This window comes from Rutidosis leptorrhynchoides, chromosome 7, assembly GCF_046630445.1.
Source record: "Rutidosis leptorrhynchoides isolate AG116_Rl617_1_P2 chromosome 7, CSIRO_AGI_Rlap_v1, whole genome shotgun sequence".
Classification (NCBI taxonomy): Eukaryota; Viridiplantae; Streptophyta; class Magnoliopsida; order Asterales; family Asteraceae; genus Rutidosis; species Rutidosis leptorrhynchoides.
In genome coordinates this window covers 3,632,975-3,705,063 of record NC_092339.1, presented here as the reverse complement: position 1 = coordinate 3,705,063, position 72,089 = coordinate 3,632,975, and the positions used below count along the sequence as shown (strand labels likewise).

Sequence of the window (72,089 nt, the reverse complement as noted above, 5' to 3'; positions counted from 1 at the left end):
GGAGGAGAAAAGGCAAAAAGCTACGAGATCGCGTAACCTATTCTGACACGTCTGGTTTGACTTAATTTCGCATTAATTACGGAGTATTTTTATTTATTATTATTTTTAAACCCTAATTAGGTTAATTATTATAATAATTTAGTTTAAGTTTTTAATTAATTTTGTATTTTTAGTTTTAATTAGTTTTAATAATTTATAAAATTAATACTTTTATAAACAAATAAATATAAAAATAATATTTTTATAAAAATAAGTAATTTTATCACTTTTTATATCTTTTTATATTTCGTAACTTTTTAATAGTTTATTCGTAATATTTGTATTTTTATCGTTCGTAACTAGTTTTAAGTTCTAGTATTTTGCCGTAGCTTATTTTTATTTCTAGATTTTTAGGCTTTGCCGTAAAATCCCTTAAGTGCTTTTTCTTTAGACTAAGATTTAGGTGCTTTAGAATTTTGCGACGCCGTTTTAAAATTTTAGTACCTTTTAAGTTTCGAAGCGCTACTTTCTTATTTTTATTTTTCGACCTTTTATTTTTCGACGTTTTCCGACGCACTCTTTTTCTTTCTTATTTTTCGCCGCTCTAGTTTTTAGGACATAGAATTTTCTATTTCTTCTCTAAAATTTCTTTAAATTTCAACGAAAAATTATTTTAAGTGGTTAAATTGATAGACATCCAAAATTTTCTGGTTCGTAGTAATAGTTGGATTTGTTAGTGGCGAGTTGTGAGCTTCCGATTTAAAAGGTTCTGGCTCCCTGCTACATCTTTTGGCTATTCGAAACGTGGGCAAAATCAGAAAAGTCTATTAATTTGATAACTTATATAATTTTTATCTTTTATAACTAATAGGATATTCAGTGAATGCACCGAGCAAAACGTTCACCACCTTTTATACGTTCACCACCTGTAACTCGATCAAGACATCTAGCCAATATTGTCGCCGTTGATTTTTCTTTAGAATCATCATCACGTCGACCAAGTACTCCAATTCAAATTTCCGATAATCCATTTTTTGAACCCGACCTCACAATTGAGAATCCGGAGAATATTCAGGGACAATTCCGAGATCCTTATCCATTAATCTTTCCTCCGGAACCACCAATCATTCAAACAGAGATTGTCAAGGAATAACCCATTAAATCAGAATCCTCTAGTGATTCAGATTCAACAAATTCAATCATGGAAAATCTGGAACCTCTAAGTATGGAAGACCGAATGCAAGCTAAACGCACTGGCCAAGGTCACGCAATTACTCAACCAGACATTAATGCGCCAGATTATGAAATCAAAGGACAAATCCTACACATGGTAACTAATCAATGCCAATTTAGTGGTGCGTCGAAGGAAGATCCAAACGAACATCTTCGTACCTTTAATAGGATTTGTACTTTATTCAAAATAAGAGAAGTGGAGGATGAACAGATATATCTCATGTTATTTCCCTGGACTTTAAAGGGAGAAGCCAAAGATTGGTTAGAATCGTTACCTGAAGGGGCGATTGATACATGGGATGTCTTAGTTGAAAATTTTCTTAAATAATTCTTTCCGGCATCTAAAGCCGTAAGACTTCAAGGAGAAATTGTTACGTTCACACAAAAGCCAAATGAAACTCTTTATGAAGCGTGGACAAGATTTGGAAAGTTGTTAAGAGGATGTCCGCAACATGGTATAGACACTTATCAAATAGTACAAATATTCTACCAAGGATGCGACATCACTACAAGAAAAGACATCGATATAGCAGCTGGTGGTTCCATTATGAAGAAAACCGCAACTGACGCTTACAAAATTATTGATAACACTGCTTCCCACTCACATGAGTAGCATCAAGAAAAAGATATCGTTAGAACATCTAAAGCGACTAGAGCCGATTCTAGCCATGACTTTGATTCCATTTCTGCAAAGATAGATGCTGTCGAGAGAAGAATGGAAAAGATGACTAAGGATATTCACTCAATAAGAATTAGTTGTGAGCAGTGTGGAGGACCACATTTGACAAAAGATAGTCTCAGTATTGAACAAATAATGGAACAAAGAGAAAATGTTTCATACATGAACCAAAGGCCTGGAAATAATTATCAGAATAATTATCAACCGCCAAGACTAATTTACAATCAAAACCATAATTATAACCGAAATGTTCCATACAACAACCAACAAGGTCCTAGCAATCAACAAGTATCCAACAATACTTACAATCAGCAAAGACCTATTTTTCAAAATAAACCACCACAAACCGATGATAAAAAGCCAAATTTAGAAGATATGATGTCGAAGCTAGTTGAATCTCAAACTCAATTTTTTACATCTCAGAAACAAACCAATGAACAAAATGCTCAAGCATTTAAAAATCAACAAGCTTCTATTCACACAAAACTTAAATTTAAAAAGCGTATTAATTTCATACAAAACCTACAAAACAAAAAAAAAATCAGAATGGGGAGAGAAAACTAGTTCTTTAGTGTCTGTTAGTGGAAAAGACCAATCGGATTCCATTCTCGGAACTACATGAGAACAGAACATCTAACTCTAGACAGCATTTTCTTTTTATAACATTTGAATCTCCCTACACTTAGGTAGTTGTGATGTCGAAATTGTGGTTAGCTTCATTGTCAATTTCTCTTGGACCATAATCAACTTGCATATCTGTGACTTTTGCTTTAAGCCATTGGTCGGATTCCTCTGTATTATCCTCAAATTCAACTAGTTTCGCCTTTTCTTTAGGCGACAGATTGGATACTAACCGGTTACATAACTTAAAGTTCCCCTTAATTCTAGCATCGTAAACCCGTTTATAAAGTTTCTTCATTGAACTGTTAATAACGGGGTCATTTAATTTCGTATCAACAACGGGGTTCTTTGTTATCAAGTCATCATTAGGTGTTACTTCATCTTCCTCACACTTAGGCATTTTATTATAGTTAAGCACTACCGTTGGAGTTGGTAAAATAACATGGTTCTTACCAATCGTTTTTATTGGTTCAACGGTTTTGGTTGGTGGAGATTTAGACTTTCGAATCACAAAGGTGACCGATTTGTCACCATCACTAAGTGTCATTCTACCCTCTCTTACATTAATAAACGCCACGGTGGATGCTAAGAATGGTTGACCTAAAATTAGAGGAATGTTCGAGTCCTCTTCTATGTCAATGACAATAAATTCGACTAGAAAGGTTAAATTACCTACTTGAACGGGTAGGTTATCAGCAATTCTAATTGGGTGCTTAATAGTTTTATCAAGGAGTCGAACACTCATTTCTGTTGGACTTAACTCACCTACTCCTAATCTCTTATATAATAAAATAGGCATAACACTCACACTCACACCTAAATCTGCTAGTGCATCATACATGACACAATCACTAAGTAGACAAGGAACAATAAATTCACCCGGATCACCCAACCTGGGTGGAAGTTTCGGTGGAATTGTCTTCACCGGGTTTACTTTTACGGTTTTTGTTTCTTGCACTTTCTTATTCTTCTTTACAAAGGTATCACAAACTTTATTACCTATCACTTGCTCATACTCAACTCCTTTTCTTGGAAATGGGATGGGTGGTATGTATGGTGCCACCACTGGCTTTACATACTCGGGTGGTGGTGGTGGTGTAACTTCTTCATTGTTACTCACATCTAAAACCTTCCCATCTTCTGGAGCTGGTTTTTCAGAATTTGTTGACACCATATTAACATTCTCATTCCGAGGATTTACTTCAGTATTACTCGGTAGCTTTCTGTAACGACCCGGAAATTTCCGACCAAATTTAAACCTTAAACTCTATATGTTTCCGACACGATAAGCAAAAATCTGTAATGTTGAGTCTAGAAAGTTTAAAATCTATATTCGGATAATCAATTACCCTTTGACCATTCCCGAGGATTCACGAACAACCGTTTGTAATTAGATATGTATAGATATTATAACTTGAAATGCATTACTAAATTGCTATATGATATAGTTGTTATATTAATATTACTACCTTCATTATTGTTATTAAAACAAATACTAATGATAATAACAATATTAATATTATTAATAGTAGATACAATTGATTTATTATATTATTATTATCATCATTAATATCATTATTATAATTAGCAGTTAAAAAAAAAATATAATTTTTATTATTATGAATCATATTAATATTATTATTAGGTATTATTATCATCAGATCAGATACATATATATATATATATATATATATATATATATATATATATATATATATATATATATATATATATATATATATATATATATATATACAGCCGTTTTTGGATAGATTAATTTATATAAACTAAGAAATATATTAGGTAATAGATGTATCAGTTAAATAATTAAACACATAAGAGAACAAATATATATTGCATAGGATTCTTATATCTATCAACGTCAGTTTAATTTTTTTTCTTATGCCTCTCTATACCCGTGAACACATATATCATATCTTATATGTTATATCCATAGATCTATATGCTTATATATAGATGAACTTTTGAGATTGTTAAAACCCCAAAACTCGTCACCATGCAAACACCTTTGATAACCTTCGAACCATCCACCATATATCCGCTTAACTCCACCCCTCCTTCTGCTCAAGACCATCATCACCAAACCACCATTTAATGGCCACCGGTTCCTGTTCCTATTTCCTGTTTTTCTTGTCGTGAACAACTAACCACAATCACCGATGTTATACCTTTCTTCTTTTCTTTCTTTCGCGTCTCTATCTTTTGTTCGGTCCTCCTGTTGCAACTTCTGATTGAACTCGATTGTTTTCTGTCTCCTGTCAACTTGAATACCACAAGATCAACTCGAGTGCTACTGCTTGAAAACTGTTTCGTTTCCTAAACCCACCACCAATCACTACCGTAGGACATCACCATAACCATCTAAACCCATTCCATCTTCACCCATCACCGGTTCTTGTTTTAATTCGAACCACAACAAACTGAAACCCACTTGGTTCCTTTCTTCTCCATCGGTGACACCACCATGAGATACCAACATAAATTATCACCACACCCATAAACATTTAAATTCTTGCAGCATGTTTTCTAATCACCATTCGAACTATCTTGTTTGCTACTACCATTTCTTTTCTGCTTCAGACTAAACAACCAACAAAACGTCACCGTTGATTACCAACAAAGAGTCGACAACCACCCTCAACTCCCTTTTCTCTCTTCTTTCTTTCTCTATCCTTTCTTTTCCTCTCACACTTGCAACTGCAGACCACGAAGAACTCCACCCACTCATTTAAAACGTCACCAACGAAACCTTCTTGAAACTTATCAATTCGATTATCATAAACTGCTACCACTTTCCTTTTTCTGTTTCGCTTAAATTGGTATGTTGCTACTGCATCTGTTTTAATGTTTTAGTCGACCACCGAATTGCTGCCGCTACTGCAGCTTCTGTTTCCAATTTTTTTTTTTATATGAACGAATGATGGTGAAAGGAGATGATGAGTCATAGATGAAGATGCAATAATAATGTTAATGATTAAGAAAGTGTCGGCTAAATTATTTATGTGTCGATTGAGAATAAAACCGATTACTAGGTTTATATTGTTATTGGACTACAAGTGTATTAATCTTGGGCCAAATTCGGTTATTGGGCCGAGACCCAACTAGTTTATAGCTGGGCTGAAACAAAACAAAAGAAGAACTGGATATATATTTAATCGGGAGACGGATAGATACAGAAAAACAGTTTAGATTGAATGGTTAGAGTGTTGTTCCGGTATGCGAGAGGTCTCGGGTTCGAGACCTGCTGGTGGCCTTTCTTTTTAAACCCCATTTATGTGAGGTAGATTCTTAATTAATATTTTTATTTATTATTATTATTAGTACAAAAATGACACTAATTATTATTATTATTATTATCATTAAATTTTAATATATTATGATTATTATTATTATTAGTACTACAAACGAAATGACTAGTTTAATCACTATTAAATTATTAATACTAGTAAGACTTTAATATAGTTATTATTATTATTTTAAACAAAAGATATTTACATAAAAATATATTTACTACATATATCATGGCTATATTAATATTACATACTATTGTTTAAAACAAAATGTTACTATTATTTAAGTTAGATATAATATATAAATATATTTTAATATATGAATCTTAACACATTATATATATTTTAAATCTAACATCTGAATATAAATTAATTATTCAAAATACATAAAATAATTATAATTAAATTTCTTAATAAAATAACATATAAATTATAAAGAAAACAAGTATATTAATATAAACAGATAAACTTGTTTGAATATTAATACATGTTTTAATATATATAACTGATATAGGTTCGTGAATCCGAGGCCAACCTTATATTTGATCAATGATGTTATATGTATTTTTACTACAAAATACATTAGGTGAGTATATAGATCCCTTTTAAACTCTAAATATTTTTGGGCTGAGAATACATGCGTTGTTTTTATAAATGTTTTACGTTATGGACACAAGTAACTGAAAAATATATTCTACATTGAGTTGTACCACTGGCATACTTCCCTGTAGCTTGGTAACTACTATTTACAGCGGTATTGTAAACGCGAATCCTGTTGATAGATCTATCGGGCCTGACAACCCCAACCGGACTGGACGACCAGTATTCAACGGTTGCACAGTACTTCGTTTCGTGACTACACTTGGTACAGTGTAGTAAGATTTCATAATAAAGGGAATATGCGACGTGATTAAATGTTAAGTATGGTTACCAAGTGCTCAACCACTTAGAATATTTTTTTTTATTAAAATGTTTACATATGAAATCTTGTAGTCCATAGTTATAATATTGCTAGCATCAAACCTATATATCTCACCAACTTTATGTTGACGTTTTAAAGCATGTTATTCTCAGGTACGAATTAAGTCTTCCGCTGTGCATAAGCTCATGTTAAAGAGATTATCTGGAGTCGATCATCGCAATGGGACCAACTGTTGAAGACTTCGTCCGGGAGGATTAGGACCGGTCCTTTCACTTTCCTTATTCCCTCTCACTAATCATGCTAGCAAGAGTACCTACGTGTTTTTCTAGATTCAAAATGGAAGCTTGTTGAGTTCTTAATGACTGATCAAACCTCTCATTTGTTTGGGTTTGATATGTAATAAATTGTGTTTGAGATTCCATTAGCTTTTGTACCATTTCTTCTAGATTACACTTTTTCTCTTCAATTTATTGTGGTAGTTTATACAAGCTAGGTCTTTGTTGATTGAAATTGTTGTTTTGAGTTGGTTGGTTATTCAGACCTTATTGATTATACGAGTTATTGTTGGGTCCACTTGGATTGTAAAGAATGTTTTGATTTCGATTGAAGTTTGGCCTTGGCGGTTGATAATTATTTCCCGGCCTTTGGTTCATGTAGGAAACATTCTCACGTTATTCCATCGTTTGTTCAATATGACAATCTTTCGTTAAGTGTGGTCCACCGCATTGCTCACAACTGATTTGTATTGCGTGAATATCTTTATTCATCTTTTCCATTCGTCTCTCGAAAGCATCTATTTTTGCGGAAACGGGATCAAAGTCATGGCTAGAATCGGCTCTAGCCACTTTAGATGAACGAAAGATATCTTTTTCTTGATGCCACTCATGCGAGTGGGAGGCTGTGTTATCAATAATTTTGTGAGCTTCAGTTGCGGTTTTCTTCATGATGGAACCACCAGCTGCTGTGTCGATGTCTTTTCGTGTAGCGACGTCAACACCTTGGTAGAATATTTGTAATATTTGATAAGTGTCTAAACCATGCTGAGGACATCCTCTCAACAACTTTCTGAATCTTGCCCACGCCTCATATAATGTTTCATTTGATTTTTGCGCGAACGTAACAATTTCTCCTTGAAGTTTCACGGCTTTAGATGCCGGAAAGAATCTTTTAAGAAATTTCTCAACTAAAACATCCCATGTATCAATCGCTCCTTCAGGTAACGATTTTAACCAATCTTTGGCTTCTCCCTTTAAAGTCCAGGGAAACAACATGAGATAGATCTGTTCATCCTCAACTTCTCTGATTTTAAATAGAGTACAGATCCTATGAAAGGTTCGAAGATGTTCGTTTGGATCTTCTTTTGGCGTACCACTATATTGGCATTGATTAGTTACCATGTGTAGGATTTGTCCTTTGATTTCATAATCTGGCGCATTAATGTCTGGCCGAATAATGGCGTGACCTTGGCCCGTGCGTGTGGCTCTCATTCGATCTTTCATACTTAAAGGTTCCGTTATTTTCATATTTGAATTTGTTGAATCCGAATCACTAGAAGATTCTGATTTAACAGTTTGTGGTTCAGGAGGAAAGATTAGTGGTTCAGGATCTTGGAATTGTCCTTGAATATCTTCCGGGTTCTCAATTGTGAAGTCGGGTTCAAAAAATAGATTATCAGAAATTTGAATTAGAGTACTTGTTTGACTTAATGATGATTCTAAAGAAAAATCAACGGCGACAATATTGGCTAGATGTCTTGATCGAGTTACAGGTGGTGAACGTATGAAAGGTGGTGAACGTTTTGCTCGGTGCATTCACTGAATATCCTATTAGTTATAAATATAAAAATTATATAAGTTATCAAATTAATAGACTTTTTTGATTTTGCCCACGTTTCGAATATCCAATAGATGCAGCAGGTAGCCAGGACCCTTTAAATCGGAAGCCCACAACTCGCCACTAACAAATCCAACTATTACTACGAACTAGAAAATTTGGATGTCTATTGATTTAATCGCTTAAAATAATTTTTTGTTGAAATTTAAAGATTAAAAATTCTATGTCCTAAAAACTAGAGCGTAGAAATGAAAAAGAAAAAGCGCGTCGAAAAACGAAAGTCGAAAAGAAAAAAAAATAAGAAAGAAAAACGTCGAAACTTAAAAGTCTAAAAATTAAATCTAAAAAGTTGCGCCTAAAGGTATTAAAACTTAAAAGGAATTCTAAACGGAAAACGGCAATTACTTAAAAAGTACTAAAATCTATAAACTTAAAATGGCATCGCAAAATTCTAAAGCGCCTAAATCTTAATATAAAGAAAAAGCACTTAAAGGATTTTACGGCAAAGCCTAAAACTCTAGAAATATGAATAACTATGGCAAAAACTAACTTAAAACTAATTACGAACAATAATTATAAAAATTTCGAATTAAACGATTAAAAAGATACAAAATATAAAAATAAAACTAAAGTTATAAAAATATAATTTTTATAAAAAATATTATTTTTATTATATAAAAGGATTAAGTTTATATATTTAATAATAATATTTAAACTTAATATTACAAAATATATATTAAAACTAAAAACTAATTAATATTATAACTAAACCCTAATAATAATAATTATTATAAAATTAAAACCCAACGCGTAATTAATGCAGTCCAAGGTTTCCGGCCTGTCAGTATACCTTATGTGACCGCGTGAGTATTACTCTTCAGGGTCATGCGATCGTATGGCCCAATAATACAGAAATGGTTCAAGCTTCTGGCAGGCTTCGGCCCAACTTCAATTTAATTATTATTATGATTTTAATTTTCTAAATATTACAAAATATTTATATAAACTTATATTTTTAAAATTTAAAACTAAAAATACTTATTAATTATATATATATAGTCTGAAAAAAAATTTAATTTTTTTTAATTTTTATTTTTTACACACTTATAACAAATACAAAATATTTTTACGTAATAAGAAATAATATATTTTTACAAAAATATAGTTTTATTAAAATATAGCGTTTTTCACAGAGTCCCCGGTAGCGGCGCCAAAAACTTGATGTGCTTGCGGAGGTATACGAAATACTATTATTGTTTACTACGAAATACGACGAAATTACACAAGTTTTATTTAATTTACGGATGGGATATACCTAAACCTTGCTACAACACTTATAGGCAGTGTACCTAATCGTAGAGTAGTGTAGTTTTTAGTAAGTCCGGTTCGTTCCACAGGGAGCTGGTGATTACGTACTATATTTTTATACAACTATATATATATATATATATATATATATATATATATATATATATATATATATATATATATATATATATATATATATATATACATATATAAGTAGTAATATTATTATAAAAGGGGGATTTTACCGTTTAATGACCGATTTATCGATTTTTAATAAAGTGTAAAGATAAATGACGATAATTAAAATGCGTAAAATAAATAACAATATTTAAATGACAATATATAAAATTGCGAATAATAAAATGACAGTAAATAAAAGTACCATGAGAAATACAATAAAAGAATTATTCTTATTTAAACTTCCATAATCATGATGTTTGACGTTTTGATTTTAATTTATTACTCTGGGTTAATTGTCCTTTGTCCTGGAATTATTTGAAACCTATCTGGTTTTTGCCCATAATAGTCCATCGATCATAATTATAAAATGCTCGTCAAATTAACCTTATTCCCGAAGTCAAATATTCTAACTAATTAGAGATTCAAACTGTAACAAGGTTTTAATACTTTGTTAATAATTACATCAGATTATCGATTGTGTGTAATCCAAGGTTTTAATACTTTGTTAATAATTACACCAATTATCCTTGTATATAATCCACCCCTGTTTTAATGAGATATGAATATTAATTTACCCACTTGATCAGAATAAATAATCAATTACCCAACCCGAATAATTAATTTAATGATTGTAAAAGATGTTGTATAAACATCACTAAATAGGATATACATAATCATTTAATAATTATTAGATTAACTAATTTGAAGATAGGTTCGACAAATTCCAATGAGTTGGCATTCGATTAGACAATACCCCCCCCCCCAATCTATTAATAGTCCATAGTCCAATGTCCACCAGTGTCGGTCTTTTATCCAAACCCCAATTATGGTACAAAATCCAATAACCCCATCTTAATATTTAGTCCAACATCACGATTACTTCAGCTCAAATAAGCATAATAATAACTTAGTTACGATACATTAATTTAAAGAGGAAGAACATAGCTTACAGTGATTATTTATCGCTTAGCGTCGCACGGACAGAGTTTCAACTTTAAAACCCATTAAACATTTCTTACAATAACCCAATTATTATTAATCTTAAATTAAACTTAATATAATAAATATAAATTACAGAGAAAGAAAGAAAGAGTTTGTAGAGGTGGTAAGAACTCATCAGAAAACTGGCCAATTTATACAACTTTTTTAGATCCTGAAGCTCATGCACTCGCATGAGATTTCAGTGTATTTTCCATGCACTCGCATGGGAAAGCTGGCCAGCTCACATTGATTTGTTTTTTAGTTTGTCGACATAATATTTAATTATATAATATAATATATATAATTTTATATAATTATATATATATATTATATTATATTCATGTGCATAGTTGAATTGTAACTTTAGGTCCGTTGACTCGCGCGTTGATGCTCGGTTCATGTCTCGGTTCCGAATTTTCGAACGCCTTTTCGTATACTTAGATATCTTGTACTTTGCGTTCCGTGACTTGTACTCTTGTAATTTTTAGACGTTTCTCATCAATAAATTGAACCACTTGGATTGTAACTTGTACGTTTTAGCTTTTTGGTCATTTGCGTCTTCAAATCATCGTTTTCTTCTTTTGTCTTCGCACTATTTATTTAAACGAATATTACTTGAAAATAGAACAATTGCAACTAAAAGCATTACATATTGGAAGGATATTGATACTAAATGTGACGACCCGGGAATTTCCAACCAAATTTAAACTTAATCTTTATATAGTTTCAACACGATAAGCAAAGTCTGTTAGGTTGAGTCTCAAAAATTTTGAACTGTTTCACAAATTCATTTGACCTTTGACTATTCCCGACGACTCACGATACAATTGCTGGTAAATAGACATGCATTTATATATATATATATAAATGTATATAATAATATGAAATATTATATACTGTAATTGTTAGAATTTATTATTTTAAAATAATAATATATAATAATTACTATTTAAAAAGTATTTACATAAATAAATAAAGTATATAAAATATATATTTTGTGGTTTCGAATTTATTTATGAAACGATAGTAACACCCAGTTATCATTCGGACGATATTATACAAGTTAAAAATGAACTTATATAATTTTAAAATAAATGGTGATCCACAAATGAGTTCTATAAATTTTAGGCTTACTAAAAATATATTTAGGAGCTAATTAATAAATTTCAACATTTTTATATTTTACCCAGAATTGAGAGGGACAGTTGATGTAATTTTTATTTAATAAATTAATGATCGAATTTTATACCATAGTGACTGAAATAAATAAATATAATTAATTTAAAAATATGGGATTTTTCTGAAGACTTTTATCCACCACTGATTTAACAACCGGGTACGATATAATATCCTAATAAGTGTCGGCAGAATTTAATAATATACATCACATGTTTTAATTAAGTTGAGAATTATATTTGAGTTACTGTGGCATCTTTTGACTCTTTCAAATCTCTCATCTATCTACTTTTATTTATGCATATGCATAATATACATATATACAGATAATGAACCTCTCATCTATCTATCATTCTTTATGCATAGGTATAATAACATATGCAAAACTAGATCAACCATAATCATAATTCTCTCTATATCGTCTTCTATATCCTATCAACCATAGCTAAACCATGAGCCATCACCACCATGGCCACCATTGCCGTAGAACACACCACCACCACATCGACATATATCAACACTTTTCATCATCACCCTACACCACCACTACAACCGGGCACCTTTGCTCACTCGTCAAAACTATCGAAACAATCAAAACCCACTTCACCTTCATAAACCCGTCACCACTTTAACACCTTCGTTGATATTCTCCTCAGACCACCCAACACCACGACCACCATCTTACACCATCACTTCACCACCCTTGGTCACTCCATCACCGCCACCCATCACATAAACCACCACCTTCACCTTCCTTTTTCTCTCTCTCTCTCTCTCTCTCTCTCTCTCTCTTATTTTTACAACCGAGAACCCCCACAAATTATCCCTTGAACACTTTTGTTTTTCTACTGCTATCCTGTTCGACAACCACCAAGCATGGGCACCATCGATCCAATATTGCTACACCTGCTAGCTGTTTTCTTCTGTTTAATGTTTCTTCAATCGAGACTTACCACCAAAATCACCACCACAAAACCCAAATGTTGTTGTTTCTACGTCTGTCTTCTGTTGTAGTTGAATCACCATCACCAACCATCACCGCCACCTACTGCCTGCCTGAATAGCCGCTAAACGCAACAACGACCATTATTGAGCACCCCTATTTTTTTCTTCTTTCTTCTTTTCTTTTCTCTTTTTCTCTACTGCCATGTTACTACTACTATCCATTTAATTCTGTTTGAACAGCAGCCAAAAGCAGCAGCTTGTGCTGCTGTATCCGTCTGTTTCTACTATTTTTTTTACGCAAAATAAATGATGAAGACAATGAATAATACTACAAGGAAGATTGTGTTAATCGCTGTTAATGATGATGAAGATGATGAATATGATGTTGTCGAATAGATAAAGATGGGGATAGTAATGGATTATGATGGAGACAGGCTACAGCGTGGTATATCTGCAATTTTATAATCGAACCCTTTTAATATTACGGTGGACTTTTAAATTCTATGTTGGGCTGCAAAATCTAATGGGCCGAAATAGTTAAGTTGGGTCGAGGATAGACATGGACCAGAAAAGTGGATATATCGGGTTTAATATAAATAGGCTTGAATTATAACAAATAAATAGAAACAGACTAGTGGTTAAGGATGTTTGCGGGTGAGCGAGAGGTCGTGGGTTCGAGCCTAGGCGCAGGTAGTTTATTTATATTTTTAAAGCTCTTACCATAAAGGTAGTTATTATTACTACTATTTCTATTTTTATTATTATTATTATTATTATTATTATTATTATTATTATTATTATTATTATTATTATTATTATTATTATTAATATACGTATTATGGTTAATATTATCATTATTATTATTAGTATCATTATTATTAGTAGTAAAATCATTATTTTTATAGTTATTATTATTAGTAATATCATTATTTTTACTATTATAAGTACTATCATTTTTATTATTATTATTTTTATAGTATCATAACAAATAAACATTTCTATGAATATAGATATTATAAGATATTAATATAATTATGCATGAAAACATTAATACTTTGTAGTATATAATATATAAAAAAAAAATATTCAAATTAATAATTAATATAACTTAAAATTTAGTTGCTCGATTACAAGTATATGTGTTAATATATATACTTGATATAGGTTCGTGAATCCGAGGCCAACCCTGCATTGTTCAGTTCCGTCGTATGCATATTTTTACTACAAAATATCGTATTGTGAGTTTCATTTGCTCCCTTTTTAATTGCTTTTGCAATATATATTTTTGGGCTGAGAATACATGCGCTGCTTTTATAAATGTTTACGAGATAGACACAAGTACTTCAAATATATTCTACGTTGAGTTGTACCACCCTGCATATCTTCCTTAATAGCTTGGTAACTACTATTTACATGTGGTATTGTAAACGCAAATCCTGTTGATAGATCTATCGGGTCTGACAACCCCAACCGGACTGGACGACCAGTATTCAATGGTTGCACAGTACTTCGTTTCGGTGACTACTCTTGGTACAGTGTAGTGAGATTTCATAATAAAGAGAATATGCGACGTTGATTAAATGTTAAGTATGGTTACCAAGTGCTCAACCACTTAGAATATTTTTATTAAAACGTTTGTGTATATGAAATCTTGTGGTCTATTAAGATATTGAAATGATAGTTATGATAAACCTATGAACTCACCAACCTTTTGGTTGACACTTTTAAGCATGTTTATTCTCAAATATGAAAGAAACCTTCCGCTGTACATTTGCTCATTTTAGAGATATTACTTGGAGTCGTTCATGGCATATTTAAGTCAACGCCTCGCAATGGGACCAAATGTTGATGACTTCGTCCGGATGGATTAGGACGGATCATCACAGTTGGTATCAGAGTGTTGGTCCTAGCGAACCAGGTCTTGCATTAGTGTGTCTAACTGATAGCTGTTAGGATGAATTAGCGAGTCTGGACTTCGACCTTAGCCACATATGATAAGTTTTGCTTATCATTTCTTTTCAGAAATAACTTGATTATCATCCTTAAGTTTAGACACGTCTTACTGCCACATCGATAGTGTATAGACAAAATTTGTATCTTAGCGTATCTGTTACTATAGACTTTGCCTGGCAGTTTTCGTAGATTCCTCCGTAACTTATGGGATTTTAGTATTATATATGCATATATAAATTTTGTAATGCAGGATACTAATCTACATTCTATAATCTATTTCTTATCGAAAATCCTTCATCTAATCGTACGAAATGGATTCCTCAACCAGTTCGAGTTTCTCAGATTCCGACAGCTATTCCGACCTGGATATCCACTTGAGCTCCGAAAGCAGTGTAACCGGAATGGATCAACCACTTAGCCATCACCTATTTTGGATGAAATGGGGATGGGTTCGTAGTCGACTTAACCAATGGAGACAAGAAGAAGGCGATCCTTTCCACCCACCAACCTGCACCCTCGGCGAAGAACCTGAAGCACTTACCGATGAATCAATCAAAAACACCATTTTTAGCCTCATCTCCAGGGTAGCTCGTCACGGTTATTTTCTATCTAAAATTCTAAACCTTATTCATTCGCTCGTTCTAACCAACAATCATCCCGGAATAATAGAAGAAGTCAACAAACTTCGCGCTCGAAAAATAAACTTGGAAAATATGGTGCAAAATGCACCAGCTTCAACAACATCAACGGCATCAACTGTACCACCAGCAACAACACAAACCACAACAACACACGCCTCAACATCCCATTCAGTACCTTGAGTACAATCATCGTTCTACGTATCATTCTACATCAATTATCTTCGTTGTTCATGGCGATTATGTAATCTCTAATGTTTTAGAGATTATGTATTCTAGTTATAACGGTAAATCAAATGAGATTAATATTATATTAACTCATTGAATCTATGATTACATCTGAACAAACTATATATGTAAGTATATTTTCATAAATATTGTAATTAAAAATTCTCTCGTACAAACTGTTAATGGTGAAAATATTTTAACGGGTAGGTAATACCCGAGGAATATTTAGATTTTACAATAATAAGTTACACTGTACATTCTTCGAATTTGATTCAACAGTCATTTACTATCCTACTTACAACCACCGATATACGTATCCGTTTACCGCAGAATAACCATTTTCATCCAATTTCATATTTGGATTTTGATTTACCAGAATTCAACAAGTGGCATAATGAAGAAAACATTGGACAAAATAAAATTTGTAGAAACAAACAAATTAACTATGAGAAATTCTATTAAGAATCCACGCTAACAAAATCCTAGCTAACTGTTCCTAGCTAAATGTTAATGCAGTATTACCTTTTATTTATCACAACTTATTTATCGCATTTTATTTATCGCAATTTTAATTCTCGTAATTTTATTTATCGTCATTTAATTTCTGTTATTTATTTTATGCACTTTAAATATCGGGACACGTATACAAGGTTTTGACATATCATATCGACGCATCTATATATATTATTTGGAATAACCATAGACACTCTATATGCAGTAATGCGGGAGTTATTTATACAGGGTTGAGGTTGATTCTACAATAATATATATAGTTTGAGTTGTGATCGAGTCTGAGACGTATACGGGTCACGATACGTATTAATTAATTCAAATATTATATATTAAACTATATATGAATCATTGGATTGTTAGCTGTGGACTATCGACTGTGGACTAATAACATTGGACAATTAAAATGAATTAAAATATTGATTATAACATATGAAACTAAACATTTCTTCAAGTTTGCCACTTGATTTCATCTTAAACCTCGTTTGTATCTTGACGATTACAATCAACGCTCAAACCTTTCACGAATCTTGAAAACACCTCAATCGAGAGGATACGGAAGAAAAGATTGATGCATATAGTCATGTACCTGAAAAACTCTCGGAAACTGAGTAAACGTTTAACACATAGCTGTGTTAATTCCTTAGTGTTATTATTACCCAAAATAACTTGATAATTCCTTTCAAAATAGCCAATTTTGTCACAGCTCCAGCAATACAACTCCGACTTTTCATCCGAAACAACTTTATTATAACCTTGATATATATGCCTGTTCTTTATTGTTACCAAGAAACCTTTCATATTACCATCAGCGTTTAATCATTTAAAAACAAAATTCTCTTGAAACCACCTTGGATTGATAACCGATAATTCAGATATCGTAGCATTAAATGCCGAGGAAACAGAAAAATTGTAGATGGTTTAAACGGTCAAAAGTTTGATGATAAAGAAGGGAGTATTAGGAACGCTCGATAGAAAATTTGGTACTGAAAAACGGATTGAGTTAACCATGAAGGAAACAAAGAACAAATACAAGGACCAAACCCTATATTCAAAGAATCCAGGTAAATCTGGATCCGATGAAATCTTTAGAGAATATTTTGCTCCGTACCCACGTTAAAATTTTGCGGAAAATTTTCTCCATCAATCTTCGAACTTAGAAATTCCAAAATATCATCATAAATATCTTCGATATTTTTGAGGATATTTTCATAAATATTCCTGCCGAAATTATCTACCTCTTCGTGTTTTCAGTATTCCATTATATTGAAAACTTCTGTAAAATCTAAGTATAAATTATGAGTGAATTGTGGAGAAGTGTTTGAAATTGAAGCATGAGTTAGTATAATAAAATGGCGCTTGGCCAATGTGATTATATTACAGTAAGTCGTGCTGAGTTCTAATGGAACGTGATGATTCACAGATCCTAACGTCATCACGTGCCATGTTACATAACTCTTTCATTCTACTTAACTTCTGAACATATCAAGAAAATGTATTCTTGATGGTTCTATCTTCCGTGATGTTGATAAATTTGAAAATAAAATCGTGCTATCACGTTCCACCCTGCTTAGAACATTATAATTATTCAAAACTCTATATCTACGAATTCTGGACCATTATTCGCTTGGCTTGGAGTCGGGAAGAGAAAACTAGAGCATGGAGCTCCAAAGAATAAAGGAAAATATAAATCCGATCAAAAAACAGGAATTACAAACCGTGTATATCAATGTTTATCGAAACATAAAGACACGGGAGAATTAAAAACATTATAACCCCAAGGGCGAAGTAGAAGAAAACAGATTCCTCCGGTGGTAATTGAAAAAGGAGAATGATTGTTGCGATAGTGAGGATAAGAACAAGAATCAGAACTGGATTAAGCATTTTCACAATCTTTTGAATTTAGGATTGAGTATAGAAGTGGTGAAAACTAATGGAACGGAAAAGGTAAATTTATACTGGAAATATCAGACGTAGTAATCGGGACAGATCATCGCATTAAATTAAAGAGATCCTAATTTTCATAAATCCCGAAGAATCAGATCTTATAAATTTCCAAGATTTCTTTAAATCCCTTGAATTCCGAAATTCAACCATGACTACGTCAAAAAGTAAAGACGAATATCTATTACCTTATCTCAAACTTTTGTGATAGCTTCAGTCATACGCTTTGAATAATCGAATTGTTCTATCCATATTACTCAATGATGATAAAACTCCGATTATCAACTTATTTTCGTCATGAAAACATACTTATTGTCAGCCATGACCATTCCAATCAAATTTCGGAACGAAATTTCTTTAACGGGTAGGTACTGTGACGACCCGGGAATTTCCAACCAAATTTAAACTTAATCTTTATATAGTTTCAACACGATAAGCAAAGTCTGTTAGGTTGAGTCTCAAAAATTTTGAACTGTTTCATAAATTCATTTGACCTTTGACTATTCCCGACGACTCACGATACGATTGCTTGTAAATAGACATGCATTTATATATATATAAATGTATATAATAATATGAAATATTATATACTGTAATTGTTAGAATTTATTATTTTAAAATAATAATATATAATAATTACTATTTAAAAAGTATTTACATAAATAAATAAAGTATATAAAATATATATTTTGTGGTTTCGAATTTATTTAGGAAACGATAGTAACACCCAGTTATCATTCGGACGATATTATACAAGTTAAAAATGAACTTACATAATTTTAAAATAAATGGTGATCCACAAATGAGTTCTATAAATTTTAGGCTTACTAAAAATATATTTAGGAGCTAATTAATAAATTTTAACATTTTTATATTTTACCCGGAATTGAGAGGGACAGTTGATGTAATTTTTATTTAATAAATTAATGATCGAATTTTATACCATAGTGACTGAAATAAATAAATATAATTATTTTTCTGAAGACTTTTATCCACCACTGATTTAACAACCGGGTACGATATAATATCCTAATAAGTGTCGGCAGAATTTAATAATATACATCACACGTTTTAATTAAGTTGAGAATTATATTTGAGTTACTGTGGCATCTTTTGACTCTTTCAAATCTCTCATCTATCTACTTTTCTTTATGCATATGCATAATATACATATATACAGATAATGAACCTCTCATCTATCTATCATTCTTTATGCATAGGTATAATAACATATGCAAAACTAGATCAACCATAATCATAATTCTCTCTATATCGTCTTCTATATATCCTATCAACCATAGCTAAACCATGAGCTATCACCACCGTGGCCACCACTGCCGTAGAACACACCACCACCACATCGACATATATCAACACTTTTCATCATCACCCTACACCACCACTATAATCGGGCACCTTTGCTCACTCGTCAAAACCACCGAAACAATCAAAACCCACTTCACTTTCATAAACCCGTCACCACTTTAACACCTTCGTTGATCTTCTCCTCATACCACCCAACACTACGGCCACCATCTTACACCATCACTTCACCACCCTCGATCACTCCATCACCGCCACCCATCACATAAACCACCACCTTCACCTTCCTCTTTCTCTCTCTCTCTCTCTCTTATTTTTACAACCGAGAACCCCCACAAATTATCCCTCGAACACTTTTGTTTTTCTACTGCTATCCTGTTCGACAACCACCAAGCATGGGCACCATCGATCCAATATTGCTACACCTGCTAGCTGTTTTCTTCTGTTTAATGTTTCTTCAATCGAGACTTACCACCAAAATCACCACCACAAAACCCAAATGTTGTTGTTGCTACGTCTGTCTTCTGTTGTAGTTGAATCACCATCACCAACCATCACCGCCACCTACTGCCTGCCTGAATAGCCGCTAAACGCAACAACGACCATTATTGAGCACCCCTATTTTTTTTTCTTCTTTCTTCTTTTCTTTTCTCTTTTTCTCTGCTGCCATGTTACTACTTCCATCCATTTAATTCTGTTTGAACAGCAGCCAAAAGCATCAGCTTGTGCTGTTATATCCGTCTGTTTCTACTATATTTTTTTACGCAAAATAAATGATGAAGACAATGAATAATACTACAAGGAAGATTGTGCTAATCGCTGTTAATGATGATGAAGATGATGACTATGATGTTGTCGAATAGATAAAGATGGGGATATTAATGGATTATGATGGAGACAGGCTACAACGTGGTATATCTGCAATTTTATAACCGAACCCTTTTAATATTACGGTGGGCTTTTAAATTCTATGTTGGGCTGCAAAATCTAATGGTCCGAAATAATTAAGTTGTGCCGAGGATAGACATGGACCAGAAAAGTGGATATATCGGGTTTAATATAAATAGCCTTGAATTATAACAAATAAATAGAAACAGACTAGTGGTTAAGGATGTTTGCGGGTGAGCGAGAGGTCGTGGGTTCGAGCCTAGGCGCAGGTAGTTTATTTATATTTTTAAAGCTCTTACCATAAAGGTAGTTATTATTACTACTATTTCTATTATTATTATTATTATTATTATTATTATTATTATTATTATTATTATTATTATTAATATACGTATTATGGTTAATATTATCATTATTATTATTATTAGTATCATTATTATTATTAGTAGTAAAATCATTATTTTTATAGTTATTATTATTAGTAATATCATTATTTTTACTATTATAAGTACTATCATTTTTATTATTATTATTTTTATAGTATCATAACAAATAAACATTTCTATGAATATAGATATTATAAGATATTAATATAATTATGCATGAAAACATTAATACTTTGTAGTATATAATATATAAAAATATATATATATATATATATATATATATATATATATATATATATATATATATATATATATTCAAATTAATAATTAATATAACTTAAAATTTAGTTGCTCGATTACAAGTATATGTGTTAATATATATACTTAATATAGGTTCGTGAATCTGAGGCCAACCCTGCATTGTTCAGTTCCGTCGTATGCATATTTTTACTACAAAATATCGTATTGTGAGTTTCATTTGCTCCCTTTTTAATTGCTTTTGCAATATATATTTTTGGGGCTGAGAATACATGCACTGCTTTTATAAATGTTTACGAGATAGACACAAGTACTTCAAATATATTCTACGTTGATTTGTACCACCCTGCATATCTTCCCTAATAGCTTGGTAACTACTATTTACATGTGGTATTGTAAACGCGAATCCTGTTGATAGATCTATCGGGTCTGACAACCCCAACCGGACTGGACGACCAGTATTCAATGGTTGCACAGTACTTCATTTCGGTGACTACTCTTGGTACAGTGTAGTGAGATTTCATAATAAAGGGAATATGCGACGTTGATTAAATGTTAAGTATGGTTACCAAGTGCTCAACCACTTAGAATATTTTTATTAAAACGTTTGTGTATATGAAATCCTGTGGTCTATTAAGATATTGAAATGATTGTTATGATAAACCTATGAACTCACCAACCTTTTGGTTGACACTTTTAAGCATGTTTATTCTCAGGTATGAAAGAAACCTTCCGCTGTGCATTTGCTCATTTTAGAGATATTACTTGGAGTCGTTCATGGCATATTTAAGTCAACGCCTCGCAATGGGACCAAATGTTGATGACTTCGTCCGGATGGATTAGGACGGGTCATCACACTAAATATATGTTCATTTAGAGCACTATCAGTAATGTAACATCCCGCATTTTTCTGTTAATTCATTTTAACACCCGTCTTTTTTTTTATAATACCTTTCGTCATCTATATTCGTATCCTCCGATGTTTAGCATTTTAATATTTCCATTATTTGATTTTAACATCTCTCGTTTACTCTAGCGTTTTTAAAATAATTCGTTCGGTTAATTTACGCACCCGCTTTCAAATTCGAGGGACTAAATTCGCCAATGGACCAAAGTGGTAACTAGTGAACTAGTCACCACCTCTCTTCCCCACCATTCACTTTCATTTTATTTTTCTTTTCTCTTTTCTTTTAATTCTTTCTTCCATTCTTATACCATTTTCTCCATTTACACAAATCCATCATCTAAATCGAATCTAGCAAGGCAACTTCAAAACAAATTGTACTTTTGGAATCCTCTCTTCATCCTCTACGTTTTGATACTGATTTCACTACTTGGGGTAAGGTTTCTAAAAACTCTAGATTTCTCTAATTCATTTTATAGATTTGAAATGGTGTTAATTAGTGTCTATGGCTCAAGTCTAACATGGATATGTGATTTGTTTGCTCGATTTTGTTGTTTTGAGTAACTAGCATGAACACTTGAAATGGGTTAGTTAAATCCTTGGTTTTAGTTGATTAAATGTTGTTGTTATGTTAAAGTTCATGTGTTAAAAGTGTTACTAGCATCATTAGCTTCGTTTTGGTATGTAGGTTGACTTAGAAAAACTTCATTAACATAAATGTTAAATTCATGATTCTTGGTTAGGGTTTGATATATTTTAAAATGAACTTTTGATGCACCAAATGATTTGCAATGTTGTTGGTAAGTGTTTAGTTGTATTGTATGCGTAATTACCTACGAAACGGCATATTATATGTGTGTAGTAAGTTCCCGAATCATGAAATGCGTTTTACGAACTTGAAACTTTGATAATGGACTTTTAACGATCTTTTGACGAGGTTTTTTATTGTAAATGATGAACTTGATTGATTATATGCATTTAGTTGTATTCCTTGTCAAAATACCATTCCAACGATGTTTGATATGTGTTTTTAGCGTTTTCGGATCATTAGTTATGAATGAAAGAAGTTTGACTCTAACGACCCGTCCTAATCCATCTGGACGAATACATTACATTTGGTTATATCGCGAGGTACTTGACCTCTATATGATACATTTTACAAACATTGCATTCATTTTTAAAAGACAAACTTTCATTACATCGAAAGTTGACGGCATGCATACCATTTCATAAGATATCCAACTATAATTGAGTTAATAATAATCTTGATGAACTCAATGACTCGAATGTAACGTCTTTTGAAATATGTCATGAATGACTCCCAGTAATATCTCTAAAATGAGCAAATGTACAGTGGAAGATTTCTTTCATACCTGAGAATAAACATGCTTTAAAGTGTCAACCAAAAGGTTGGTGAGTTCATAGGTTTATCATAATCAATCATTTCCATTTATATAATAGACCACAAGATTTCCTTTATTCAATAATCATACACTCGCAAGTGTTTAAAAAAAATCATTCATATGGATTGAACACCTGGTAACCAACATTAACATCATGCATTTAGAATATCCCCAAAACAGAAATCCATCTGTATAATATAAACTCGAAGTACTAAAGCATACCATTTTCCAGTATGGGGGGAGTTAGTGCCTGTAGATCTACCTTTAGGATTCGCGTCAATTAGGGTGTCTGTTCCCTAATTCTTAGGCTACCAAGCTAAAAGGGTGATATTTGATTCGATAATCCAACCATAGAATGTAATTTTCGAGTACTTGTGTCTATTTCGTAAAACAGTTATAAAAACAGCGCATGTATTCTCAGTCCCAAAAATATATATGGCAAAAGCATTTAAAAAGGGAGCAAATGAAACTCACTATCCAATATTTTGTAGTAAAAATATTCATACGACAAAACTGAACAATGCAGGGTTGGCCTCGGATTTACGAACCTATATCATTTGTGTATTTATTAATATACATGGTTGTAATCGAATAAATATATATATATATATATATATATATATATATATATATATATATATATATATATATATATATATATATATATATATATATATATATATATATATATTTATTAGTTATATCCTTTTTATATTAATAACATATATATATTCCATATATTCATTTGGTACATAAAAATATTAAACTTTGTTATGTTATATGTACTAAATATATTTATATATATAAATATCATTTGGTTATTAAAGTAGTATTTTAATAATACTAAAATAATATTTTAGGTGATAACAATAATAATAATGATAATACTAATAATAATGATAATAATATTAATAATTCTATAATTGATAATATTAATGATAGTTTTTATAATAAAAGCAGATTTTTAATGACAAGAATAATTTAATAGTAATGGTAATGAAAATAATAATTTTTGATAATAATACCTAATACTTAATAATAATAATAATAATAATAATAATAATAATAATAATAATAATAATAATAATAATAATAATAACAATCTTATTACTAGTGGTAATCTTAATAATAATACTTTTGTTAATAATAATAATAAAATCTTCAGGTTTAATTTCTAAAACAATAACTAAAGTTTCTATCAATTCGTAACCCTAATTATAATATTAGTAGTAATATTTATATTAATGATAATTATGCTAGTAATAATAATAATGATAACCATAATAATAATTCTTATGATAGTAATAATTATGAGTATGATAATAACACTAATATTCATGATAATAATATTAGGTTGTATTGTTTTTCTGATAATGATAATAATAATCATAGACATAATAATAATGGTAATACTTATAATAATAATTATAATGATAATACTAGTATTATCAGTAATACTTTTAATAATAATAACAATAAGTTACAATAACAATTTATAATCAAAATTATAACCTTAATACCTAATAATAATAATCATAACAATAATAATAATAACCATAATAATAATAATAAAAGAAATTGTGTATACCCTTTAAAAGCTTTGTTTAAAAAGAATTGCCCTGGACCGGGCTCGAACTCGAGACCTCTCGCTCCTCTACACGCACCTAAACCATTTAAGCTATCATGTTTTTCTTAAATTATCCCGCATTAAAATCTATATAACCCTTTATCCATCTGTTTTCATTTCTTCTTCTAAAACTAATACATAATCGTGAGATTCATTCACGATCATCATAGTTCACAGGTTATTCTTCATCATCATTATCTCGGGTCATCATCATTAACATAATACTATTATCATCTAACATCATCTAATATCATCCAATTATTATCATCTCAACATAATAATCATCATCACGATCATCATTCATCAACTATCATCATCATCGTAACTATCCATTATACCCATCGTGTAACCATCATCATAACCATAAATCATCCCGCTATTCATACCTGTTTATCATTATCACCTTATCATTCATCTATTATTAATACAACAGTGTGTTCGTTGGGTCAAGATCACGATGAATAATAGCAAACGTAGCAGAAACTTTGATCGAATAACAACACAATTTAAATGGGTTCAATAAAGGTGTTGTTTAAGGCTCATGATGATGATGGTTGTTTGTGTTAACAGAGACAAAACAGAAGCAACAATAGTCGGTGATCCCCGGTGATGTGGCTGTTTTGTTAATCGACAAAAGAGAATATAAGTGGGTTTTGATTTTGAGATGATCTCGAATAAAAAAAATATAAAACGAGTGCAGCTGTAGTCACATGTTTGTGTGGTTGTTTTCGATTCGAAACAGACTCATAACAATAGTCTTCGAAGGTGATGATATGGGTTTTTGATGATTTTTCATGATGAACAAGGAATGGAAAAGTGGTGACGGGTTTATGGGGGAAAAAATAAAGTGATGTTGTTGGACATGATTGTCGTTGATGAAAGTGGCAGTGATGTAGTGATGATCGGTGGTTCGTTGAAGAGGATTGTGAAGTGGTAGGTTTTGGTTTGAACCATGAACAGAAAAACGAAATGTAGCAGCAACAGTGGCAGTAAAGAATAAAAAATATAGATTTTGTGATGGTTGTCGAGTAGATTATGGTGGTGGTTCACCGTGAACAAGTTGTAGTAGCAGCATTAGTAGTATAGTAGTTACAACCTTGGTGTTTGATGGCGAAGCAAAACTGGTGAACATAATTGCAGCAACCGTAAAACAGTGATGGGTCCTATGTTGGTGGACGGTGGTGTTCATGGTGTGGTTCACAAAGATATCACTTAGAAACAGAATTAGATATAAACAGATTAAAGAAAGAAGAAAAAGAAAATGGTAGTTGTGGATTTTCAAGGGTGGTAGAGGGTGTTCACGATGGAAAAGAAAGAAAGAAAGAGAAAAGTGACGACGGTGGTTCATGGATGGAAGAGGGTTGTGGTTGTGCAGGGTTGATTTTATTGATGTTCCATTCTCAATCATAAAGGAGTAGTATATAGCAATGGAGATATAGATATTTGATAAAGATGATGTGAGAGCTGAACGATTTTTACCCCTAACATTGATCAATTCGTTTATTAAATATAGAATGATGATTGACAGATTTATTCGATTCAGTGAGAAGAGTTAAAAAAAAAAATAAAAGTGGAAAATGACTCTCAATCGATTTGGTTTTATTCTTTGATAAATGAATCAATTAGCAGACAGAAACAAGAATAACACTGTAATGATTGTGATGCAAAAACATAATTGGGTTCTGTAGGTACTTTTATTTATAATTAATATTAATTTAAATAATTAGTAAATAAAAATATACTAATAATAATAATAATACTATTAATATTATAACAATACAATTAATAATAATAATATTATTAATCAAAGTAATACTAATAATAATTTTATTAATAATAATAATAAATAAATAATAATAATACATATAATAATAATAATAATAATATTTAGGATAATTATATTAATAGTTATAATAATGTTACATTTTATTAATTATGTAATACTTATACTATATAATAACATATTTGAATATTTAATATTTATATATATTATATTCATATTACTAATTTCATATAATATTAATTGTGTACAGAATTCATATATATATCTATATATATATATATATCTATTTTCACACAATTGTTCTTGAATCGTCGGAATTGGTCAAAGGGTAATTGCGTATATGAAATCAGTTCCGAATTTTTAGACTCAACATTATAGACTTTGCTTATCGTGTCGAATTCATATTAAGATTAAGTTTAAATTTGATCAAAAATTCCCGGGTCGTCACAGTAGCTACCCGTTAAAGAAATTTCGTCCTGAAATTTGAGTGAGGTCGTCATGACTAACAATAAAAATATTTTCATAACTATTATGAGTTGATAAATAGAGTTTTATCAACATTGAGTAATATGGATAAGATAATTCGATTACTCAAAGAGTATAAGCGAAGCTATCGCAAAAGTTTGAAATTAAGAAATGGAGATTTGTCTTAACTTTTGACGTAGTCATGGTTAATTTACGGAATTCCAGGGATTTAGGGAAGATCTTCGTAATAAGATTTGATTCTTCGGAATTTAAAGAAATTAGGATCCTCTTTGGTTAAATACGATAATCTGTTTTGATTGCTCTGTCGGATATTTAATTATAAATCTACCCCCTTCACTTCCTTTATATTTTGGAGTTCCATCCTTTTGTTTTCTCTTCCCATATTTAAGTCAAGCGAATAATGATTCACAATTTATAGATATGAAATTTGAAATGAACATAGCTAACGTTCTAAGAGAGAAATTGTAATAACATAATCTGACTTGTCAAATTACCAGAATTCAAGAGAAAAGATAGAACTATCAAGAAATATGTTCTTGATTTGTTTATAGATTAGATAGAATGTAAGAGTCGTGTAACATGGCACATGATGACGTTATGATCTGTGAATCATCACGTTCCATTAGAAACTCAGCATGACTTACTGTAATATAATTACGTTGATCAAGTGTCATTATATTATACTAACTCATGCATCAATTTCCAACACTACTTCAAAATCATTCATAATTCAAATTCGAATTTTTCAAAATTTTAGAAACTAAAACAGTTTCTTTTATGATATACCACAGATAGAGCGGAGAGATAATTAATATGACAAGAATATTTATGAAGATATCTTCAGAAATATTGAGGATATTAATAAAGAAAGATACGATGATATCTTAGAATTTTTAATATCGATGGATGGTGAAGAAAATTTGCCCGTAAGGGTTTAGAGTCATAAGTAAGGTATTCATTAATGACTTCAGCAGATACTGTATCATTTAGATTCTTTGAAGGCAGATTTAGCCTTTGTGATTTGTCCACGGCCTCCTTCATGGTTTGCTTAATCCGTTTTCCAGTTTCAACTTTTCTGAGCTTTCCCAACACACTTATTCTTTATCTTTATACATTCGACTGTTAAGGTCGTGTACAATTTATGCTGCTATATTCAGCTTTTTCAGAATTTGAAGTATTGATTTGTAGACTGGGGGCTTTTCAGAATTTCAGAATGGAAGATCATAATTCTAAGAGATAAATGTTGTATGTATACATATAACTGTTGATGTAGAAACAATGTGAGATTTGAAATACTGATTGCTGATTTTCAGTATTTGGTATGGCAATGCTCGTTATAAGATGCGGATAAGTATATGATAGGGTTTCAATGAATATAATTGTTTTTCGGAAAATCAAAGATTAATAAAGTTACTGGTAAGTTACTGCTAATGTGGTGGAATATAAATGGTTCTCCGGTATCGATGATGAATGGGTAATCTTTATAATAAGGTTTATTCAAATGAAAAATTGAAGCTGATTTGTTGGGGCTGTGACAAAATTGGCTAATTTGAAAAATAATTGCAGGTTATTTTCGGTAGTAACAACGCCAAAGGAGCTAGTATAGATACGTGTTAAACGTTTACTCAGGTTCCGAGCATTTTCAGGTGCATAGCTATATGTATCAATCTTTTATTCCGCAGATGAAGTGCGGTTGGTTCATCCTCTCGATTAAGGTGTTTTCAAGAATCATGAAAGGTTTGAACGCAAATTGTAATCGTCAAAATACAATTGAGGTTTAAGATGAAATCAAGTGGCAAACTTGAAGAAATGTTTAGTTTCATATGTTATAATCCATATTTTAATTTATTTTAATTGTCCAATGTCATTAGTCCACAGTCGATAGTCCACAGTTAACAGTCCAGTAATTCATATATAGTTTAATATATAATATTCGAATTAATTAATACGTATCGTGATCCGTGTACATGTCTCAGACTCGATCACAACTCAAACTATATATATTATTGTAGAATCAACCTCAACCCCGTATAGCTAACTCAAGCATTACTGCATATAGAGTGTCTATGGTTATTCCAAATAATATATATAGATGCGTCGATATGATATGTCAAAACCTTGTATACGTTTCCCGATATTTAAAGTGCGTAAAATAAATAACAGAAATTAAATGACGATAAATAAAATTGAGAGAATTAAAATTGCGATAAATAAATGTAATAAGTTAGCTAGGAACAGTTAGCGTGAATTCTTAACAAAATTCTTCTCATAGTTAAATTGTTTGTTTCTAACAAATTTTATTTTGCCCAATATTTTCTTCATTATGCCACTTGTTGGATTCTGATAAGTTAAAAATCCAATTATGAAATTGAATGAAAATGGTTATTCTGTGGTGAATGGATTCGTATATCCGTGGATGTAAGTAGGATAGTAAATAACTGTTGAATCAGATTCGAAGAATGTACAGTGTAACTTATTAATGTGAAATCTAAATATTTCTCAGGTATTACCTACCCGTTAAAATATTTTCACCATTAACAGTTTATACAACAGAATTTTTAATTACAATCTTTATGAAAATATACTTACATATATATTTTCCTTAGATGTAATCATGGACTGTAACACCCCGTCAAAATCGACATTGACGCAGATGTTAACTCTGGTCCCAGTGCATGGCTTGACTTCTAAGTACATCAAAGTTCTACAGCGGAAGCATAATATATAAGTACCTGAGACAAAACATGCTTAAAAGTGTCAACCAAAAGGTTGGTGAGTTCATAGGTTTATCATAAACAATGATTTTGATAATAATGATAGATCACAAGATTTAGTTTAAAGTTGATTGATATATAAATATCAATCTAAAAGTGTTGCTGCAGTTTGTAATATCGCTGCTAAACAAAAGTTACCCCGTGACACTTTGTTATTCGTGTCGTTGAATCATTATTATGTATTCAAAGACCAACGGTCAAATGGACAGAGACGTTACTCTCAATAGGCCTACTCACAATAATTAAGTTTGCATTTAAACATAGCAATTAACGATATTACGGTAGGGATTTAGCATGAATCAAAGCATGACAGCATAGTTAACAATTTAGTACTTGTGTCTAAGCGTAAAACAGTTATAAAGCAAGCATGTGTCTCACCCCAAAAGTTATAAAAATAGTTATGAAACAGTAAAAAGTGGGGCTATGAAGTTCACCTTAAATAGCAGTTGAAGATAATCCACAAAGAAAAGAAATGACGGAAGTAAGTAACGGAGATCTCAACCTAGAGATATAACGTTTAGTCAGTTATGTTCTAACAGACAAACAGTATGTTTATTAATATAAGGATTATATTAATAGTGACAATTTATAGTAAGAGTTTCTACTTTTGAAAAGTTTCCATTTAAAGCAGGTTTATAGTTTTAGAAAGTTTGGGTTATAATCCTCCACATTAAGACATTGTACAACTTTGTCCAAACTTCGTTGCTATTAAGTAAGTCAGGATGACAAGATGTAACCGGGGGTCAGGAACTTTTAGTTGGACTATAAGTCTACAACCTTTCATTTAATCCAAAACCTTATTCCCATTATGGCAACCTAGACATCATCCACTTTACCGTAAATAGCAGTGAGTTCACATGAGTTGTACATTATCTTTAATTAACCTTCACTTTAGGTGTATACACACAACGAATTATTAATGTACTTAATAATTATATATGTGATAATATAACCTAAGTATTATTTAATATTTAGTTATTATACCTTAGTATGTCTTATATATATTAAATATAATTACCTTTAAATAAATACCTAAATTACTTCAAAAATAATAGTGTTTTATTAATCGAACATTATCCAAAAATGTCTAAATAATTAATTAAATATGTAAAAATTAAATACATAATTTTTATAGTCTTATTTAATCATATAGATTAGTAGAAAAATTTAAGAAAACATTTTTATTATATTTTTTGTATTTATTTTTGTTTTTACCCTTAATTTATTTACAAAACAAGTTTAATTCTACATAATTAATAAATAAACCCAAACAATTACTTTTATAATTTTTATAAGTTTCTATCAGTCTAATAACCTATAAAAAAATATTTAAAAAATATTTTTTATTATTTTATATTTATTCTTAATTTACCTTCGAATTACATAATAATAGAGTTTAGTTATATAATAATTACCAATTCGACCCAAGTAATTATTTTTATAATTTTTGCAGGTCTATATAAGTTTTATAAACTCATAAAAAAATTATATATATTTAATTTTTGGTTAAAAGTATTTATTACGAATTTTACATTGTTTTTACGTTTAAACACTACATAATTCGTATTTAATTATAAATAATATTTCATAAATTATCAAAATTATTTTTATTCATCATAATACTTATAATACTAATTATAACATATAAACATAATTAATTTCAAATTTTACAAAGAATATACAATAAATATAAATATAATCGACAATATTAAAAAAATAATAAAAATAGAAGGTACCTCAAATTTTCTTCAATGTTTTGAGAGAACATCTTAAGTTTTTGTTTTTGGCAAGAAAATATGAATGAGGAGCCATGTATTTTTAGGTAAAAATGGTTGGTGAAAAGAAAAAAAATAATAAAATAAAGGTGCCAATTTTGACAAAATAATAAAAACATGTTAAAAATGTTTTTAATAAGTTTTTATTTTTGAAAATATTTAGTCAAAATTCATGGGCTCATTATTTAATTTATAAAAAAAATCTTATTTTTTTTATAAGCTAAAAATATAAATATTGATTAAAATAACTTATCATTTAATTAATAATTATGTTACATATAGTTTTATATATAATACACATTAATATTAATATTAACTAAAGTTTTTTTTTATAATTAGTATAAACTTTAGTTAACAAAACGTGTCGACAAAAAAAAATATTTAATCAACGTCGAATTTAATCATATATTAAGCATGGATAACAACCCTAGGGGCAAATTAGTAAATTCAAGTATGGAAATATGAGGGTTGTTATAGATTTAATGAGTTAATATGATATTAATCCCATTTGCTTTTCGGTTTGAGCTAGAATAAGTAATCTCTAAAACTATTAGGAACCACATATTCTTCGCAGAATATTAATGAAGTTATGGATCAATACTTCATCGTTCATTGTTGTTGGTACTCCTTGGTATCTATGGTGCGTATAATGTTGATGTTCAAGGTATAGATTGTGATGTCAAGACGTGTGGTGCGGATGTTGTTGTTGGTGGTACTGGTATTGTCAGTGCTGTTGCTGAAGCTGGTAGGTTTTGCACAATGTTTTCCAAATTGATTACTCGAGCACGAAGTTCATTGATTTCTTGTATTACTCCGGGATGATTGTCGGTTCGGACGAGCGGGTGAATAAGTTTTAGAATTATGGATAGAATATAATCGTGTCGAGCTACCCTGGAAATGAGGCTGAAAATGGTATTTCGAATAGGTTCGTCGGTAAGTGCTTCAGGTTCTTTGCCAAGAGGTGAATTCGGTTGGTGGAAGGGAATTGCCTTCTTCTCGTTTCCGTTGATTAAGTCGACTACTGATAGTGCTCCAAATGATCATATATTTAGTCACAATATCCTTCCAATATGTAAAGTTTTTAGTTGTAATTATTCTATTTTTAAGTTGTAATCGTTTAAATAAATAAATGCGAAGACGAAGCACGAAGATTAAAGAATTGAAGAAAAAGCGTCCTAAAACTGGAAAAGGGTCCTTAAAGCCATAGTGCACTCAAAAGCGTCCCAAAAATTGAGTTAAAAGACTTGCGCGGATTTTGGGAGTTAAGCAAAATAATTTTTTGTGCAAATTACAAATTGCGAAACGCAAAGTACAAGATATTAAATAGTACGAAAGGACGTTCGAAAATCCGGAACCAGGACCTGAGCCAACTATCAACGTGCGACGCAACGGGCCAAAAATTATGAGTCAACTATGCACAAGAATATAATATAATATTTAAATAATTATATAAATTATTTATATATTATATATACTTAAATAATACGTCGACAAAGAAGAAAACAAAGCAATGTGGCTGGATCCAGCTGGTCATGCGATCGCATGGCCTGGAAGCTATTTTTCCATGCGATCGCATGGAGTGAAATCTCAGGCCACATCTATAAATACCAGGCTTCTGATCGAGTAAAAACACACCAAAAATAATAATAATACTCTTCTGTAATAATAATATATATATATATATATATATATATATATATATATATATATATATATATATATATATATATATATATATATATATATATAGTATAGTGTAGTTTTAAATTAGATTAGTTTGGGGTTATGCAAAGGTTATTTTACGGGTTTTAAAGTCGGAGCTCTGTCCGTGTAACACTACGCGATAAATAATCAATGTAAGCTATGTTCTCCTTTTTAAATTAATGTCTTGTACTTAAGTTATTATTATGCTTATTTGAGCCGAAGTAATCGTGATGTTGGGCTAAATATTAAAATTGGGTAATTGGGCTTTGGACCATAATTGGGGTTTGGATAAAAGAACGACACTTGTGGAAATTAGACTATGGGCTATTAATGGGCTTTATATTAACTAAACGATACCTCGTTAATTTAATATATAGACTTATAATTTGACGTATTTATATATAACCACATACGCTTGACTGGGTACGGTGGGCGGGATATTTATAAATACAAATTATTGTTCATTTGACCGGACACGGGGATGGATTAATAGTCAATGGACTCATTAAAGCAGGGGTGGATTACATTCAAGGGTAATTGGTGTAATTGTTAACAAAGTATTAAAACCTTGGTTTACACACAGTCGATAACCTGGTGTATTCTTTAAATAAAGTATTAAGACCTTGTTAAAGTTCGAATCCCCAATTAGTTGGAATATTTGACTTCGGGTATAAGGTTAAATTTGCCGAGCATTTTATAATTATGACCGATGAACTATTATGGACAAAAACCAGATAGGTTTCAAATACATCCAGGACAAAGGACAATTAACCCAGGGTAATAAATAATCAAAACGTCAAACATCATGGTTATGGAAGTTTAAATAAGCATAATTATTATATTGTTATTTATTTTACGCACTTTAATTATTGTCATTTATATTTACGCTTAAGTTTTAAAATCGACAAACCGGTCACTAAACTGTAAACCCCCTTTTATATATTATTACTATATATAATATATTTTGTACATATATAATTGTTTAAAAATATAGTGTAAAATAAGTCGTCTCCCTGTGGAACGAACCGGACTTACTAAAAACTATACTACTCTACGATTAGGTACACTGCCTATAGTGTTGTAGCAAGGTTTAGGTATTTCCCATTTGTAAATAAATAATTAAAACTTGTGTAGTTTTTAATAGTATTTCCTTGTAAAAATTAATACTATTTTATACACCACCTCGCGCACATCAACTACGGACTTATCAGATGAATTGGGGATGGATGATTGGTTGATTCACTCTGGTGACACTTCTTTCGGAGCTTAGGTGAAACTCCATATCGGAATAGCTGTCGAAATTCGAGAAATTCGAACTGATTGAGGGATTCATCTCGTACGATCAGATGAAGGATTTTCGATAAGAAATAGATTATAAGATGTAGATTAGTACCCTGCAATACATAATTTACATATGCATATATAATACTAAAATCCCATAAGTTACGGAGGAATCTATGGAACTGTCAGGCAAAGTTTACAATAATAGATACGCTATGATATGAATTTGTCTATACACTATCTATGCAATGGGGGTAGTAAGATATGTCTAGATTTTAAGGATGATAAGCAAGTAATTTTCGACACGAAATGATAAGCAAAACTTTTGACATGCAGACACGGTCGAAGTACAAACTCACTAATGCATCTAAACAACTATCAGTTAGATACACTAATGCAAGACCTGGTTCGCTAAGACCACCGCTCTGATACCAACTCTAACGACCCGTCCTAATCCATCTGGACGAATACATTACATTTGGTTACATCGCGAGGTACTTGACCTCTATATGATACATTTTACAAACATCGCATTCGTTTTTAAAAGACAAACTTTCATTACATCGAAAGTTGACGGCATGCATACCATTTCATAATATATCCAACTATAATTGACTTAATAATAATCTTGATGAACTCAACGACTCGAATGCAACGTCTTTTGAAATATGTCATGAATGACTCCCAGTAATATCTCTAAAATGAGCAAATGCACAGCGAAAGATTTCTTTCATACCTGAGAATAAACATGCTTTAAAGTGTCAACCAAAAGGTTGGTGAGTTCATAGGTTTATCATAATCAATCATTTCCATTTATATAATAGACCACCAGATTTCCTTTATTCAATAATCATACACTCGCAAGTGTTTAAAAAAATCATTCATATGGATTGAACACCTGGTAACCGACATTAACATCATGCATATAGAATATCCCCAAAATAGAAATCCATCTGTATAATATAAACTTGAAGTACTAAAGCATACCATTTTCCAGTATGGGGGGAGTTAGTGCCCGTAGATCTACCTTTAGGATTCGCGTCAATTAGGGTGTCTGTTTCCTAATTCTTAGGCTACCAAGCTAAAAGGGTGATATTCGATTCGATAATCCAACCATAGAATATAATTTTCGAGTACTTGTGTCTATTTCGTAAAACAGTTATAAAAACAGCGCATGTATTCTCAGTCCCAAAAATATATATTGCAAAAACATTTAAAAAGGGAGCAAATGAAACTCACTATCCAATATTTTGTAGTAAAAATATTCATACGACGAAACTGAACAATGCAGGGTTGGCCCCGGATTCACGAACCTATATCATTTGTGAATTTATTAATATACATGGTTGTAATCGAATAAATATATATATATATATATATATATATAAATTTATTAGTTATATCCTTTTTATATTAATAATATATATATATATTCCATATATTCATTTGGTACATAAAAATATTAAACTTTGTTATATTATATGTATTAAATATATTTATATATATAAATATCATTTGGTTGTTAAAGTAGTATTTTAATAATACTAAGATAATATTTTAGGTGATAACAATAATAATAATGATAATACTAATAATAATGATAATAATATTAATAATTCTATAATTGATAATATTAATGATAGTTTTTATAATAAATCCCATATTAATGATAATAATAGCAGTTTTTTAATAACAAGAATAATTTAATAGTAATGGTAATGAAAATAATAATTTTTGATAATAATACCTAATACTTAATAATAATAATAATAATAATAATAATAATAATAATAATAATAATAATAATAATAATAATAATAATAATAATAATAATAATAATAATAATAATAATAATAATAACAATCTTATTACTAGTGGTAATCTTAATAATAATACTTTTGTTAATAATAATAATAATAAAATCTTCATGTTTAATTTCTAAAACAATAACTAAAGTTTCTATCAATTCGTAACCCTAATTATAATATTAGTAGTAATATTTATATTAATGATAATTATGCTAGTAATAATAATAATGATAACCTTAATAATAATTCTTATGATAGTAATAATTATGAGTATGGTAATAATACTAATATTCATGATAATAATATTAGGTTGTATTGTTTTTCTAATAATGATAATAATAATCATAGTCATAATAATAATGGTAATACTTATAATAATAATTATAATGATAATACTAGTATTATCAGTAATACTTTTAATAATAATAAAAATAAGTCACAATAACAATTTATAATCAAAATTATAACCTTAATACCTAATAATAATCATAACAATAATAATAATAACCATAATAATAATAATAATAATAATAATAATAATAATAATAATAATAATAATAATAATAATAATAATAAAAGAAATTGTGTATACCCTTTAAAAGCTTTGTTTAAAAAGAATTGCCCTGGACCGGGCTCGAACTCGAGACCTCTCGCTCCTCTACACGCACCTAAACCATTTGAGCTATCATGTTTTTCTGAAATTATCCCGCATTAAAATCTATATAACCCTTTATCCATCTGTTTTCATTTCTTCTTCTAAAACTAATACATAATCGTGAGATTCATTCACGATCATCATAGTTCACAGGTTATTCTTCATCATCATTATCTCGGGTCATCATCATTAACATAATACTATTATCATCTAACATCATCTAATATCATCCAATTATTATCATCTCAACATAATAATCATCATCACGATCATCATTCATCAACTATCATCATCATCATAACTATCCATTATACCATCGTGTAACCATCATCATAACCATAAATCATCCCGCTATTCATACCCGTTTATCATTATCATCTTATCATTCATCTATTATTAATATAATAGTGTGTTCGTTGGGTCAAGATCACGATGAATAATAGCAAAACGTAGCAGAAACTTTGATCGAATAACAACACAATTTAATTGGGTTCAATAAAGGTGTTGTTTGAGGTTCATGATGATGATGGTTGTTTGCGTTAACAGAGACTTAATAGAAGCAACAATAGTCAGTGATCCCCGGTGATGTGGCTGTTTTGTTGATCGAAAAAAGAGAATATAAGTGGGTTTTGATTTTGAGATGATCTCGAATAAAAAAAATATAAAACGAGTGCAGCTGTACTCACATGTTTGTGTGGTTATTTTAGATTCAAAACAAACTCATAACAATAGTCTTCGAAGGTGATGATATGGGTTTTTGAAGATTTTTCATGATGAACAAGGAATGGAAAAGTGGTGACGGGTTTATGGGGGAAAAAAATAAAGTGATGTTGTTGGTCATGATTGTCGTTGATGAAAGTGGCGGTGCTGTAGTGATGACCGGTGGTTCGTTGAAGAGGATTGTGAAGTGGTGGGTTTTGGTTTGAACCGTGAATAGAAAAACGAAATGTAGCAGCAACAGTGGCAGTGTAAAGAAAAAAAAAATATAGATTTTGTGATGGTTGTCGAGTAGATTATGGTGGTGGTTCACCGAGAACAAGTTGTAGTAGCAGCATTAGCAGTATAGTAGTTACAACCTTGGTGTTTGATGGCGAAGCAAAACTGGTTAACATAATTGCAGCAACCGTAAAACAGTGATGGGTCCTATGTTGGTGGACGGTGGTGTTCATGGTGTGGTTCACAAAGATATCACTTAGAAACAGAATTAGATATAAACAGATTAAAGAAAGCAGAAAAAGAAAATGGTAGTTGTGGATTTTAAAGGGTGGTAGAGGGTGTTCACGATGGAAAAGAAAGAAAGAAAGAAAGAGAAAAGTGATGACGGTGGTTCATGGATGGAAGAGGGTTGTGGTTGTGCAGGGTTGATTTTAGTGATGTTCCATTCTCAATCATAAAGGAGTAGTATATAGGGATGGAGATATAGATATTTGATAAAGATGATGTGAGAGCTGAACGATTTTTACCCCTAACATTGATCAATTCGTTTATTAAATATAGAATGATGATTGACAGATTTATTCGATTCAGTGAGAAGTGTTAAAAAAATAAAAGTGGAAAATTACTCTCAACCGATTTGGTTTTATTCTTTGATAAACGAATCAATTAGCAGACAGAAACAAGAATAACACTGTAATGATTGTGATGCAAAAACATAATTGGGTTCTGTAGGTACTTTTATTTATAATTAATGTTAATTTAAATAATTAGTAAATAAAAATATACTAATAATAATACTATTAATATTATAACAATACAATTAATAATAATAATATTATTAATCAAAGTAATACTAATAATAATTTTATTAATAATAATAATAAATAAATAATAATAATATATATAATAATAATAATATTTAGGATAATTATATTAATAGTTATAATAATTTTACATTTTATTAATTATGTAATATTTATACTATATAATAACATATTTGAATATTTAATATTTATATATATTATATTCATATTACTAATTTCATATAATATTAATTGTGTACAGAATTCATATATATATATATATATATATATATATATATATATATATATATATATATATATATATATATATATATATATATATATATATATATATATATATATATATATATATATATTCACACAATTGTTCGTGAATCGTCGGAATTGGTCAAAGGGTAATTGCATATATGAAATCAGTTTCGAATTTTTAGACTCAATATTATAGACTTTGCTTATCATGTCGAATTCATATTAAGATTAAGTTTAAATTTGATCGAAAATTCCCGGGTCGTCACACATACTTGGCTACTTGATATATGCTTCCGTATACTTTGATTACTTACTTGGGGTCAAGCATACATGCATACATTAGTGATAGCACCTTTGGATTCAAACTTAAAGCATACATACTTACGCTATTTATAGCAACCGTGATTTTCAACTTATTGTGTCGCAAGTTATCTCAATTATACTTTATACTTTTGTAAACTTAACTTGATGTCGAACCGTTTGGTAAACTAGACTTTGTAAGTCTTATACGTCTCAAATGAATGCGACATAATTTTGGTAAAACGCGTCTCATTTAGGGACTACGACCACGTAACGGGACCTAAGTTAACGACGCCGTCAATGACGTTTTTGCCGGGTCGTTACACATCACGCACTGTACACGGTATGCGTGTGAGTTGCAGGTAAGTTAAGATGATGCCGGTAAAACGAGTCAACAATTAAAGAACACGCAACATGCACATCCGCATAACTCAGCACGAACCGTGTGTGGTATGTGGTAAGAGATATTTTTGTAATTTTGTGATTTTAAAGGCATATAGTTAAACACTTTATAATTTAATTTGGGGGCATTTTAATTAGGGATTATCACCAAAAAGCCCTTTTTTTGCCTTATTTGCGTGAGAGCCCAAAAAATAAAAAATCTACCAATTTGCCCTCGCAAGGAGCAAGTTGCATCTTGCTCCCTTGCGCCTTGCGACCTTTGTGATGACCCGGAAATTTCTGATCAAATTTAAACTTAATCTTTGTATGATTAACATTTCTGACACGATAAGCAAAGTCTATGAAGTTGAATCTCAAAATTTTGAACTATTCAATTACCCTTCGATTGTTCTCAACGATTCGCGAACAATTATATGTAAATAGATACATATGCTATAACTTGAAAACGTAACAAAGTGTTATGAAAATGATACTGTGCATTAACCTTATTGGTTTGATTATCTGTTTGATATTTAGATAAGTTAACTAAAACGTTTAAGATGAACCAGTAAAACACTAATTTGCTACAGTATTTTCGAATTGCTACAGTACCCGAAAAGCTACAGTGTTTTCGAAAATCACTATTTGCTACAGTTAAAAAAAACTTTGCTACAGTAACTTTGCTACAGTATAACACTATTTTAAAATGTATTTTAACAAATAGCGAGACGTTGATTTATAGAAGTAAATGACCAAAACACTCAAATGTATAAATTATATTTCGAGTGATATAGTTTAGGGATAATTTAAGGCTATATTTTGACAAAGGTACGTATCCCAAAACGTAAAATGCAAGTTTTCTCAGTATACGAAAGGACGTTCGAAAAACCGGAACCGGGACAGAAGTCGAGTGACAACGTACGACTTATCGGGACGAAAATTACAAGTCAACTATGCACATGAATTTAATATAATATATAATTAATTATATAAATTATTTATTATATTTATATTATAATATTATGTCGACGAGGAAGAAATCAAAACAATGTGAGCTGGAAAAGGGATCCAAGCAATCGCATGGAATTCCCTCACATTCTCCATGCGATCGCATGGGGTCTGATATCAGGCCACATTATAAAGCTCGATCGTTTCTGCCATTTTTTTTACTCAATCTATCTCTCGACCTCTTCTCTCATATATATATATTATATAAATTATTATTATTATTATTATTATTGTTATTATTATTATTATTATTATTATTATTATTATTATTATTATTAAGATTAATATTATTATTAATCTTATTATTATTAATATTATTAATTAGTATTATACATAAAATACTACGACGAGGTTATGAGCGTGTCACTTTTAAAATGGTTTTCGAGCGGGATAGAGCTAAGGAAATTATGGGTTATTGCCAAGGAGGTTATAGGTAATGTTCGGGGGTATATTTATGAATCAAACCTAGTGTTTATCATCTCCGTTACGTCTACGTACTTTCCTACAATATTGAATCTCAATATTGATACGTTGAGATCTACGGTTATTTGGTAATCCGAGTTTCGGTCACATTTTGGTGAACGACTTTATATGCTACTAAGGTGAGTTTCATATGATCCATTTTACCCTTTACATTTTTTGGGCTGAGAATACATGCAAATGCTTTATTAACTGATTTACAATATTTATATGCGTGAGTTTCATTTGCTCCCTTTTTAATTGCTTTTTCAATCTATATTTTTGGGCTGAGAATACATGCACTTTATTTTAAACGCAATGGATACAAGTACATACTAAATTCTACACCGAGTTTGAACCGAAAATCCCTTAGCTTTGGTAACTAGTAACTGCCGGTTATAAGAACTGGTGGGCGCGAGTAGTAGTTTATGGATCCATAGGGCTTGATATCCCCGTCTGAGCTAGAGCACTAGCCTTTTAACGGACGTATGCTATTTGAGAAGCGTACTCGTTGGTTTGCGTATATTATTAAGATGATTATACAAAGGGTATAAATTATATATACGTTAAGTTTAGTTACCAGGGTGCTCAATTTCGTAGAATATTTTGATAAACGTTTCGGATGAAATAACTGAAATCTTGTGATCCACCTTTATATACAGATTATATGAAACTATAAAACTATGAACTCACCAACCTTTGTGTTGACACTTGTTAGCATGTTTATTCTCAGGTTTCCTAGAAGTCTTCCGCTGTTTGCTTATGTGTTAGACAAGCTATGTGCATGGAGTCTTACATGACATATTTTTCAAGGAAACGTTGCATTCACCAAATCATCACCATGTATCTTATTTTGACTGCATTGTCAACGGAAGTATTATTGTAAACTATTATTTACGGTGATTGTCTATATGTAGAAATCATCAGATGTCGAAAACCATTGATTTAAATATTCATTTATGGTGTGTCTTTTTAAAAGAATGCAATGTTTACAAAACGTATCATATAGAGGTCAAATACCTCGCAATGAAATTGATGAATGACGTGTTCGTCCATATGGATTTGGAGCGATCGTCACAACCTTGGTTTCACCTGGGAGCAAGGAGCAAGGCACCTTGCTCCTTGCTCCCAGGTGGAAGCAAGGACGCAAGGTGCCTCTTGCTCCTTTGCTTCCACCTGGGAGCAAGGTGCCTCTTACTCCCTTGCTCCCAGGTGGAAGCAAGGACGCAAGGTGCCTTTTGCTCCCTTGCTCCCAGGTGGAAGCAAGGACGCAAGGTGCCCTTTGCTCCCAGGTGAAAGCAAGGGAGCAAGAAGCACCTTGCGTCCTGCTTCCACCTGAGAGCAAGGTGTCTTGCTCTTTGCTCCCAAGTGCAACCAAGGATGCAAGGACGCAAGGGAGTAAAAGGCACCTTGCTCCTTGCGAGGGCGAATTGGTAATTTTTTTATTTTTTGAACTTTCACGCAAATAAGATCAAAAAAATGGATTTTTTCGGTGATAATCCCTTTTAATTAATATCTCATCCCATGTAAAATGAAAATAAAACTCCCGGATCCAATCCAATGGATCTAATTAATAAAGCTAGGCCCAATTGAGTCGAGTTGATTATTGTTAAATCATTACTCACTCATACATCTGTGGAATTTGCCCCAAAGTACTGAACGAAGAACGGACTAACTGATGAAGAATTAAAAGAGCGACAAATGTGAAGTGTTTGCTCAACTGAAACAGGTATACAATACCGTTTAGCATCAACTTATGCCAATTTTTGGTTTTTGCGTATTCTAATTGTTGATTGTATGCTCAATTTTGCAAATTTGGCATTCTTAAAATTTTGCAAATCATCTGTCATAAACAAGGGTTTCTTTTGTGCATTTTATCTGTTTCATCAATAAACTTGTTGTGATGTATGTTACTAACTTGCTACTGGCTTAGTGAATTCAAATTTATAAATGTTGTTCTTGACTATAAATAATTGCATACTTGTTGCCTTTACATGGTTGTTTAATAGAGGTAGAAATTATCAATTCAATTAGGTGTTTAAAATATAGTTGTTTTATATTTATATTTCTTCTCATACATATCCCCTCCATTTGTATTCACTCACCTAAACCTAGCAGCAAGGTTACTTTTCCAATTGTATGTACATGGTTATTTATTTATTTATTTTTTATTTTCATTGTTGATTGAAAGACTTGATTGCTGTATTGTTTATGCTTATTTATTACTCCAATAATTTAAACAGGGCTAGTATTTTGGTAAAATTATGTTGATACAAAGTCAGAAAATGGTGATCAATACATGTCTGCAGAATTCAAATATTCGATCATCTTTGGTGTGCTTCCCTCTATGGAGTTTTCATATTCTCCGACGATTCTCTCTTTGGTCAATGAAAAAAGATCCAGATCTTGAAGCAGCTTTGACCAGAAATCGTCGATGGATTATAAACAACCAAATTAAAAACATAATCTTGCGGTGTCCTGATGAGGTGGCATCCGTTAATTTCCTTCAAAAGAAGTTCAAAAGTCTTGATCTTCAAGGGAAAGCTCTCAATTGGCTAAAGAAGTACCCTTGTTGCTTTGAAATACACTTTGAAAACGATGAATACTACTGTCGACTAACGAAAAAGATGCTCTCTCTTGTACAAGAAGAAGAACATGTAAAAGATATGCAGGAAACAGTAATTGTTGAGAGGCTAGCAAAGTTATTAATGATGGTTTCTCATCATAGACTCAATGTCTCGAAACTTAACGAGATCAAAAGAAGTTTAGGATTACCCGATGATTATTTAATAAGCATTATTCCTAAGCATCTTGATACATTTAGAGTGGTCAATTATAGTGGTAGGAAAAGTTCAATGGAAATCAAGCTCACTAAATGGAACCAAGACTTAGCGGTTTCGACCATCGAGCGAATAGCTCAAAAGCATGGTTGCAGCCCGTCATTCTCATGTTCGTTGCCCTCAACTTGGGTTAAATCGTGGGAGAAGTTTCGTGAATTTGATTCATTTCCATACATTTCACCATATACGGATCCGGGTCGGTTTGTAGACGGGTCAAGAGAATTAGAAAAGAGAACAATCGGATTGTTACATGAATTGCTCTCACTTACACTATGGAAAAAGGCATCAATTATGAAGCTTGGTCATTTTAAGAAGGAGTTTCGTTTACCCGACAAGTTAAATGTTTTGCTACTTAAGCATCCGGGAATATTTTACGTTACAAATAAATATCAAATATATACTGTTTTACTTAGAGAAGGGTATAATGGGTCAGAGTTAGTTGATAAAGATCCACTTGTTATTGTAAAGGAGAAATTTGGAGAGTTAATGCAGGAGGGACTTCATGAGTATAATAGAAGGCATCATATGTTAAATCTGGAAAAGAAGAGAAAGAAAGGAATTATAGCGATGAAAGAAGGAAAAATGGAACTTGTACATGAATTATCTGATGATGAAGATACTCAGGGAAATGATCTCGGGGGCATATTTGACCCCGAGGAACGAAAACGCTTTTATAAAGTTCTATTCGATGATAAGGGGCCATGATTTGTACGCAGAGGTATGTTTGGTTAATAAAATCGCCTAAAATGCCATTGGTTATCTGCCCATATATAATATTATAGACATGTTCTCTTTTACCCATTTACTTACAACTCGGTCGATTTGGGTCATCCTACGAGGAGTCAACGAGTACATAAAACTAGTTAAATAGTAGATGTGTTGAAAGTACATTTGTTAACTTCTTGTTAGATTTTGACCCTGCTACTACTTTTGACCCTACTTAGATTAATCCCCTGATCAGTGGCGTACAATTTTGGACCCTGCTTGTATATGGTATAATAGTTAAAAGTTTTATAACATATATACACTTTCAACTAACATATATGTTGACTAGTTGACTATGGCGTTATAAATATTTGCTTCAACTTGAACCTCTTGTATTGTATGTATTGTTTCAATAAAATTGAGGTTTTTTCTTTTCATTTTGGTTAATAAAGCCAATGATCCCAAGGCTAAGAATCAAGCTGCTGCATATGATGAATATGTCCAGTCTGATTATGATTCAGATCAAAATGTGGAGGAAATTAGTAATTTTTTTGTTAGGCTTGTACTAATTCTAATAAGTGGTCGAGACCATTTGGTTGACTAATGAATTGACTTTAGCGAAGAATAGAAAGCGACTTTCGAATAAAACTGACCAAAGCTAGATTAAGGCAAGGCCACATGATCAATGTATTAAGATTCTTAATTTAAGACCCATTATTGTTGTAGAATTTTGTAAACTTGCATTGAAGAAATAAGTGATTTCTAAGCTGATACATGTTTTCTTTGAGCAGTTGCATCTAAAGTTTGGTTTGGTTATACTGATCTTGTTTCTTAACCTTCCGATTTTGAATTTCAGGTGTGAAAGCATGTATAGGAGCCATGCACCATGGTGAGTTGCAATTATTTCATTATTAATCTACTGTATTTATTATTATTATGTACATTTCTTTTTTAAGCAATTTTTGTCGGTTTAAAATCAACTTTCGGGAAACAAAGATAACAATAAAAATGCCATAAACTCATCATTGAGTTTAATAGCTTCTGAATTCATTGTAGTTATAAACATATTAAATTCATTCACATAATATGTTACAAAGAATCAACCACTTCATACCTTAATGGGTTGAAATTGCTACATCTAGTGAAAATCATAATTCCTAATGAAAATAATTCATGGATTTTCACAATGGATTGTAGCTGGGTATGATTTTATATCTTCCATCATTTCATGTATTGCTATAAGTGGTAGTCTTCTTAAATGTTTGCTTATATTTAACCACTGTCTGCTTTGTTGCAGATGGCTACTGATTGAAGCCACGAATGTTTGATTGTTATCAGATCTGGGACAAGTCTTATACTCTAGTTCTGCAAGGGGTGGGCTTAAGGTAGTGTTTGGTTAGAAGTTATGAATCACAACGGAAATGGGTATCAAAGTAGAGTATTTTGGGTTTTTCAGACCCCGTAGATCAACCAATCACACATAAAAGAAATTTTGCTCATTCAGTCACCCGCATACACCTCCAACCATACTCGTAATACTTAGCTCGAATATAGGTGTACTTTCAATGGGGAAGTTGACTAGTTGGACAAAAGAGTACAAGATAATGATATCAGTAAAGGTAGATTGTAATGTTAAAATTTTTTGCAGACATTTGTGTATACTGTTAATGTAATTTCTTATGCCTACACATATTCAAATACTCCACCTAATGAATTGATTAAATATAAGGATTTAAAATACAAAACATGCGTCTTTTGGGTCATTAACCTTGTGTATTTGAGGAGAGTTTGAGCTTGACTAGACTCAAGCTCTGCTTGAATTATTTAGGATAAGTTCGAGCTCAGCATGATTGTTGACCTTCCGAAAAGCATGGTTAAGCTAGACTTGACAGTATTTTAAGATAGTTCAATTTTGGCTCTGACATTACTCGAGCTCGGCTCGACTCATTAAGTACAAGTTCATGCTCAACATAATTGTTATGCTTTCACAAAGCATGATCAATCTCGACTTGGACAATATTTTAGGATAGCTAAACCTCGAATTTTTAAATATTAATATAATAATTTACATATCAAACATATTTTTCATACTACTCAAAAGAGAATATCATTACAAATACATCGTATATTATGGAGTATTAAAATACCATTATCATTTTAAATCAGTTAATTACTTCAAATATGTATACAAGCTGGGTTGGGTTGCTAAAAAATGCATCAGTTTTAACTTTTCGTTCTTTTTAGGCAATTTATTTATCAGTTTGAAATGTAATATATGAATCATGACCCAAATCAACCAACTAATAAGCTAGCGTGTTGCATTTGCTACCTTCACCTGAAATCGTATCAAAGTAAACTCCTGGATATTATAAAATTTCCTACCTACATATGATTTAAAACTACAATTTATACTTGGCTGCAAGTATAAATCCTAGATGGATGTGATTTAAAACTACAAATTATACTTGGCTGCAATTTATACAGGCTATAATCGGCTGCAATTTTCATCTTTTTACTAATAGTAAAGATTATTTTGCAACTATTGATAATCACATGAAGGATAAATTTAACTTCTATTCTTTTCAGTTTCCTTTTGATGAGTTTCATCCTAAGTTTGATCTAAACAAGGTCATTCATCAACATTTCAAGTTAATTATACTTTTAAAAACAAACTTTATGTTTTGGGTAAATGGGAATCAGTAGCTAATGCAAGCTACACAATCACAAGAAAATCTTTATGTTTTACACTTTTATGCATATTCTGACAGGGTGGAGCAAATATAGATTTAATTCTTTTTCAGATTCACAATTTTGTTATGCTTTTGAAGATTAAGAAGGTATATAATAAAACATCAAGGAACGCAAGGTCTACACGATCTTATAAAAGTTTAGCACTAATGGAAAAAGTTCTCAAAATACGATTTCATTAGAACAAGTACAACCAGCGATCAACATCACACCAACTTACAAACCCTAATAAGTCATACTAACATAACATAAACGATCGAATCTAATTTAACCACCTAAGCTCTTTCACCTCTGATTCTTCGAGCCAACTGCATATCCTTGGGCATGATGGTGACTCTTTTAGCATGAATTGCACACAAATTGGTATCTTCAAATAGTCCTACCAGGTACGCTTCAGATGCTTCTTGTAAGGCAGCAACAGCACTGCTTTGAAACCTCAAGTCTGTTTTGAAATCCTGTGCAATTTCTCGAACCAGTCTCTGGAACGGAAGCTTACGGATCAAAAGTTCAGTACTCTTTTGATACTTCCGGATCTCCCTTAGTGCCACAGTTCCTGGCCTGAATCTGTGCGGTTTCTTCACTCCACCGGTGGCCGGTGCTGATTTCCGAGCAGCTTTTGTTGCCAATTGTTTTCTTGGTGCCTTTCCTCCGGTTGATTTTCTAGCGGTTTGCTTTGTACGTGCCATTTTGAGTTGACGAAATTTGAATTGGGATTAAGATGAGTTTTGCTAATTGAATTTGAGTGATTTGTGTGAGAAATTAAAGCTGGATTATGTGAGTATTTATAAGGGTTTTGGATTCGGAGGTTCATTTTGTGATTTGAAATTTTGGGAGTGAACAGTTAGCGCCAGTGAAGATGGACCGTTGGATTGTTTAACAAAGAAATGAACGGTCAAGATTAGACTTTGGGAGCCAAGGCGGATGACGATCCGTGTGATAGTGCTCAAACAGTTCATTTTTTGAAATAAAATATTGGTTGTTACCTTCTTAGCAAAACATATTAATCCATAATATACTAGTTAAAGAGCCGTTAATTCACGGGTTTGTTAAAAACATATAGAAAATTCAAAGTTAAAAATATTGCTATATGAAAAAATATATCTTGTCGTTAAAATCCAATACTAACATATTAGCATAATATCCAATAAACCAAATTAACTTGAATGTAATTTCTAAGTAACTGTGTCCACAGTCACGAAGTACTATGTTAGACCATGCAAAAACACCATTTAGATACATAATACTTTGTGGAAAATTAATGGACTTAATGGAGACCATTAGTGGACTTAATGGAGAACATTAGTTAAAGTACACCCACAAACTTTTGATTAGTGGACATAGTGGTTCACTCATTAACTTGTGGTTAGTTGACATAGTGGTTCACTCATTAAAAAAAAAGTATCATTTAAGTGATCCAATATAATAGTGTCACCAACTTCTTGTTAGATATATACGTGAAACACAAATCAATGAGAAAAACACATACTAGCTAAGAGATTGTGAGTATATCCGTTCAAGTGGAACATTGCAAACCATTGAAGGAACTTAGGCCGTGAAACTAGAAAGTCTTCCTATTGGTGATCGCTTTCTCGACCGGTGATCTAAACCTCGATCCTATTCGCTTCCGCCGTATAGTTTCCGGTATGTCTAGAAACTATCTATATACAACATTGGCATCAAGAGCCTTGAAGTTTATTTTCCGGTTAACATGCTAATTTCCTTTCATGGTACTTGATGTTGCATAAATTATATTCGCTGTTAATATGTTGTACATACATATTTTTAAATGAGGGTCCATGTGTAAAAGAGGCCTTACCGTGCTAATATACACAAAAAGTCAGCATGCGTGTTTTAGTTTTAAATATAATATAATAACTAATAAGTAAACTCTATGGCTTTTATATGGTTTGCGATGCATAATATTTTCAGAAATTGTTATATTAAAGAATGCATGATTTGATTATTTCATTTGAAAATTGATTATGATTAGTGCTCAACAAATTTTATGTACATAGAAATTTGTTGATCAAGTATCAAAAGATAAACCATTACATTAAGTGAAATTAATCTTGTATATTCGTATGCATGATTTATTAAATTAGTTTACTTAAAAATCGTTTGTGATTACTGCTTAGAAAATTATAAATTTAAATACACATATGCTAGTTTTTTATTCGTATTCAATATAGATATTTGAAACGCCAAAAAATAACATAATATAATTGGTTAGATATGGGTCTATCATATCTAATACTATATGTCTATCATGAAATGCTATGTAGTCAGTTTTTGTTTATTCCCATGAACAAATGCATAGCATATTAATACTCAATTATCTATTTAATTTCATCCGTAATTAATACTCCGTATAGTTTATACAAGTTTACATTTTAGTGATTGATCATTGGATATATATTTTTTTTTGCGCATGCATAGAAGTTCGTATTGCAAATGAGATTGTTTATGCTTTCGTAAATAAGCATGTTTTAGAGTATTTTATACTATACTTTTATATGTGCATAAAATTATTAATGTGGAGGAGTATGTATTATTTATTGCATAGATCAGTTTATGAGAAAATTAAAATGAATTGATATGTTTTCATAGTTTGTAATATGGTACCGAAAAGTTGAGCCAATTCGGATTTATAGGAACTATAATCTTGTATATTATTGTGTTAATAATAGTTTCATAATAGGTTTTATGGATGATAACTGGAAACATAGTGCCCTTTTTCTCTATAGCCTATGATGAACTAATATTTAATAAAATAATATAGTTGCAAGACGATTGCATATTTTGATGGATATAACTAATCTTGCATTATTGTCTTTCATATAGAATTTTTTGTTTAATCATGGCTTCCGCATCAAAGAACATTGTCGCTGAACTTAACAAAGGTGTTAAGTTGAATGGTGACAACTACGAAATATGGAGCATGAAACTCGAATATGTGTTGGAAGAGCAAGAGGCTCTTGTTGCTCTTACTCAATCAATGGAAGTACCTGAGGTGGGTGATACGGAACAACATAAAAGGGATGCTGAAGTGTACATCACTTGGAAACGTAAGAACACCATTGCTCGCATTACGTTGCTGAGCAGCATGGATGATGACATCATGCGTGATTTTTGCAAGTATGAACTAGCAAAAGATATGTGGAAAGCATTGGCTGACAAGTTTGGTGCAACCTCTGTGACCAAACTAAGATCTCTCACTATCAAGTTTGACCAATATAAAAAGAAGTCTGATCATACCATGAAAAAGCATGTCAGATAAATGTCAAACATGATAAGTGAATTGAGAAACGCATGTCATGTTCTTACTGATGAACAACAGGTTCAAGCTATGATCCGTTCCTTGCCTCATAGTTGGGAGCAAATGAAAATGCATCTCACACATAATGAGAACATCAAGACTTTTGAGGACTGTGCGCGCCATTTAGAGCTAGAAGAAGATCGGATTGAGGCCGGTAAGTCAATCACTGAGGTGAATATGGCGACAAGCTCTAAAAATGCTTTTGGGCATAAGCGCAAGTTTCATCACCATAAGGGTAAAGAAACTTATAAGTCCAACAAAAGGCCAAACACCAATCATCGTGGCAAGGGAACACGTCCCTCCAAGAAAGTAAACATTGCAAAGGTAAAATGCTACAATTGTAGCAACAAAGGGCATTTTGCTCGTGATTGTCCTGAACCTAAAAAGGTATATTCTTACGATGCTTATGTTAGCAAACTTTGTGTTGCTAGTTCTGTTTTCTTAACTGAATCTCAACCTTTGTGGATTGTAGACTCAGGAGCAACAGACCATGTAGCTAAGGACAAAGACACCTTTGTAGAATTTCGGCTAGTTTCTCATGGAGTTATGTGGATTTATGTAGGAAACAACTCAAGAGTTCCAGTTGAAGGGATCGGGTCATGCAAGTTAGTCATGCGTGAAGGACGAACCCTAATCCTACATGATGTTTTATATGCTCCTCAAATTCGTCGAAATTTGATTTTTGTTTTGGTTTTGTTAAGACTTGGTTTTCATTGGTACTTTCATGATAATGTTGTTAGGTTGTCTTTGGGAACAAACTCTTATGGTTTTGGTTATGTTCTTAATGGTTTTATCGTCATGGATGTTGATTATCTTAATAATAAACCATGTTTTTCCTTAGTTGCATCTTCTAATAAGTTTGATAATGATGTAAACAATTGGCATGCTAGACTTGGTCATATCGGCCAACAAAGAATGAATAGATTAGCTAGAGATGGTTTACTGGCTAATATTGATAAAGTGGAATTGTCCACTTGTGAGCACTGTCTGGCAGGAAAAACTGCGAGAAAACCATTTGGAAAAGGAACTCGTGCCGATTATCCATTGCAACTAATACATTCGGATATATGTGGCCCTATGAATATTCGAGCAAGGCATGGAGCGTATTATTTCATCACATTCATTGATGATTATTCTCGATTTGGTTACGTCTACTTGATCTCTCACAAATCCGAAGCGTTGGATTGTTTTCAAAGTTATATGAATTTTGTTGAGAATCAATTAGAACGTAAGATTAAAGCATTAAGAACCGATCAAGGACGTGAATACCTATCTGATTCGTTCAAAGCTCTATGTGATGCTAAAGGTATTCAACGTCAATTAACTACTCCTAGGACTCCGCAACAAAATGGTGTTGCAGAAAGGCGGAATAGAACGCTTCTTGAAATGTTTAGGTCAATGATGGCACAAGCAAATTTACCTATCACCTTTTGGGGTGATGCTTTGTTAACTGCCACATTTGTACTTAATCGTGTGCCTTCAAAATCAGTAACTTCCACACCATATGAGTTATGGACAGGTCGCAAACCTGACTTGAATATGTTAAGACCTTGGGGTTGTGCAGCGTATACTTTGGATTCCTCACACAAATATGGAAAATTAGGTCCAAGAGGAAAGAAGTGTGTTTTCATAAGATACTCTGAACAATCAAAAGGTTATGTGTTTTTGGGTGAACACGAAAGTGGGAGCATAACTGAATTTGAATCTCGAGATGTTACATTCTTGGAAAACGAGTTTCCAAAACAAGGGGATCTTGATAAAGATTGGTCTTTATTTGAGACTACAGAATTACCTCATTCGAGTGGGAGAGATTTGAGGAGTGAAGATGAAGAATTTGTTTCTTTGGATATAACTCCTCAACCTATTGCGAATGAAGATAATTCTGATCCGAGTGGGAGCAATATAGCAAACCAAGAACATGTTTCCGAAGAATCTCAACCCGTTGCTACCGAGCATAATTCTGATCCAAGTGGGAGCAATTTGGTAAACCAAGAATCTGTTTCAATGGATAACCAACCACGATGAAGTAGTCGTCAAAGTAAACCTCCACTTCAATATGAGATTGAAGATGGTTATACTTTTATGGTTCAACTAGAAGAGGATGAACCAAGAAATATAAATGAAGCTCTCACTTGTCCTGCAAAGAATGAATGGTTCAAGGCAATGGAAGAAGAGATGGAGTCTATGAGTTCCAACAACGTTTGGGAATTGGTTGAGCTTCCAAAAGGAAGAAAAGCCATAGGGAGTAAGTGGATTCTCAAAATAAAGCGTAAAGCTGATGGTAGTATTAAAAGATACAAAGCTCGACTTGTGGCAAAAGGCTATAATCAACAGGAAGGGATTGACTATGAGGAAACGTTTTCACCTGTTGTAAGACTCACCTCAATTCGTTTAATTCTAGCAATAGTGGCAAATATGAACCTTGAATTACATCAAATGGATGTAAAGACTGCTTTTCTAAATGGAAATTTAGATGAAGAAATCTATATGGAACAGCCGACGGGTTTCATCAAAGAAGGCCACGAACATAAGGTTTGTAGATTGCTTAAATCAATATATGGCCTCAAGCAGTCATCAAGACAATTGTATATACATTTTCACAATGTGATCACGTCACATGGCTTCAATGCTGTCAGTGAAGATAATTGTGTTTATACCAAAAGGTCTAAAGGAATATTTGTCATTATATGTTGATGATATATTGATTGCTGGAAATGACAAGGAGTATGTTTTCGAGGTTAAAATATGGCTATCATCTAACTTTGAAATGAAAGATATGGGTGAAGCTGAATATATCCTTGGAATTAAAATTTCAAGGGATCGCTCAAGGAAGTTGTTGGCTCTTTCGCAAGAGACTTATATCAACAAGATTCTTGAACGTTTTAACATGCATAAGTGTAACCCCATAGACACTCCTATGGCTATCGGTGATATGTTGAGCATGAGCGGGTGTCCACAAACTCCACAAGAATAACAGAAAATGAAAAATGTTCCTTATGCTAGTGCGGTTGGAAGTCTCATGTATGCTATGATGTGTACAAGACCGGATATCTGCTTTGCTGTTGGCATGGTAAGCCGATACCAATCCAATCCAGGTTTAACCCATTGGAAAGCCGTGAAAAGGATACTTAGGTATCTTAAGGGTACTATTCATTACTCTTTGTGCTACGAAGGAAATAATCTGCAAATGAGAGGCTATACTGATGCTGATTGGGGAAGAGATATGGATGAAAGAAAATCAACCTCTGGCTTTGTTTTTCTGATAAACAAAGGTGCTATATCTTGGAGTAGCAAGAAACAATCATGTATAGCATTGTCTACAATGGAAGCTGAATATGTGGCATTTTCAGCTGTTGTACAAGAAGCTGTGTGGCTTAATCGTTTTTTAAGTAGTTTGGGGGTTGTTGGCAATACCATTGATCGAGTATTGATATACTCCGATAATGAGGCTGCCATTGCATATTCAAAAGACCCCAAGTTCCATTATAAGACAAAGCACATAGACATAAAGTACAATTTTGTGAAAGACAAGGTTGCAAGAAAAGAAGTACGTATAGAGTTTATATCTACGCATGATATGGTAGCAGATCCTTTGACAAAACCCATACCTAGAGATGCATTTGTTAAGCATGTTAGGTCTCTAGGATTGCGTAGATTTTAATAAATGTACTATTTTAATAAATGTACTTATAAGTTTAAGTTTATATCCAATGCAGTGAGTTTTTTTTAAATCCTTGTTTTATTGTTCGCTCTTTGTGTTGCGAATCAAGAAAAGTATGTCGGACAGATATAAGATTAGCCCACTCACATGGGTAATCAATTCCATTATATGTGACAAATGGAAAAGTGGTGTATATTAAGCATATTGTTTTAGTGACAATCGAGAGCTCAAGATTGAGATAATTAGACGCCACATTCGTAAGTGTACAAATATTATGTGAATATTCAGAATTCACCCTATCTGTCATTAGTATCCAGATGTGAGTTCTTAAGAATTTTATGAGTAGATAAGTGAACTCAAGTTTTGAACATTGAGTATGTTTGAACTATCATCTGTGCAACATTAATTTAAAGACATACATCCATTGTAAATGAGAAATGTTGCAGCATGTGATTCATACCACATGTGATCAAGACGACCAAAAAAAGGGAAATAGAAGAAACGATCTCTACTTCTATGTTATGTGAGTCCCTTGAGGTATTAGTAACCTCAATTTAATGTCCTTATGACTTTTTCTTGTCTCTTGAAGCTTAGTTTAATGTTTGCTATCTTAAGGCGTTGCTTAAGGGTTATGAGTGATTCAACCTGGCTGGACGTTCTTAGAAAAGCAAGTTGAGCTAAGGCCAATGGATTCTAAGAAAAGGGAAGATCATTTGAAGTTCACATTAACTTGTATTCACCGGTCGACCAATTATCTTTTGTCTTAGTGACAAGTCTTAAGTGATAAATGATAATTGTGAATACAAAAGGGTTTTATAAAGTAAAATTGAGATCATGCGAGTTCCTAATGTGATAAATGGTCTAGGATATTGCATACTAAATCTACTCTTTCCAAGTTTATTGAGATGCTATATATTCCTAATAGATGTATAGCAATTGAGCTCTCAAAGTATGCCGGTCGCACAGCCTAGTTCCCAGTATGAATGGTTTGCGTACTACACGGTATGTTTTTCAAGATATATGAGTATATCAAAATTGTTTGTGTGTGAGTGGGAGATGTGGGAAATTAATGGACTTAATGGAGAACATTAGTTAAAGTACACCCACAAACTTTTGATTAGTGGACATAGTGGTTCACTCATTAACTTGTGGTTAGTTGACATAGTGGTTCACTCATTAAAAAAAAAAGTATCATTTAGGTGATCCAATATAATAGTGTCACCAACTTCTTGTTAGATATATACGTGAAACACAAATCAATGAGAAAAACACATACTAGCTAAGGGATTGTGAGTATATCCGTTCAAGTGGAACATTGCAAACCATTGAAGGAACTTAGGCCGTGAAACTAGAAAGTCTTCCTATTGGTGATCGCTTTCTCGACCGGTGATCTAAACCTCGATCCTATTCGCTTCCGCCGTATAGTTTCCGGTATGTCTAGAAACTATCTATATACAACATACTTAAACCTAATCACTAACACCATCAAATGAAATACCAGAGAACAAACATTTTGATACATTTAAACTTTCACAAAAATAAATGTTGTGGCTGGAAGGTATGATGATTAAACCTTAATGTGCATATTCATATCATCCTTGTATTAGTGGCAAGAAACTTTAACTCAATCTTTAGTTTATATAGATCATACAAATATCAAAATTTCAGATAACTTAAAGGTTTTGTTTGCTTCGGAATTAGACCATTTTGAGCTTCAAATATTGGTCTGCTTCATAATAGTTGTGACACTGCAACCATGTACCTGCAAGAATAAAATTTCACCCTTTCAGTAATTTTTTCGTTTTTCCAGTTTCACATATAGAATGTGGTCACATTCAAGTTTAGATCTAAAAGTGGACTCAAATAAGCAAGACAAAGAACCTGTAGTTGCATGGCTGGTAGGAAAGACACTTCGGAAATCCATCAATATGGCATGTGGCTTACCATCAATTCATCAAAAGTTGATTGCAAAAAATACAACCATGATGAATAGAATAACCAATTAAGTTAACTGCGAGTAATACAAATAACCATCAAGCTACTACATTCAAATGTAACTTTCATATTTATTACAAAATGATTATGTTTATACTGAAAAGAGTATGTACATTATTCTTTGAAAAGAAGATAAAAAAGAAGTCACTTGTGAAAAAACAAATGCCTAAGGTGATAGATACGCTAAACAACACTAATATGTAGTTTTGAAAGGCAACATAATATTATTATATTATCTCAATGGTTCAAGAGTTACAGCTCACTGTATATACAAATAGACAACTTATAAAGCATACTCAATAACAAACAAATAATTAGTGCCAAGGTAGCAACAAGACACACATTAATTTCACATCAGTAGACTGTTTGGATTATGGAGCCAACGTTCCCACTCGATCGTTTTATCTCTACATCTCTTCGTGGCCCATTCGTAGCTTTTTATTTGAATCTCATTCAAGGTGACCGGGACATTCCATCTTTTCTTTTTGAACACCAATTGGTTACGGTTTTTCCAAATAATATAGACGCATGTCCAAGTCACCGCTTGCCAAAGCCTTTTCCCCACATCCGAGCTCGAGTTTAACACGCACCCTTTAAGAAGATCAGTAACATTTACACTTTGAACACCACACACACCCCACCAATCGAGTACCCTACGCCACAACTCACTTGCGTCATTGCAAGTGGCGAGAGAATGATCCACCGATTCGGTGTCGTTATCGCAAATCGGACATCTCACCGAGTGGAGGTCAATCCCCCGCTTGTCCAATTCCATAAGTGTAGCGACCCGACAAAATCGTCATTGACGGTGCCGTCTACTTAGGTCCCGTTACGTGGTCATAAGTCTTTAAAACAACGTTTGACCAAAAGATATGTCGCATTCATTTCAAATGTAAAGATTGTTCAAAGTTTACAAGAATAGTTCCACCACAAGTTACGTTACAAAGTTATAAGTACAAATGAAACTTATGCGACACAATTTAAAAGTAGCCAAAAGACGCTCCATGTATGCATATATTCTCGACATCCAATGCAAGTATCAAAATAATGAGCGGAAGCATGTATCATGTATCGTTCAAGGACCTGAGAAAAACATAGAAATCTGTCAACAAAAACGTTGGTGAAATCATAGGTTTAAGTAAGTAAGTACAAATGAACCACAAGATTTATAACATTTCAATAATAGTTAACCATTCCAAAAATTTGTTATCACGAGCACCCAATTATCAATGCTTAACATTCCTTCCATAGAACCCCATCACCTTAGTGCTAGAACATACACTGTTTCTCGAAAATACATTTCATTCGTAAACGGTAGCGAACCGTTTGAATGAGGGTTTGTCAAACCCATATGGATCCATACAACATAAGTTCTCGCTTACACCCGGCAAGTGTAACTAATGATAATCGAATTGAGGATTTTGTTCTAAACTCGTATGTAGAATGGTTGTTTTCCTGTACTTGTGTTCACTTAGTAAAAGAAATGTTTATGTTTTCTCATCCCAAATGTAAGTTCAAAAAGAGTAAAAGTGGGACTATGATCTCACCTTGAGTGCATGAGTAGTAAAGTACTTCAACAAGTAAACGTGTGCAAAGAACAATGCTAGTCTTGACCTAAACAATAGGTTGTATCAATAACGGTAAATACGATAGGTCAAAGATGTTCAATTAGTCCTATGGCTCGTTACGACTCGAATACTACAACATGTGAGTCAAATTGTCATGTTTCATGCAAGATACGAGTATAAAAGCATGTTAGAACGATTTGCACAAACATTTGGTTAAGTTTGATTAAAAGTCAACTTGGTCGGGTCAAAGTCAACGAAAAAGTCAACACGTTCGGGTCGGGTCCCGAACTATTTCTCTGAGGTTTTTAATCATATATGAGCACGTTAGAACAAGTTACATGTGAATCGGAGGTGCGTAGCATAGTAAACATTTTTCGAAAAATGACCAACGAAGACAGAAGCCTGTCAGTGTATCTGGACGGCGTCCAGATTGTTTGGACGGCGTCCAGCTTTGAAGGCTGGGACGGCGTCCAAAGATCTGGACGGCGTCCAGCTTTGAAATCTGGGACGGCGTCCAAGGATCTGGACGGCGTCCATATTGGTATTCAAGTCTGATGCAGAAACTCCTAAGTGCACGAACCAAAAACCAAACTAACACATTTTATGATCCGCAAACAACCAAGACATGTATCTTATATCATCGAAAAGCTCTTTTGACAAGGAACACAACTAGATACATTTCCTAAATCAAGTTCATCATTTAAGACAACAAAAACCTCGTCGAATGCTCGTTAAACGTTCAAAATCAATGTTTCAAGTTCATCAAATGCATTTTAAGTTTCGGGAAACCAATTCACACATATGATATGCCGTTTTAAAGGTAATCAAACACACATTGCAACCAAACACTTATCAACAACATTTCATAGCATTTGATGCATCAAAAGTTCATATTAAGCCTATCAAACCCTAACCAAAATCTCAAAACCAATAATCATGTTAATGTAAGGTTTTCATGTCAATCAACACACCAAAACGAAGCTAATGAAGTAACTAACACTTTGAACATACAAACATTAACATCTAAACACATTTCATCATCCAAAATCAAAGATTTAACAAACACTTTTTCAAGTTCATGCTAGTTATGTCAAATCACAAGATCGAGCATACAATTTACATATACGACATCACAATGAGCCATAGACACTAATTAACACACTTTTAAGTCAAGAACACTAAGATTATGAAATTTAGAGTTTTTAGAAAGTTACCCAATCGAGATGAAATTAGTATCAAAACGTACAGAATGAAGAGAGAATTCCAAATATGTAATTTGTTTTGATGTTAGCCTCCAAAATCGGATTTAGATGATGAATTAAGGATTGAATGTTGAGAGGATTTGGAAGTAGTAAAAGATGAGGATGAGAATGAATGGGTGAAAGGGGTTTGACCCTTTGACCTAGTCAAGGGTTTGATCCCTTTTCAAGTTTAGTCCCTCAACTTTCGTTCGGGTGCGTGAATTACCTAAACGAGATAATTTAAAACGCGTATTAACGGGAGATGTTATAAATATATAACGGACTTTAAAATAGTTAAACGGAAAGTAACCGGAAAAAGGCGGGATGTTACATTACCTACTCCTTAAAAGAAATTTCGTCCCGAAATTTAAGTAGGCGTAGTAGTCGTTGTTTCTTCCTCGAGATCTTGCATTTCTGAATTCACGAATAGATGAGGATACTTCCTTTGCATTTGATCTTGTCTTTACCAAGTAAACTCGGGTCCCCTTTTGGCATTCCAACGGACCTTGACAATTGGAATTCGGCTTTGTTTTAACGTTTTGACGGAGGTGTCCACAATTTCAACCGGTTCCTCCACAAAATGAAGTTTGTCATCAATAGTAAGTTCCTCGAGAGGGATGACGATATCGGGTTCGGCAAGACACTTTTTCAAGTTAGATACATGGAAGGTAGGATGAACGGAGTTCAATTGAGGCAGAAGATCTAAGCGATAAGCAACGGTTCCAATACGCTCCAAGATTTCGAAAGGACCAATATACTGCGGATTTAGCTTCCCGCATTTCCCAAAACGTATTACACCCTTCCAAGGTGCGACTTTTAACATGACGCGGTCACCGACTTGAAATTCAAGGTCGTTGCGTCTTTTGTCGGTATAGCACTTTTGACGACTCCGGGCCATCCGAAGCCTATCTCGGTTTTGAACGATCTTCTCGGTGGTTTCGTGAATGAGTTCGGGTCCGGTGATTTGTACGTCGCCTACTTCGGCCCAACAAAGAGGTGAACGACATTTTCGGCCATATAGCGCTTCAAAAGGTGCGACTTTAATACTCGCGTGATAACTATTGTTGTAAGAGAACTCGGCGAGAGGTAAGTGCTTGTCCCAAGCTTTTCCGAAATCAACCACGCAAGCTCGTAACATGTCCTCTAAGGCTTGAATTGTACGTTCGCTTTGTCCATCGGTTTGAGGATGATATGCGGTGCTCATGTCTAAACGCGTTCCCAACGCTTCTTGCAATGTATGCCAAAATCTAGAAACGAAACGGCCATCTCGGTCGGAGATAATCGATAAAGGTACACCGTGTCGGGCTACGATCTCCTTAATGTAAAGTTGCGCAAGTTTCTCCATTTTGTCCGTTTCTTTCATGGCAAGGAAGTGTGCGGATTTGGTGAGACGGTCAACAATAACCCAAATGGTATCATAACCGCCCATCATTTTTGGTAGCTTGGTGATAAAATCCATCGTTATCCTTTCCCACTTCCATTGCGGGATATCAAGTTGTTGAAGTAGTCCGGACGGTCTTTGGTGTTCGGTTTTGACTTTGGAACATGTCAAACACTTGGAAACATAAGTAGCTACGTCCCTTTTGATGTTCGGCCACCAATATAGTTGTTTAAGGTCGTGGTACATCTTATTGGCACCGGGGTGAATCGAGTATCGTGACTTATGGGCTTCATCTAAAATAAGGCTTCGTAGGTCCCCATAACTAGGCACCCAAATTCTTCCGGCGAAATATCGGAGTCCGGTTTCTTTAACTTCGAATCGAGAGGTGAGGACGTTCAAGTGTTCGAGAGAGATGTTTTCATCCTTGAGAGCTTCTTCTTGGGCTACACGAATTTGACTATTGAGGTTGGTGTGAATGGTGATGTTTAAAGCTCGGACACGAAGAGGCACCGCTATTTCTTTTCAACTTAAGGCATCGGCTACTACGTTTGCCTTCCCGGGATGGTAACGAAGCTCGCAATCGTAATCGTTCAAAGTTTCAATCCACCGTCGTTGTCTCATGTTTAGTTGCTTTTGATCGAAGATGTGTTGAAGGCTTTTGTGATCGGTGAAGATAGTACTCTTGGTTCCATAAAGACAGTGTCTCCACATTTTAAGTGCAAAGACAACGACTCCGAGTTCGAGATCATGAGTCGTGGAATTCCGTTCATGAATTTTTAGTTGTCGAGAGGCATAAGCAATGACTTTCTTTCGTTGCATCAATACACACCCAAAACCATGTTTCGAGGCATCGCAATATACAACAAAATCATCATTGCCTTCGGGAAGTGACAAGATAGGAGTGGTGGTTAGCTTTGTCTTCAAGATTTGAAACGCGGATTCTTGCTCGGTCGCCCAAATGAATTTCTTTCCCTTGTGAGTTAATGCGGTTAGAGGACGTGCAACCAAAGAGAAGTTTTCGATGAATCTACGATAGTACCCAGCGAGACCCAAGAATTGACGAATGTGAGTAGGAGTAGTAGGAGTCTCCCATTTACTAATGACTTCGATTTTCGTGGGATCGACTTTAATACCTTGATCACTTACAACATGACCAAGAAATTGAACTTCCTTCAACCAAAATTCACACTTGGAGAATTTGGCATAAAGTCGTTCTTGTCTCAAGAGTTCAAGCACAAGTCGGAGATGTTGTTCGTGCTCTTCTTCATTTTTAGAATAGATCAATATGTCATCGATGAACACAATAACGAATTTATCGAGATACGGTTTGCACACGCGGTTCATAAGATCCATGAACACCGCCGGTGCGTTAGTGAGACCAAATGGCATGACAAGGAATTCATAACTACCATAACGAGTCCGGAAAGCGGTTTTGGAGACATCTTCCCCCTTAACCCTTAATTGATGATAACCCGAGCGGAGATCGATTTTCGAATATACACAAGACCCTTGTAGTTGATCAAAGAGGTCATCGATGCGAGGAAGAGGATATCGGTTCTTAACCGTCAATTTATTTAGTTCACGATAATCAATGCACATTCGTAGGGATCCGTCTTTCTTTTTAACAAACAAAATCGGAGCGCCCCATGGTGAATGGCTAGGTTGGATAAAACCACGGTCAAGTAGTTCTTGGATTTGACTTTGCAATTCTTGCATTTCGGATGGAGCAAGTCTATACGGTGCACGTGCTACGGGTGCGGCTCCCGAAATAAGATCGATTTGGAATTCTACCGGTCGATGAGGTGGAAGACCCGATAATTCGTCGGGAAATACATCGGAAAAGTCACTAACAATTGGCACATCATCGATATGCTTCTCATCGGACTCGACTTTCTTAACGTGGACAAGGATCGCAAAACAACCCTTAAGGAGTAGTTTTCTAACTTTAAGGCACGAAACGAGGTTGAATCTGGTGCAACTCTTATCGCCATAAACAATCAAAGGTTCACCATTCTCGATAGGAATTCGGATTGCGTTAAGATCACAAAGGATGTGAGATTTCGTTTTGATTAACCAATTCATACCGATTATTACATCAAAGCTTCCTAGTTCCATGGGTATCAAGTCAATTTCAAATTCCTTACCCAAAATGTTTAACGTACACCCCCGGTAATATGTGTCGGCACTTAATAGTTTCCTGTTAGCCACTTCAATGGTATAAGTGGTATCTAATGGAAGAGGTGGAGTGCTAAAAGAATGAGTCAAAGTCTTGGATACAAAGCATTTATCGGCACCCGAATCGAATAAGCAAGAGACATAAGAATTGTTGAGAAGAAACGTACCCGTGACTAGTTCAGTGTCATCCCGGGCTTCCTCGGTGTTGATGTTGAAAGCTCGGCCGAGCGTGTTGGGGTTATCTTTCTTCTTTGGGCATGCATTTCTATAATGACCCGTTTGGCCACATTCGTAACAAGTGCCCGTCTTTGGTGCATTGGGCCACTTTCGAGCGACGGGAGTGGCACTTTTACAATCGTTGGCCTTATGACCAATTCCTTGGCACCGATGGTAAATTAGCTTACTACATTCGCCAAAGTGATGTTTGTTGCATTTGTTGCAAAGAGGTAGGTTCCCGGCATAACCCTTCTTGCCGTCGGAGGTGTAAGGCTTCTTAGCAAAGTTGTTGTTGCTTGATTGGGAGGGTTCCCACTTTCTTTTGTTGTCGCCCGATTTATCCTCGGCCTTAGGTGCCGGAACTACGATTTCGTCAACCGTTTCTATCAATTTGCGGGCCATGTTCAAAGCTTCTTGATGATTAGTGGGTTTGGATGACATTACTCCGTGATTGATACTCTTTGGAAGACCATCCATGTAAAGTTCAACCCTTAAAGCTTCGGGGTTCACAAGATTTGGGCACATCAAGGCTAGTTCAGAAAATCGTTGATTATAAGCCTTGAGATCATTTCCGATCGCCTTTAAAGTTCTTAGCTCTTGTTCGAGCCTTCGGGTTTCTTCACGAGGGAAATATTCGACAATCATCTTTTCCCTCAAGTCGGCCCAAGAGAGGGCGTGAGCTTCATCGGTACCCACCGATTGTACATAAGTATTCCACCATGTAAGAGCGACACCGGCGAAGGTGTGAGTGGAGTATTTGACCTTGTCTTGGTCCCGACAACCGCTTATGCTAAAGACGGCTTCCGTTTGCTCAAACCATCGGGTGAGCACGACCGGTCCCCCAGTTCCATCAAAAGTGTGAGGTTTGCACCCTATGAAGGATTTATAGGAGCACCCTTCGTTTGAGTTACCGGCTCCATTGTTAATTCACGAGTTTGTTAAAAACATATAGAAAATTCAAAGTTAAAAATATTGCTATATGAAAAAATATATCTTGTCGTTAAAATCCAATACTAACATATTAGCATAATATCCAATAAACCAAATTAACTTGAATGTAATTTCTAAGTAACTGTGTCCACAATCACGAAGTACTATGTTAGACCATGCAAAAACACCATTTAGATACATAATACTTAAACCTGGTCACTAACACCATCAAATGAAATACCAGAGAACAAACATTTTGATACATTTAAACTTTCACAAAAATAAATGTTGTGGCTGGAAGGTATGATGATTAAACCTTAATGTGCATATTCATATCATCCTTGTATTAGTGGCAAGAAACTTTAACTCAATCTTTAGTTTATATAGATCATACAAATATCAAAATTTCAGATAACTTAAAGGTTTTGTTTGCTTCGGAATTAGACCATTTTGAGCTTCAAATATTGGTCTGCTTCATAATAGTTGTGACACTGCAACCATGTACCTGCAAGAATAAAATTTCACCCTTTCAGTAATTTTTTTCGTTTTTCCAGTTTCACATATAGAATGTGGTCACATTCAAGTTTAGATCTAAAAGTGGACTCAAATAAGCAAGACAAAGAACCTGTAGTTGCATGGCTGGTAGGAAAGACACTTCGGAAATCCATCAATATGGCATGTGGCTTACCATCAATTCATCAAAAGTTGATTGCAAAAAATGCAACCATGATGAATAGAATAACCAATTAAGTTAACTGCGAGTAATACAAATAACCATCAAGCTACTACATTCAAATGTAACTTTCATATTTATTACAAAATGATTATGTTTATACTGAAAAGAGTATGTACATTATTCTTTGAAAATAAGATAAAAAAGAAGTCACTTGTGAAAAAACAAATGCCTAAGGTGATAGATACGCTAAACAACACTAATATGTAGTTTTGAAAGGCAACATAATATTATTATATTATCTCAATGGTTCAAGAGTTACAGCTCACTGTATATACAAATAGACAACTTATAAAGCATACTCAATAACAAACAAATAATTGGTGCCAAGGTAGCAACAAGACACACATTAATTTCACATCAGTAGACTGTTTGGATTATGGAGCCAACGTTCCCACTCGATCGTTTTATCTCTACATCTCTTCGTGGCCCATTCGTAGCTTTTTATTTGAATCTCATTCAAGGTGACCGGGACATTCCATCTTTTCTTTTTGAACACCAATTGGTTACGGTTTTTCCAAATAATATAGACGCATGTCCAAGTCACCGCTTGTCAAAGCCTTTTCCCCACATCCGAGCTCGAGTTTAACACGCACCCTTTTAGAAGATCAGTAACATTTACACTTTGAACACCACACACACCCCACCAATCGAGTACCCTACGCCACAACTCACTTACGTCATTGCAAGTGGCGAGAGAATGATCCACCGATTCGGTGTCGTTATCGCAAATCGGACATCTCACCGAGTGGAGGTCAATCCCCCGCTTGTCCAATCCCATAAGTGTAGCGACCCGACAAAATCGTCATTGACGGCGCCGTCTACTTAGGTCCCGTTACGTGGTCATAAGTCTTTAAAACAACGTTTGACCAAAAGATATGTCGCATTCATTTCAAATGTAAAGATTGTTCAAAGTTTACAAGAATAGTTCCACCACAAGTTACGTTACAAAGTTATAAGTACAAATGAAACTTATGCGACACAATTTAAAAGTAGCCAAAAGACGCTCCATGTATGCATATATACTCGACATCCAATGCAAGTATCAAAATAATAAGCGGAAGCATGTATCATGTATCGTTCAAGGACCTGAGAAAAACATAGAAATCTGTCAACGAAAACGTTGGTGAAATCATAGGTTTAAGTAAGTAAGTACAAATGAACCACAAGATTTATAACATTTCAATAATAGTTAACCATTCCAAAAATTTGTTATCACGAGCACCCAATTATCAATGCTTAACATTCCTTCCATAGAACCCCATCACCTTAGTGCTAGAACATACACTGTTTCTCGAAAATACATTTCATTCGTAAACGGTAGTGAACTGTTTGAATGAGGGTTTGTCAAACCCATATGGATCCATACAACATAAGTTCTCGCTTACACCCGGCAAGTGTAACTAATGATAATCGAATTGAGGATTTTGTTCTAAACTCGTATGTAGAATGGTTGTTTTCCTGTACTTGTGTTCACTTAGTAAAAGAAATGTTTATGTTTTCTCATCCCAAATGTAAGTTCAAAAAGAGTAAAAGTGGGACTATGATCTCACCTTGAGTGCACGAGTAGTAAAGTACTTCAACAAGTAAACGTGTGCAAAGAACAATGCTAGTCTTGACCTAAACAATAGGTTGTATCAATAACGGTAAATACGATAGGTCAAAGATGTTCAATTAGTCCTATGGCTCGTTACGACTCGAATACTACAACATGTGAGTCAAATTGTCATGTTTCATGCAAGATACGAGTATAAAAGCATGTTAGAACGATTTGCACAAACATTTGGTTAAGTTTGATTAAAAGTCAACTTGGTCGGGTCAAAGTCAACGAAAAAGTCAACACATTCGGGTCGGGTCCCGAACTATTTCTCTGAGGTTTTTAATCATATATGAGCACGTTAGAACAAGTTACATGTGAATCGGAGGTGCGTAGCATAGTAAACATTTTTCGAAAAATGACCAACGAAGACAGAAGCCTGTCAGTGTATCTGGACGGCGTCCAGATTGTTTGGACGGCGTCCAGCTTTGAAGGCTGGGACGGCGTCCAAAGATCTGGACGGCGTCCAGCTTTGAAATCTGGGATGGCGTCCAAGGATCTGGACGGCGTCCATATTGGTATTCAAGTCTGATGCAGAAACTCCTAAGTGCACGAACCAAAAACCAAACTAACACATTTTATGATCCGCAAACAACCAAGACATGTATCTTATATCATCGAAAAGCTCTTTTGACAAGGAACACAACTAGATACATTTCCTAAATCAAGTTCATCATTTAAGACAACAAAAGCCTCGTCGAATGCTCGTTAAACGTTCAAAATCAATGTTTCAAGTTCATCAAATGCATTTTAAGTTTCGGGAAACCAATTCACACATATGATATGCCGTTTTAAAGGTAATCAAACACACATTGCAACCAAACACTTATCAACAACATTTCATAGCATTTGATACATCAAAAGTTCATATTAAGCCTATCAAACCCTAACCAAAATCTCAAAACCAATAATCATGTTAATGTAAGGTTTTCATGTCAATCAACACACCAAAACGAAGCTAATGAAGTAACTAACACTTTGAACATACAAACATTAACATCTAAACACATTTCATCATCCAAAATCAAAGATTTAACAAACACTTTTTCAAGTTCATGCTAGTTATGTCAAATCACAAGATCGAGCATACAATTTACATATACGACATCACAATGAGCCATAGACACTAATTAACACACTTTTAAGTCAAGAACACTAAGATTATGAAATTTAGAGTTTTTAGAAAGTTACCCAATCGAGATGAAATTAGTATCAAAACGTAGAGAATGAAGAGAGGATTCCAAATATGTAATTTGTTTTGATGTTAGCCTCCAAAATCGGATTTAGATGATGAATTAAGGATTGAATGTTGAGAGGATTTGGAAGTAGTAAAAGATGAGGATGAGAATGAATGGGTGAAAGGGGTTTGACCCTTTGACCTAGTCAAGGGTTTGATCCCTTTCCAAGTTTAGTCCCTCAACTTTCGTTCGGGTGCGTGAATTACCTAAACGAGATAATTTAAAACGCGTATTAACGGGAGATGTTATAAATATATAACGGACTTTAAAATAGTTAAACGGAAAGTAACCGGAAAAAGGCGGGATGTTACAATAAGAACCGGGATTCGATTCTTCAATACTCTCCAAACAAATACTTCAACTTTTTTTGGAACATATTTATTTTGAAGAGTAGTGAATGAGTTCGAACCCGAATTGAATGTCTTCGAGTTAATCAGAGACGTGAGATGTTTAGTAGTGAATTTCCCAGTAGAGCAACCTTCCCATTTCCACGTGTCAGGCTTACCCGGGTGCATCGTGACAGATTTGATCAGCTCACTTAATTCATCCAGCTCACCCTTTGCCCGACCCATGGGGTCTCGCAGCCAACACCAATTACCAATGCACCCATCGTTCCCTGTACTTATTCGGTCTTTGACAGCAGCATTCGGATCCACTTCGAGTCGAGATAGCCTCTTGAATCTGTTTTTCAGCAGCATGTTCCCAGCCCATAAGTCCCCCCAGAATGAAGTAGCATCACCTTCCCCAATTACTTTAGTAAAGGAGCTTGAAAATTGAACTCCAAGATCGTCAATGTGTTTCCATGTTTCAATAATACTACACCACACAGAGTTGAGTAAATAGTAGTTAGAGTTCACGGGGTGGTTGAGACCACCCTTCGAACCGTAAATGCTCGCGATGACATTAACCCACAAGGAGTTGGTTTCGGAAAAGGACCTCCACCACCACTTGCCGATTAGTGCCAAGTTTTTATTTTTGAGAGAACCCATGTTTAACCCTCCCTCCCTATAAGAAAGCATAGTTTCATCCCATTTAACCCACGCAATTTTTGACTTATTTCCCGACCCACCCCAAAAGAAAAAGAAAGAACATCTCACACTCTCAAGTTTTTTTAAAACACGCACCGGGGCACGGAAGAGTGAGAAGTAATACAACGGTAGACTATTAAGCACCGATTTCACAAGTGTCAAGCGACCACCAAAAGACATCGTTTTAGCTCTCCAATCCGAAAGGCGTTTCTCGAATTTCTTTATAACCGGTTCCCAAGTGTCATATTTCTTCATTTTCCCACCCACCGGAAGCCCGAGATATATGAAAGGGAATGATCCACTTGACATCGGTAAGCGGTTGCCATTCTCTCAATCTCCATCCTATCAACACCCACCACGTACAAGTTACTTTTGTGATAATTAACCTTAAGTCCCGAGGTTAATTCAAAACATTTTAAGAGCTTCATAAGGTTCTGAAGGTTGTTTTCACTCCAAGTCCCGAAAAAAATCGTGTCGTCCGCATATTGGAGATGCGATATTGGGATACGGTTAACTCCAACTTCCACACCAAGAAACATATTGTTACGAACCGCCAACTTGGTAATCACATTTAATCCTTCCGCTGCGAGAATGAAAATGAAGGGGGAAAGAGGATCACCTTGCCTCACCCCCCGTTCCAATGTAAACTCTTTTGTCGGAGAACCGTTTACCAAAACCGAGATAGAGGCCAATTTAAGGCATGAGTGAATCCATTTTATCCACTTATCTCCAAACCCCATAATTGTCATGATTTCCATGAGGAAGTCCCAACTTAGACAATCGAACGCCTTCTCAAAATCAACCTTGAAGTAACTTTCTTATGTTTTAAAAAAGCAAGAGTCTCGTTAGCGAATAATGCCCCGTCCAAGATATTTCGGCCTTTTATGAACGCGCTTTGCTCGAATCCAACAAGATTTGGAATTACCTTCCGAAGACGATTGGAAAGAAGTTTCGCAATGATCTTATAGTAACTACCAATTAGGCTAATCGGTCGGTAGTCGTTCAATGACATCGGGTCCAATTTTTTTGGGACAAGCGAAATAAAAGACGCATTACAACCACTCGAGATTTCACCATTGTCCCAAAACGAATGGACAGCCTCCAAAAGGTCAGATTTGATGATGTACCAAAATTTCTTGAAAAAACCAAAATTAAAACCGTCGGGCCCTGGAGCTTTTGAGCTTCCGCATTCTTGTATAGCATTCCAAATTTCAGATTTGTCGAAGGGGATTTCCAGCTCACTGGACTCAGAACCCGAAAGTTTCGATAGGCCAGGCCCATCGAATTGGCCCACCAGCTGCGGTCTGTTCACACAGTTTGAAGAAAAAACATTTTTAAAATGTTTCAAAACAGAATCTTTAACCACCGACGGTTCCTCGGTCCACAATCCGTTTAGAACCAATCCACGAATGTTGCACTTGTTAAACTTCCTTCGAATAGAGGAGTGGAAATATTTCATATTCTCATCGCCTTCAAGAACCCAACGAATCCTTGCCTTTTGCTTCAAAATGTTTGCTTTTGTCCTTTCCTTCGCAATCCAATTTTTTCGAGTCTCCAACCAACGTAATCTATCCGCCTCACTCAAATTACCCTCTTCAGCCTTTAGTTCAAATTCGGATGTCAACTTGCTAAGCTTCATGATTTCATCATCCAAACTACCAAACTCCTTTTTGCTCCATGCTTTTAAGTCATTTTTCACACTTTTTAACCTATCTCTGAATATACAATCTTTTTTGATACCACGTGTAGTGACCCGAACTTTTCCATGTTTATATATATTAATTGAGATTGATATTTACATGATTAAACGTTTCCAACATGTTAAGCAATCAAACTTGTTAAGACTTGATTAATTGAAATAGGTTTCATATAGACAATTGACTACCCAAGTTGACCGGTGATTCACGAACGTTAAAACTTGTAAAAACTATATGATGACATATATATGGTTATATATATAGTTAACATGATATTATGATAAGTAAACATATCATTAAGTATATTAACAATGAACTACATATGTAAAAACAAGACTACTAACTTAATGATTTTTAAACGAGACATATATGTAACGATTATCGTTGTAACGACATTTAAATGTATATATATCATATTAAGATATATTAATATATCATAATATCATGATAATATAATAATTTAACATCTCATTAGATATAATAAACAATGGGTTAACAACATTAATTGAGATCGTTAACTTAAAGGTTTCAAAACAACACTTACATGTAACGACTAACGATGACTTAATGACTCCGTTAAAATGTATATACATGTAGTGTATTTAGATGTATTAAAATACTTTTAGAAGACTTCAAGACATATATCGAAACACTCATACTTAACGAAAATGGTTACAGTTACTTTCCCATTCTTTTCTTTCATCAAGAATTCTAGTCGTATTCTTACCCGTATTATACACAGCTTCAAAACGTACTTACTATGGGTATATACCAATAGGAACTAGCATGGGATTCCACTCTTGATTATGTCATGTATGACTAATCAATTTTAACTTCTACCATGAGCTAGTCAACTAACTAGAACTCCTTTTAACCCCACTCACCACTCACCAATTAACACTCATCATTCACTCCATTTCACTTCCAAATCTCTTTCTAATTCTCTCTCAACACACCCACACTATTATGAACGTATTTTTCCAGTAGTTAATCATCATCTTCATCAAAAATCACTTCAAGAATCAAGCTATAATCATCATAGGAAGAACACTTCAAGAATACTTCAAAAATCCCTTCAAGTTTACTAATTTACTTCCAAGCTTTCTAATCCATTCCAAGTAATCATCTAAGATTAAGAAACCTTTGTTATATACAGTAGGTTATCTTTCTTATTCAAGGTAATATTCATATTCAAACTTTGATTCAATTTCTATAACTATAAACTATCTTAATTCGAGCAAAAATCTTACTTGAACTTGTTTTTGTGTCATGATCCTACTTCAAGAACTTTCAAGCCATCCAAGATCCTTTGAAGCTAGATCATTTCTTGTCACTTCCAGTAGGTTTACCTACTAAACTTGAGGTAG

General features: G+C 33.2%; 4 protein-coding genes and 1 non-coding gene across 5 annotated transcripts; 3 read left to right on the top strand and 2 right to left on the bottom strand.

Annotated features, from left to right (window-relative positions):
• Window positions 1-7,777: 7,777 nt before the first annotated feature.
• On the top strand, window positions 7,778-7,884 carry LOC139860841 (small nucleolar RNA R71). The gene has a single exon (XR_011763457.1). It is a non-coding gene; the product is annotated as a small nucleolar RNA R71 (small nucleolar RNA).
• Window positions 7,885-43,277: 35,393 nt separating this feature from the next.
• On the top strand, window positions 43,278-46,898 carry LOC139858383 (protein WHAT'S THIS FACTOR 1 homolog, chloroplastic). Its single transcript, XM_071847240.1, has 4 exons — window positions 43,278-43,382; window positions 43,897-45,211; window positions 46,055-46,087; window positions 46,496-46,898. The coding sequence occupies exon 2, from the start codon at window positions 43,918-43,920 to the stop codon at window positions 45,196-45,198; it is 1,281 nt and encodes a 426-aa protein (XP_071703341.1). The 5' UTR covers window positions 43,278-43,382; window positions 43,897-43,917; the 3' UTR covers window positions 45,199-45,211; window positions 46,055-46,087; window positions 46,496-46,898.
• A 1,319-nt stretch (window positions 46,899-48,217) lies between these two features.
• On the bottom strand, window positions 48,218-48,683 carry LOC139858328 (histone H3.2-like). The gene has a single exon (XM_071847186.1). It carries the CDS (start codon window positions 48,630-48,632, stop codon window positions 48,222-48,224), a length of 411 nt encoding a protein of 136 aa, XP_071703287.1. The 5' UTR covers window positions 48,633-48,683; the 3' UTR covers window positions 48,218-48,221.
• Window positions 48,684-54,242: 5,559 nt separating this feature from the next.
• LOC139857869 (secreted RxLR effector protein 161-like) lies at window positions 54,243-54,923 on the top strand. The gene has a single exon (XM_071846715.1). The coding sequence runs from the start codon at window positions 54,243-54,245 to the stop codon at window positions 54,921-54,923; it is 681 nt and encodes a 226-aa protein (XP_071702816.1).
• A 2,344-nt stretch (window positions 54,924-57,267) lies between these two features.
• On the bottom strand, window positions 57,268-57,693 carry LOC139857868 (uncharacterized). Its single transcript, XM_071846714.1, has one exon. The coding sequence runs from the start codon at window positions 57,691-57,693 to the stop codon at window positions 57,268-57,270; it is 426 nt and encodes a 141-aa protein (XP_071702815.1).
• Between the last annotated feature and the right edge of the window lie 14,396 nt (window positions 57,694-72,089).

Bases quoted from the DNA above. Each gene is read 5' to 3' on its own strand.
- LOC139858383 (XM_071847240.1), top strand. From the start codon at position 43,918: ATGTTGATACAAAGTCAGAAAATGGTGATCAATACATGTCTGCAGAAT.
- LOC139858328 (XM_071847186.1), bottom strand. From the start codon at position 48,632: ATGGCACGTACAAAGCAAACCGCTAGAAAATCAACCGGAGGAAAGGCA.
- LOC139857869 (XM_071846715.1), top strand. From the start codon at position 54,243: ATGAAAAATGTTCCTTATGCTAGTGCGGTTGGAAGTCTCATGTATGCT.
- LOC139857868 (XM_071846714.1), bottom strand. From the start codon at position 57,693: ATGGAATTGGACAAGCGGGGGATTGACCTCCACTCGGTGAGATGTCCG.